This window comes from Uloborus diversus, chromosome 3, assembly GCF_026930045.1.
Source record: "Uloborus diversus isolate 005 chromosome 3, Udiv.v.3.1, whole genome shotgun sequence".
NCBI lineage: Eukaryota > Metazoa > Arthropoda > Arachnida > Araneae > Uloboridae > Uloborus > Uloborus diversus.
Window position 1 is genome coordinate 153,254,736 of NC_072733.1, and position 72,089 is coordinate 153,326,824.

Genomic DNA, 72,089 nt, shown 5'->3' on the forward strand with positions numbered 1-72,089 from the left:
ATAAATTAAATATTATTTTCACTTAATACGGATTGTTTTTACAGTAAACCGGGTTAAATATATGAGTATATGCGCATGCATACGCATATACTCGTGTAGGCACGTATATAGACGTATTTACATAAATGCACTAATAAATACCTATATGGGTATCTGCAAGTATTTATTTATACAGATATACATTCGACTATACTCGCTTATACTCATATATACACCCTTGTGCAAATTAACTGAAACAAACTCGAAAAATCGAGAAAACTAAGAAAAAATGCTATTTTATTTAAATTTATATAAAATCAAAAGTTTTCAGTGCATAATATGATGTCTAGGACTTTTTACTAACATTTGGACACGATTTGGCGTGTAATCCATCATCATTTTACAATCATTAATAATATTTTGGTTCTTGTCCCAAACATGAATTAGAGCAGCTTTTGGCTTCTCCATAGTAAAACAGTTTGTATGCAATAGACGATTCTCGCCTATATCCCAAAGATTTTCAATTGGCTTGATATCAGGAAAGTTTCCAGACCATTCCACTGTCTCAATTTGATTCTCAGAGATGAATTTCTTGACCATTTTGTTAGAATGGAAACAATCTAAATCCTGCTGGAAAATCCCCGTTCCATTTGGGTACCGTTTTTTCAATTTTGGTAAAACCTTTTTTTACAGAATGGTAATATATTGTTCAGAACGCATCATGCCCTAAACAAGCTGCAAAGAACCAACCCCATCATAACCGAAACAACCCCCAAAACATATTCTTTTGAGGATGTTTTACAAATTGGTTCATGTTCTTTCGCCTGGAGATCTCTGCACTTGTTGAGTTCTTTGGCCTAGAGCAGTGAAATTGCTTTTGTAGCTAAATAGTACTTTCCTTCTACATTCAGCAGTCCAATTCTTATATTTTAACTCCCACAAGCAGCGTTTTTTCTTCATTTGTTGGGTCAGAAGCTGTTTCTTCATCGTCCGATAGGCTGCAAAAGAGCACCTCCGAACAGTAGATAGGCTTAAATTTATTCCATTATCTTTTGAACCTCTATTAAATGCTGTGCTAGTCTTTCGAGGGTCTTTTTTACTATGAGTAAGCAGAACAGAGTCATCTCTTGGTGTTAATTTCAATTTTCGGCCACATTTCCCCCTCCGCTTTGCAAATATGGATCCTGTTTCTCTATTTTGCTTTATAATTCAGCCAACAGTTGCAATACTAATGCAAACTACCTTTGAAATCTCTCTATAGGCGTTCAGAAGATTAACAATCTTTGTACACTTTCGCGGTGTAACCTCCATTGCATACAATAGTGAAATCTTAACTGAAGTGATTATAGCTGCAGCTTTAATCTTCAGAAATGCTTGCACAAGCGCTCTCAGAACTTTACTGATTGGAGTAAATTGATGTCAAGTGAAGGATTTATTCATCCCATAAATATTTTTACAAGTTTTAGTTTGGTGAAAAATACTTGGAATGATTTTAAAATTAATGGAAAAAATATTTTGTTTCAATTAATTTGCACAAGGGTGTATGCGAACACTTATATACTCAGAAAGACACGTATATATGTGTATGTACTCGAGTAGACACTAAAATACAAGAATATGATATACAAGTATACAGGGCGAGTTTAAACTCTTGGACAAATTATTAAAAGGCGTTAAAGGGGAGGATAAAAAGCAAGAATCATAAGGAACATATGATCACAAACACAGTGCTGACGCACTACATGCATGCAAAGCCAGAAACCGGTGGATGCTAATTCAGTCACAAATTTATATATTACACAAAGACAATTTTACACAACATTTTAGGTCTTAAGAAAGTTTTAAAGCGATTGATGAAATTTGTGGTCTGCAGCGGTAATACATGAGTCTCAATCACAAAATACTGTTGGAATAACGAGACTTATGAAAAACTTTCATCCATCACTGCACCTTTGTTGCAATGCGTGTATTAGAGCTACTACATGCCGCAACTTTTAAGAATTGCTCTAAATATTTCTTAAAAACTAAAATGTTAGGTAAACTGATCTTCGTGCAACAAATTTGTGACCTGTTTTGCATCCATCAGTTTCTGGTTTTGTGTGCATGTAGGGTGTCAGCGACTATAAATTCCTTATGATTCTCTGCTTCTTATCCTCCCCTCTTATACCACTTAGATTTTTGCCCAAAAGCTTGGATTCACTCTGTAGGGATACATGCGCGTATGTATACATAAGTGTATATACTCATGTATACATACATGTACTGTGTATGCACGTAAATGTACGTATATATGTCTATACAGATATATAATCATGTTTACACACATACATACGTATGTACTCGTACTTCCATTTATATATATGTGACTAGACACGTACAAACACGCACTGGATGTATCCACAAATTAACTTGTGCATACCTGTATATGAAGTTGTACACTTATATATGCCTATATAAGTCTACTATACATGCATATACTCAGGTAGACACGTATATACTTGAGATACAAGAGCATACACGCATATGTTTGTTTATACGCGTACATACTCGTAATACACGTGACACGTATATACTCGTGTAGTACAACTCCTGTAGGTAATCACGTATACATGCTTATATAATCTTGTATACAGGTATATCGCCACACGTATGTAGGCACGTGCATCCATTTATCAGACGTATACATGTATCTACTTATACATGAACGTGTTTACTCATGTTTACACGACTCGTATATACACACATACACTTGTAACTATAAAAATAACTGAAATATACAAATAATAGGGTTATTCATAATAGTTTTGCACCTATTTTCAACTATGACTACTTTACCCCATGCTATGAGCCCTTTCCCGCACCCTATGGGGTAAAGTGGTCATAAATATATAGGGAAAATAAAGTATTATAAAACTACTCAAGTCATTTTTTTCCCTAAAATTCAATGTACTGTGTTCTTTAATAATGCAATGTAAATTAACAGCAGAAAAAGTTGAAGTGTTCAAAGAATTTATTGTATTTAATATCCACCTAAGTTCAAAACCTACGATTCATGACCACTTTACCCCACCAGATCCTACTCTGTATGAAAGCAATGGCTAACAGAAGATGTTATAAACCAGAGAAACAGCAAGCCACAAATAAATCCATGCTTGCAATGAGTCATAATCTTAGAGAGCATTTCAAAACAAATATAATGTATTCTACTTGATTTTATAATATTTTACTCTGTTGAATCAAATAAAAATATTGAGCAGACATAAATGCACTTTTTAATAATGAAACAAAGCAACACTTTAACATACTTGAGCAGAGACCCTTGAGGAACGATTTGCTGATTTAAATGAACCTGGGGTGGTACAAGCTACCTAGAATGTACAATTAAAGTCAATAAATAACTCAAAAAAAAGTTTGTCTATAATTGAGAGGAAAAAAAAAACATTTGTGTGTTCACACTATGAGTTCGGGCTCATTTTTGAGAGCCCGGGTCCGCCCGAGCCCGAGTGATACTGTCTCGGACCAAAATCCGAGCCCGTCCGAGCCCGAAGGAAACCTTCTTGCATCAAAAACCGAGCCTTCTACCAGCCCGAAACCTATTTTTGGTTCTAGAGCCCGAGCCCGCTTCGGGTTCAGGCTTGGGCTCGGGCTGTCGGGCCCAGGCTGAGCCCGTCTCATCTCTAGTTCCCACACACATTCCAATGTTACATTTTATTTTCACAACCATAGACAACAAATTTCAACTTTTCGGTTCTTGATGTTAAAAGTTCTATTTTATCTGATGGTTTAAATAGACTCATATACATGAACCATGTGGATGATTTTGATGATAATTCAAGTAAAAATGCAAACTTAAAAATAGTTTGTATTTTTAAAACTAACACCTAAAAAACATTTTTACTTTATTTAACTTTATCACCATAACTTTTTCTTTTTTATTACTTAAATGTATAATGGCTTGTACACAAAATTGGAAATTTTTTTGAGGAGTATTCAATGACTTTTCAAGGATCAAATGAAATTTCTCATGGATCAGTTAGGACTATTTGAAACCATGAACTTTTTTACAAAAATAAAATGTTTTCTGCTGATTTGGTTATAAATCATATAAAAATTTCAGCAATAAACAACACCTTTTCATTCCCACACTATACAAGCTTTAAAATAAATCTTTAATTGTGGGCAGTAAGGATCAGATTGACTAGCACCAGGGCCGCATTTAAGGGGTGGGTCTTTAGGGTTCAAAACTCCTCCAAAAATTTTCAAAACTATTTCAAAAAATGCTGGTTTTTTACCTTTTTATTTGCTAGAAAATTAGTGTTTACTATTTTATTTTTATTATTTTTCAATTTCACTTGAAAAAATAAATTATTGTTACGGCAGAATTAAACAAAACCAGTGTTTTATCTGCAGTATTTATTTTTATTGCAGTTATTCAATCTTCATTCCTTACAAAACAATACAGCATTTCTTTCAAATTTTGAATACCTGACACTAACAAAAACATTAAAATTCATTAAATTTCAAAGTATCTTAGTCTACATTTAACGTATTTTACAACTGTCAAAAATTATGATTTTAAGTATTACTTCTAACATACATATGTGGGTAAATGCATCTAGTCTTTTAAGTTGTTAAAAAAAAAATGGATAATTAACAGTGAAGTAATTTAGTGTACACATCAGGTTTTTTCTCATCATTTGATAGATATGCCATTTTTTATATTTGCTCCTGTTACTGTCCTTAAAGTAGCAGTCTCTCATTAAAATTTTGACTTATGGTAACACAAATCTGTATAATATACAAGTGAAAACAAAGTTTATTGATCCGATAGATTTCATAAGATGTGTTTGATAAAACCCTGTCTGAAACAAAAGTCTGGTAACGGGCCTGACTATAATTGACCCAAAATAACAAAAGTGAAATATTGAAAAAATTTAGACTAATGTACTATCATTTAAAAAGATTAAAAGCAATTTCAAAATTACTTTTCAAATTTTGCCCTGCTGGATCTCTCAAGAAACATATGATGAAATGTTTCCCCAATGCTTGTTTGTTTTATGCAAACCATAATTTTTGAGTCTTTAATGTCCACAAAAGTTTGTCATCTAATCAATCAATTTTACCCCTCCTCCACTCTCTCATCGAGAGATTTTATGGCCGAGTCATCTCAATAAAAAGGGGAGATAAGGATCAAACAAGAGGGGAATCCAGACTTTCCAATAAGGGAATGATCAGTTAAAAAATCAGGTTGTCCACCATTTTAGTTCACTATGGATATATTAACCCAGCAATGGAATTAGCAATGCACCAGTACATAGGCCAGGCCAGGTCAGGCTACTGGTGCATCAAAAAAGTGGGGGGAGGGGGGGGCAAAGGAAATGGGAAGGTGCCCTGAAGGCTGAAGATTTTTTTTTTTTTTTTTTGCGAAAATTGGGCTATGTTATTGGATTTTAACGTGTTTATTTTTTTAATGACCTTATTTTAAAAAAATCAAAGCACATACTCAAAAATTGGACAAATGGCCACAGTAGGCTCCCTCTTTTCAATTCAAAGTACAATTTTGGTTGAAATACTAATAACACGAGAAAAATATTAAAAAAAAACCCATTTATTAAGTCTATACTTTCATCAATCACATGAATCAAACAACACTATCATTTTTTGATCAATTGTTAATTTTGAACTTAAAAAAGTGGAGAGGCAAGACCTTTTACGGTTCAAAGTAAGGGGGCAGTTGCCCCCCTTACTGTCACTAAGTTTGATGAAATCTCCCTCTTTAAAAAAAATTAAAATTAAACAGAGGTTTTTATTTACCCGTAATGGGTAGATGCATTTTTTTTATTGCTCTTAACAATTCAAACACATATTTAAAATTATTGTTCTTGTAAAAAAAGTAACTTTTTGTTTCTTATTCAGAGTTTTTGAAAATTGATTTAAGGTATTTTTACATTTTTATTTCTTATTCGTTCACATTTTTCTCTCTTTTTTTTACTGAATCTAATACTGTATTAATGACAAGCGTCCTTAAAACTAGTGAAAGAACCACCTAGCATAAACTAACAAAAAATACATGAAGAATTGCATTTTGTTCGCTAAAATAATTTACCTGCATTATTTGTACCATGAATAATTTCAAATGGTCAGTAACTGCTTTTGATAACAGTATCAGGATTAATAAATGTGGCTGGATCTACATTATCATGTACAATAGACAACTCTATGATCGTTCTGAACAAAGAGTGACACAATGTGGCCGAAGCTTTGGCATCTCTCCTTCTGCAAGGAAGGAGAAACTGTGGGGGATCTCCTTTGACTTCTGTTCGAAATATCGACAGAAATTGAGACTCCACAGGGCAAGACCATGACGAGACGAGGCATCACGAGCCGAGCAAAAAGCTCCTTCCACATTCTCGCTCTCCCAACAAGGTTCTCATGCTATTTAAATTGTCAGACTTGGCACATGTGATTCAAGAGTGCCAATTAGTGGTACAGCATTGATGTCACCATCTTGGAAACATCGATGTATTTAAAAAAAACATGTTTTTACAATCAATGTTTTACTGTTAAAAGGTTTAAAACATTGATGGTTTGTGTTCAATGTTATTTTTGAAGTCAATATTTCTTTTTTGAATAAAAAATTTACATAAAAATGTGTGATGATGATACTTATTAAAAATGTTGCATTATTGATTAGTGTAGCTGTCAGGGGAGCAAGATATGATGACGTATTTACAATTGACGCATTAGGGTTAATGACGAATAAATATCTTTGTGCTGAAGATTCAAAAAATCAATAATCCAATGTCATAAAGCACAAAAATTTCAGAAAATTGCAATTTTCTGCAATTTTTGTGCTTTATGACGTTGGATTATTGATTTTCTGAAGCATTAGGGTTAGCTTTTCTTTTTTTAAATCCTTGTTTGCATGTTCCAATGTTGACACAGAAGAAGAATTTTCTTTTTCATAATTATCAACAATAGAAAAATTCAAATGTTATGGTTCAGCTAGTTAGATATATAAAAATAATATATGTTACTTTAAACATAGTAAGTGATATTTCTATAGAGCCAGAAGCAACATACACCTATTTTCAAAAAATCAATGAATTTCACACACCATATCATAAAATTTTGGTATTCTGTTCATTTGAGAAAATTTTCTAGACCTATCCCTTCATCTACAGTAAACTGTTTAGGTCAGCTTCAGTGGCAACAAACTAATATTAAATAGTGAGCATAAAAGAAAGATTTATGATACTTAAATGGAACATAAAACTAGGGGACAAAAAGCACAATTTAAATCAGAATTAAAAATGCATGTTGACGGAGAATGGAACCCAAAGCTGAACTATAGCAACTACTTCTTTTGAAGTATAAACTTTTGTAATTGCACTGCTTTATGTTGATGTAATGGAGCAAAACTGCATAGCAAATTTCATCAACAGAAGCCAAGTATTTATTTTGTTTGAAAGATTAAAAGAATATTTAAGATTAAAGGATATTGTTAGTGAACGTTTGAGTGTTGTAAAACATATTATTAACATTTTTGAAGATTATCAAACTTGCCTTAAGTTGCAATTAAAATATTTTTGTTCAACTGAAGTGCATAGATATCAAATTAAAATTTCTTCAAATTGCTTATATATACAAATAACTTTAAAATAGAGAATGTTTCTGCAAGCAATCAAGTTGCTGATATATTACAAAACATCTGCTGAAGTTAATGCATTTCAGATGATTTGAAACATTAAATAAATAAACTCAAACCCAGCTATAATGCTATAGCAAACACTCAATGAACTGGCTTAAGAGACCGCTATCACCAAGGGTTCGCTACATTCAATTTTTCAAAAAGATAAAAAATAAAAATCCAAACTTGCTAAGATGCTTTTATATTAAATGTCTATTTTACACAACTCTTTTTGACGCATATTTGGGTCATTCTTCAAAAAGTGTAACTTTTCTGTCACACGGTTTTTACAGTAAAAACTTTAAGGAACAATTCATTTAACAATGATTTTTAATTTCCTCAATAATATATCTATTTAAACCTGCCAACAGTTTTTTAATAATAATTTTTATTTTATTATATTTTTGGTTCACAACATGTGAATTCTCACCTCCGTGGCATGTCACACACCTGGCGATCTACGTTCAAAGTATCCAGAAGAAACTCGTTAGAGTAAACCAGTTTTTTCTCCTGTGCGACGTCACTTCTCGTGAGCTGCAGTTCTGCACTACGCTCTAAGACACATTTAAGTTTCGATACCTTGTTTAGCTGGCGAGGACTTCAAGGCAGGGAAAAAGCGGGTGACTTCTCTTACTCGGCAGTGAGAAGTTGCTTGTTTACACTGATTCCTTGATTTGACTGACTCACTTTTGATGAACATTATTAAGCAAAGTACTCTGCCTCAAGATTTTTCAAGCTTTTTAAAACTTGAACTTCAGTCTATAATTCCAAATAGTCAGTTATATATTACTGACTTTTAACCTACAAGAATTTTCTTTAGCTGTATATGACAAATATAAACAAATAGCTAAACAAAATGGTATCAAATTCAAACATTAATGGAAATTAAATTGTGCATCTTTTAAGTACTTTTTCTACCTAAGTAATGTAATTGTAAATAGATTGAAAGCCACTGTGATTCGTCTATAAATTAGCTTAATAAATATATCTTAAATTAAGCTACAAATTTAAAACTGATAACATTATTTGACTCTTAGAAAATGAGACATTTAAAAATAGTAGTATTAATAAAAAATAATTTATCTTTTGCAAAGACTTCACCTTTTTTTCAAACACCTCCTGCAGCGTTTAGTTTTTCAACTAATCGTTCCTAGTCTCTCTGCCGATCTAATGCTTAAAGTAGTGATTGTTTTCCATTTCTGACTAATAACTTTAAACTGATGTTTCTTGATTTGCATGGCCATGATTAAGAATCGGGTTTTAGGGTTCAAACCCCCTCAAAAAGCAAAAAATTTAAAACAAAGCAATAAATATGGTTTTTATAAAACTGTTTTGCTGAAAACTTCTTATTAGTGTTTTATTATTTATTTTTTTTCCCCCAATTCCATTTAAAAAATAAAACTTTTTTAACGAATTTGTACAAACTAAATGCTTCTTCTGCAGTCTTTATTTTTATTATTATCATTGTGAATATCATTTCTTTTAAAACACTAGTTTTCTTCAGATTTTGAATACCTGACACTAACAAAAACAGCAAAGGTTTTTTAATTTAAAAGAGCCAAACTCTACATTTTGCATTTTTTAAAGTGTCAAACAGTATGAATTTATACAAAACTGAATTTATACTTCCTTTTACAAAAAAGGAAGTAATGTATTCGAGAAAAAATTTTCACTAAAAGATTGGCCTTAATTTCCATTTTTCCCACCCCCGAATGAATGTTGAGTTTTTTTTTCCGACCCGACCCCACGTACATATGCACCTAAGAACGTATAGACACCCGAAATATCCATTTTGACGTTTCCCGAGAATTACAACGAGTTTTCTCGTGACGTCTGTATGTACGTATGTATGTGCGTATCTGTGTCTGTGTGTATGTATGTCGCATAACTCAAGAACGGTATGTACTAGAAAGTTGAAATTTGTTACATAGACACGTAGTGGGGTCTAGTTGTGCACCTCCTCATTTGGTTGCATTCGGGTGTTTCTAAAGGGGTATTTTGCCCCTTTTTGGCTTGGAAATCATTGTTAATTTCGATGCAAACTCAAGTGGTGTTATAATTTGGCGGAACCTTGGCGATATATCGCCAGTCTTTTGGTCGCCAAGTTATTTTGCCAACTTGGCGACAAATTTGGCGATTCTTGTTAAAAAATCTAGTTTCAATGTGGCCATTGTTGGTGATATTTAGAGAGTTAACTCTTGAATCACATTAAAATTGCAATAATGGGGAAATAACATTAAATTGGTGTAAAAGGAAGTCATGTGATGCACACATCAGCTTGTTTTTTGAGTTTTTAAATAGACCTCAAATATTTAATGGGGGCGAAGTTACATTTTTTCTTCCATTTAATGGAAAAGTCCCCTTCTATATTTGCTTATACTGATACCCTTACCCTCATTTACATAACGTATTGTAACAAAAACCAATATAATATGCGAACAAAATCAAATTTTATTAGTCTCGTATAGGTTTCACGAGAAATGTGTTGGTAAAACCTTCCCAGATACAAAATTCTGGTGATGGCCTTGTTGATTCTCACATTTCTTTCCGTCCATTTTTATGATAAAAGTGTAGCTGATTCACTAGGGAGGGGGGGATATACAAAATATATTTGGAGGGGCCCCTGGAAGTTGAAAAGTAACTCCCCTCCCTCGTCTTTACACTGTTCACTAACAAGTTTTCATGACTTTACTTTTTAGATGTTTTTGAAGATCCCCTTAAGGCCAATTAATATACTTTTAAGTATATAAATATTATTATTCACTGATATACCTTGAACGGGGGCGTAAAATATCTTCAACATTTCAAGCAAATTAAATGTTAAACCCTGTACACTTTCACCGAGAAGCTATAAAATGAGCTGTTTTAATAAGGAACATTGTTATAATGATTATAACATAAAGACATGGTTATTAAATAAACTCATACCTCATTTGAGTTTTTATAAATTAATTTATATTTTAACCATAAAATGTTATGTAACCGAGAAAATCATAGCTTCATAACATATAAGCTTAATTGAAGAACTCAGAAACTATTTCTTTGCAAATTTTAAAGCAGTTGCTGATTTGCTTTTAAAGTCATGATACAGTTTTGATATCATTTTGATACTACATACCGTTTATATTAACATTATGGTTTTGCCAAGAAATTACTATGTAATTTCTTTCATTTTGCATTTTTTATAAGCTGAAAAATAAATTTAGCATTTCGCAAATAGCTTTGGATCGATATGGCTCTTCTAGGTACTTCTACACATATTTTTAAAAATGTAAATTTTTGATCCCATCAAGGAAAAATTACTGGACAAATCGCGATATTACCTTGAGTAGTCAACCTATGTATTTTGTTGCTCCCAATGACTCCAGTATTATTTCTTCAGCAAAGAAAAATGCTTTCATGCGAATATGCTTTGTGTAGTGTGCTCTTTTTAATAACTAAAAAAAAATTTCTTCATGTCACAGAAGAGTCAACTAAAAAATAAATAAAAAATTTATTTATTCCTGTGTGTGGGGGGTTCCCCTTTCCCCCACCCTCCTATTAAAATTCAGCACTGTGATTCCTGATTCACCATTACAGAGAAATAAGGTTGACTAAGTTAAACTAATAAAACACGCGTGGCTGTTTGGATAAACATTAGTGAGGTGAGATATGGTGTCATTTGATTGGTCAATCGTTTCCCCGTCTCAAGTTGCAGGGCGAAAGGGAGAAAATTCTCACTAGGGGGTGTGAACGTAGCACGAAATGTGGCAACCGATTATTTTCTCAGCGCTCCTCCCTACTCGTGAAGGAGTCACTCCCATCACGTGAAGTTCTGGATGGCTTGAACGTAGATCGCCTGTTGTGACTGTTTAAGTTGCTTAATAACTTGTTTAATTAAAAGTGTATACATATTTATTTATTACTCCTTCAACAGGTGTCTCAAATACTAATTGCTTAGGTATATATAATTTTTTAATATTGTGTTTTAGTTTATTTTAGTAGGACAAGGAGTCATGTCACACAATAAATTCTCATCTCAGTTACCTAAACACAAAATGCCATTCCTCATTAACATGCGGCAGTAATGACATCAAATTTTATTTTCCATGATACAAGGGAGCCCCCTTGTTTATTTTTAGTCATAGTTGAAGTTATGAGATTTTTGTTGAAAAACAAGAAGATAGATTTTCCTTTAAAAACTTAGTGTGGTTACTCTGACTTCTCACCTCCGTGAACTTGAACTTCAGGGATGTAAGTTAATGTAAAAAAAGAAGTGAACATGTTTTCACGTGGTTAACATGTGCAGATTGTAGCAACGAAGGAAAAAAAATTAACTGAAAAATGTATCTGTTAGGCCTATATTAATGGAAAATTCCTCACCTCCCTGAATCTCACCTTTGTGACCGACCCTTATCAATGTCATTATTTCTGAGGTGAAAATAAATGATGGAGGGGGAATACATCAATAATAGGCATTCTACCATAGTTATAAATTGCCAGTATATCCTCAAAGGAACTAAATACTATTTTTAACATACATTTGAGACTAATAATTAAGCCATACTTCAATTAAGAAAGCTTAATATTATATTCATACCATTCATTAAAATAGCTTATTATTTGCACAATTAACAAAATTACTACATTGACATTAAATTGTCCTCAATTTTTAAACATTAAAAGTTTTTTTTTAATTTTTTTTATTTCCGTGAACAATGCATTTTTATTTATTTATTTATTTATTTATTTTTTATTTATTAGTAAAATAATTGGAACTTCGCTGGTCCATTGTTTATGGTTACTTCTAGCAGGTAACACTTTCATTAAGAATAAAAAAAAGAAAACAAAAGGTTTCAAATCAGAAAAATATTTGCGTTTAAAAGTTACATTTTCTGGAGAATGACCCATTTATTATATTTTGTTTCCCTCACTTTTAAAATAGCTTAATTTTGCAAAGAGGTGGTAAAACTTTTTTTTTAAATTATATGCACCACATCCACAATGAAGAAGATATTGTGAGTCAACAAATAATCACTACATGGATAAAGTATGAGTTATAAATTTACAGACAAAATATATACCTCCGAGGATATTTCGTCAAATAAACAGTTCTTGATATTAAATTGCTTGATATTATCAAGCTCACCTATGTAATACAAATAGAACATTATTAAAATAGTTTGAAAGAAAGAGGGAAATACATGTACAAATACTACAGAGAATAATGCATTTACTGTAAGTCATTCACTTTACAATAGTGTTTTAATTAATTGGGACAAAGCTATTACTTTGCAAACTTTCAAGTTGATTGCTAGCTAGTTCCAGCAGGTCTCACTAAGTCATTCTGTTGGTCTTAATGCAATCTGAATGTCAGTTTTGAATGCTTAGACTTGTTTTAGATGAGAAATTATGGATATTGGACAATTCTTCAGATTGTTTCTGTTACTGTAGGAAGTTACACCTGGCATTCGCTCATTTTAGTATGCTAAAAAAGGATATAACTCCTAGAAATTTTGCAATGATAATCGTACTTAACAGTCATGCATCTATAGATATAAAAAATACAGCTTCCATGATCGGAATTAGAAAATAGATCTTCTCCGAACGTCTAAAGAAATATATTTAACTGAACCATTTCCTCCTCGAAGAAAGGGCAAATGTGAAGGAAAAAGAAAAAACTCCAAAATAGGAGCAGTTCCTACTCTGAAACAGCATCATTCAGTTGTGCCCACCTAGTAGGGGTCAGGGCGCAGACTGTGGCAATGGAATTTTTAGGGGGGGGGGGGTTTGATTGGTATTTTCCTCAGTTTTGCAGAGGTTTTGCAAAATTTAGGGGAGTGGTGCGCCTTTACTCCTAGGGGAGAAGGGCACCCCTGCATTATTAGACCAACAAGAACTAGCCAATGCGTTACGAGGCATTTATTGCCTATTGTAATATTCATTCACTGTTTGAGAATAACCGGAGACCTCTCACTCATGGTCATTAGAGAAGTTGTCAAATGTTTGATTTTCCAATACCAACCACAGGAAATATTTTTTACTCAATGTGGTTGGTTTATTGTGGAGTGTCCTTGTGATGCCTGTTAAGTCTGATTATTGTCAGCATTGTCCTCCCTTTAACTCTAAGCATTGTATCCCTATTTTGTACACTATAATGAAAGAATGCAAAACGTTACTTTCTCCTCTCACAAAAAAAAACTGAAGAATTTTTCAATGCTCCTACCTAAACTAGTTTTAAGAAATCAAAACTGACATCCAGATGACACGAAGACAGACAGAATTATTTAGGGGAACTCACTGGAGCTAGCTTGCAACCATGTTGAAAGTCTCCAAATAAATATCTCTGTCCCAATTAACTTGACTGCTATAGTACTTAAAATTCTGAGGAAAATAAAGCTTGAAGAAACAAAGACATTAGTTTGTTTTAGAAAGACTGAAACATGAAGATCAAGGTTTCTCATCTATTGCTCAATCATTTGCTGAGAAAGCAAAGTCTCTTAGGTCGCAAATATAAGATATATAGCAACCATATAAAACGAAAGCAAAAAAAATAAATAATTCTTGTTGAACTTATGTAGAATCAGACGGATGTACAATATTGTTTTTTTATATGCACACCACACACTGTCCTTTTACCTGCAACATGAAATGTTATCTGTAATCCTGCAAATTCCATTGTAACTGCTTACCGTTATCTTAAACGTAAGGCTTTATACAAATATGTATCACACTTTCATATTTTGAGCAAAGCTGCTTCAACAGATTTATACAATGGTAAAAATTTTCAATTACCATCCTCTTTCTTCTCTCCTCTACCAATTAAATTCTGGTTTCATTTCTCAAATCTTGCCTAAAAGGTACAAATTGCTATTTTTAATTTCAATTTACTCCAGCATAACTCCTCAGACCTTCCAGAAAATCTTGATTGTTTCAAGGATGCTTAATGTCATTAGAATATTTGTCCATTATTCAAATATAACAATTTCATATCTTAGATTTTTTTCACCACATCATGAACCCTAGTTTAGATGCTCATCTATTTTTGTATCTTATGATCCTTTCTTGCTACTTTTAACAATGTTCCCATAGATAAATGGGAAGTGTAAAGTTTTTTAATGCTTAGCTATTGAAGGCTTGATTTTCCTCATCATACACAAGTGCTGGGAAGACGACGGACAATTCTCAAATTTTCTTCTCAAACAAAGTGGCATGTTGCACCTTAAAGACAAAACTATAATTATCAAATGCATAACATTGTATTCAAATCCTTCAATTGGTTTCTTTTATGAAATTGTTAATGGCAGACATTGCTTGACCTAAATATGCAAGTCTTTGCATTTTTTCCATTTTAAAACTCAAAAAAAAAACTGGCTTTGAGTAGATCATAAACCACACTGTTAGGGTCTCAACTAATTATGAGTTCTCAACTAATGAGCCCATACTTAAATGCAAACCAAAATATGCATTTATTAAACTGTGAAACACATACATAATTAACAAATACATAGGCACTTGCTTTTTTGAAACACATTTCCCTTATAAAATAAATTGATGATGTTTTGAAAAAAAAAAACATGAACATTCTTTAATGCTCCCTAAACTATCTGAAAGTCACCTGAAAAGTAAGTATGATGTTTGAGCACTAAGCAATAAGTTGTCTCTTCTGAGAGTGATACAGAAAAGTCAAAGCATGAAAACGGTACAGTTATATTGTTTTTGTTCACTGGAGCAAAAACTGTTCTTTCCCTGGTTTTTCAATGTGTTAAATGGTTCAAAAATATTTGGTCTGTAAATATCAAAAAACACATCTCACGGCACGATTTTTCTTCTTTTTTTTTTAATTGCAAAAGCACATAAATGTCAGCGTCCTAATCTCCCTGGCACACCAATATCAGTCGCAAATATTTTCTTCATTCAAAGAAGAGCAATTGAGTAGGTGTTCTTCGTATCCATCTCTATATTTTCATTGCATAAAGTGCAGTTGGGACTACTATATACGCCAATGCAATGTAGGTGCTTAGCAAGGCAATTGTGACAAGTTTCCAGCCAAAATGCCCTGTAGAAGAATATTCCTCATTGATCTGCAACAAAACTTTTATCACTCCAAATTTATCTGCCGCAAATATGGCCGCTTTAATCCATATTACACATGAAATATCTGTGTGTGTGCATATATATATATATATATATATATATATATATATATATATATATATATATATATATATATATATATATATATATATATATATATATATATATATACACACACACACATATGATGAATAACATATATAGTAAATGCATACACATTAAAAGTATTTAAATAGAGTGAAATCTGCTAAAATGTATAAATTTGCTTTTGATATATATATATATTTAAATATAAACTAATTATCTGCACCCTAAGTGTTATTACCTAGCCCCTTAACAAGTATTTGATCTTATTTTAAAAAAATATGAATAAATATTTAAAAAATATGCTGCAAGATGTAAAATTTTGAACACACAAAATCATTTCACATGCGATAGCATTTACTCATTTTTATTTCATAAACATTAATTAATTAAATTTCAAAACATGAGACTCATTTTATGTATACAAAATTTTCATTCAGTTTTCTGCAGTTGAAGCATGGCAAAAGAGTAATTTTTTTCTCCTTCAGTTCTTTCTGCCATTATTGAAAAACTGTGTGCAAAGGGGGAAGATAATCTGCAATGTACGTCACCCATCTTCTTACTTTCTGCTATGGGACCGAAATGTTGCAACTGCAACAGATCTGGGAGAGTTTGGAATTTTGAAAATAGTCTCTCTCCATTTCTTTTTTTTTTTAATTTCTTCATGAAATTTGGTGTTGTAGTTTTTCTTTGTGGTATTTTAAATCATTCTTTTCATTGATGTGAATGGTACTTCGCGGTTATTTGATTGAAAAATTTTGGTTCTCTTTTTTGCTAATTTTTCGGCACATTCATTTCTAGAGATTCCAACACAGGATGGAATCCATTGTAAGATGACATTCATTCCCTTTAAACTCATAAGTCGAAGATTTTGTCTGCATGATTCAATTCTTTTTGAATCTGCTATATTATGGGCTGCAACTGCTTGAATGGCCGAAAGGGAGTCAGAAAAAGCAGGCACGCCTGCTTTAGCTATTATTATTAGAATAAACTGATGGAATATTTTCTTTTCAAGATGTTCAATGGCACTTTTCTGTAGAATATCTTAATATACAGATGATGTAACTAGGAATGTCCATTCTCACTGACTGTGATGGCACCCCTCAATTTTACCAAGTCCCCTTTTCCCTCAAGAATTGCGACCCGCTAATAAAAAGACTTAAATTCTTATAAAGTAATTTCAGCAAACGTTTCTGTGGTATAATCTGCCTCATGATTCCCCCCCCCCTTCTGACACAAACATGAGAATCCTTGCTGTAGCTATATTATTAGAATAAATTGCTAAAATATTTATTCACCAAGATAGCCTATGGCTTTTCTCTGATGCAGATATTTATATAATAGGCTTTGCAGTCCCAACCCCCCCCCCCCCATAAAATGTTGAATTTAACGACTTAAATGTATCAATATATTCGAAATATCGATATTTTGAGAACAATATATCATGGTATTAAAATTCTGATATTACCGAGCCCTAGTCTAGACCTTTAGACAACCCATCTTTCCTTCCCTTTTTCAAATTTCGTTCACAGAATTAAAATTTGGAATAGTTCAAAATTTTGTTTTGAGTTTTCAATTTTGAAAAATTCTTCCCTTTAACATTCCTTCTCTTCCTAATATCATCAAAGATTGCCTAAAATAGCATTTTGAGAGCTTCAATAAAGAAAACTTTCCAGGGTGTAACCCCTGCACCCCCTATTAATGTGCAAAATTTACTTATAACGTAATGTTCACATTGCTCTTTTTTTTTTCCAGCAATCACAAATTGCTTATTGCTTTCACATGACCATTGAATGATGTCCGTCCTTTGATTTTATATTTCTATGCTTGTAATGTAGGCCTCCAGTGCCCCAGACTCGAATTATTTATAAACGACCTTCAAGACTTTACACAATCTTTTTTACACAAAAACAGTATCCAGCACATAGCACATAACATCCTGCATACAGCCACTGGCATTTATTTTAATTTTATCGGTTTGAATTCAAATTATAGTTGCAATACAAGTCAATAGTAGAAACAAGAAGCCCAACAAGTAGGATCTTATCGCAATAACTGATTGCAAAAGAACATAATCTAAGATTTCAAGATATCAAAATTCAAACTCTTTTATATATTTCTTCTTTTTTTCTTTTTTTTTTCATTTTGCACGTAGAAAAAGAATTAGCAATATGCATGTAACACATAGTATAATTATTTTAATTGAAGATTTTACACAGATAACACAAGTCTCCTAATTTGTGTGCTCACATTCCAGTAAGGACTTCTTAAACCAGACATTAGATAAGACAGCCAGCAGTCTCTCTCAGACCGCTGGCTGTCTTATGAACTGAGAATTAGCTCAATAACTTTTTAGCTAGTTTTGAAATCACCAGAACCAAATCTGTTAACCATTTTGAAAATTATTAGTTATATTTACATTAACTACCAAGTTACTTTGACACATTTATTGCGTTTGCTAAATTTTTTTAAAAAAAGAGCATGTATTTATTTATCTATTAGGGGGGGGGGCTTTATACATGCAGTTAAAAAGAGGCGCAACTTTTCACTTTTGCACGGAGTGGTTGAAATGCCAAATCTGGCCCTAAAACCAGATGGCGCACCCCCCATTATACGACAGATGTTCCCAGGTTCCTCAATAACAGTTTTCCCAGTCGCTAGATTTGACGAGGTTATTATGATGACAATCACCTTCTTTAGTTTCTACTGTACTCACAGGACCTAACTCAAAGCGATTTTTTTTTATGGCATTACATCAAAGATCATGACTTCGTGCCTCACGGTCCATGTCATGTGCAAGATGTACGCCAAAAAATCACAACCGCATTTTTTTAAGATTAATCGTCAACATGTTACAGCGAGTATGACAAGAATTAGACTTGAAACTTGATATGTGCCACAATACGAAAGGTCTACATATCGAAAATTTTGAAACAAAACTTGCACAGTTTCATTCTCCAGTAAAGTCAGCATTGTTGCTGTATTGGTAATACATTTGTTTCAAAAAGGATTCCATACCCCGCAGGGAAATTTGATATGGATATGTATATAATAGAGATAGACTAGGGTGCTGTGAAAAACTCTAATTCTTTAAAGGGTGCCATGAGTAAGAAAAATTTGAGAACCCCCGAGTTAGGCCTCAAGTTAAAATCTGTTTGATATTTTTATAGGAGACCAAAGTCTTTTAGATTAATCGTCAACATGTTACAGCGAGTATGACAAGAATTAGACTTGAAACTTGATATGTGCCACAATACGAAAGGTCTACATATCGAAAATTTTGAAACAAAACTTGTACAGTTTCATTCTCCAGTAAAGTCAGCATTGTTGCTGTATTGGTAATACATTTGTTTCAAAAAGGATTCCATACCCCGCAGGGAAATTTGATATGGATATGTATATAATAGAGATAGACTAGGGTGCTGTGAAAAACTCTAATTCTTTAAAGGGTGCCATGAGTAAGAAAAATTTGAGAACCCCCGAGTTAGGCCTCAAGTTAAAATCTGTTTGATATTTTTATAGGAGACCAAAGTCTTTTAGAACCAAAAATAATATTTTTTTCCTTAGCTGGTGAAAAACACACAAGACATTAGTTTTTGTAATTATCTATCTTCACCCATTTAATCTCCTTATTCTTCAAAAAGTATTTCCTAAGTTTTATACAACAGATTATAGCAAGTACAAATGTAAATATTAAAGAAAGAGTCAATTTTGTTGCTAAACACATTTCATTGGTTTAGTTTGGCGGAAAAGTAGGATTTTTATGTTTTGATTCCAAAGATTTGAATTTGGCACATTGTGGCACCAATTTTCCATCTCTGGATATTTTTAATCCACTAAAACTACACAAATGTTCTTTGTTTTCAATAAAATTCTAAAATCATAACCAGAACTAAATTTTACTTTGAGTTGTAAGGTATTAAAGTCACATTGGTTATTTTTCTGTAAAAAAGCAATATTTGCATTTTTTTTTTGCTTTTACACACATAAACACTTGCAAATCTAGATTAAAGGAAAATAATATTCTAAAGTATTTGTCTAATCTTTGAAAACAACTACTGAACACCCTAAAGGCAAAAATTTTAAATACCGTGAAGGATGCAAGAAGACTGGGTATTTCAAGGCATTGATTCTCAAAAGGCAAAATCTTATGATTGAAAATAATGAGAAAAGAGACTTAATTTAAAAATAGATATTACATAAGATAAATACGAAAAAAATAGGCTAAAAGGGGTCAACTTTCTTGATATTTTTTCATGATTTTTGTCTCAAATTCATATGTTTAAAACAATCGTTCAAAATCAACGTCTTTAAGGGACAAAATTAATCATTTTATACACAGCACTATAGAAAGGAAACAAATCATGGGAAAACACTAGAGAACTACCCAAAATGAACAAAAAGAGGAAAATTACAAAACAGTGGAAAATCACAGATCCAGAGATGAATCTCTCATGCCTGTTAGTAATAATTAATATAACTATTTATTCCTTTTTAGCTAAATTTCATACATTGTAAGACAGAATAGCACTCCATAGATGGGGAAAAAAAGATATATGTATTATTGTTCACAAATAATAGAAGAAATAACAAAAGCATAAAAAGTCATCTGTACTAATATATTGATTCAAGTAATAACACCATTGACATTTTTGGAAAAATACCAAACAAGATAAAGTGCATAAAACATAACTTTTACCAAGTATCTGGAAGCCCTGTAAGAACTTGGACCTTAACTCAAACTGCAGTTATAAAAAACGAAAAGATAAGAAAACCATGATAAAAGACAGAATTTGATTTTTCAAGCCCATATAATCATGTGAACAAGGACATAACAAAAGGAGAAAAAAAATCCATTACAGGTCTATTTATGAGACAGTATATTTCAAACATTTCTTTCTGAAAAAAAAATGCTTACGAGAAATCCTGGGCAGAATACTAATATCTGTATAAACTGGACAATTCTTTTTCGGCTTCAGAATCATTTCTGGCTTTGTAAAATCCATTTTTGAGCCGTCAGAAGATACTAGAAGATTATGCAGTAATTTACGACAAGTTCTTGAGCATGAAAAAGATGAGTTAATGATAGCAAAATTATCATGTGGCTAAAAAAGAACAAAAACAATTAGAACATATGCTAAAGAAAATATCAAAACTACTGAAACAGATTGTTTAACCATAATTAAAGTTTCAAGCACTTACATTTAAGCTTGCATGAAAGCATAAAACAAGATTATGCAAGAAAAGTAATTTTAACACGTTTGGCACGAATGCAGCAATCATGCATCAGCACTACATGCCCTTCAGAGCCTAACACTGCATTCTTGTGTTATGGCAAATTAAACACACTTGCAGGATCTGCTTTTGGAACGAAATATTTACTATCAGATGGCGTGCGTTAGTGGCTGGTGTTATATCACCTTTTCAAGTAAAAAAGTTTTAATCAAAAAATCTATTCATCATTTATTCATCGAACATTTTAATTTTTAGGTCTATTTAATTACAGATAAGAAAATTGAAAGATAATTTTTAAAAAGCTAGAGCAGTCCTGGTGCAGGATAAAAATTCGAGTTTCAGCTCCGGCTCAAGTTCCAAGGAAAACACAGCTACGATGTACTCTGCCTACGGTTCCTTGCCACCAAGGGATATCGATCAAGTCTGGGCTAAAGTATGGGTTTATTTATCTGTATGGAACATCCACTGTTCACGTTTTAAGGGTATGAATCCTACATAACAATTTAATTGTTTCGTCCTTACCAGGGTTGAGAGTAGTAAGAGAACAAAGAGGAAGACCCCCCCCCCCCCCAATTGTAAAATCATGCTGAAATGGGATAGTATTTATATTGCATCAAAATAGCCCCTTAAAGCCACAATTTTCAAAAGTTCAACAAAAAATGGTTAATTTACCAGTTTCAAAGGTAACACAAAAAAAAAATTCCATATTAATTATGTATGAAATAATTGGGTAGTAATTAATACATGCCACATATTGTTCTTAAAGCATAGCATTCATTTATCAAATTCCAGTTATAAAAAAAAGATCAGGAAAATGCAAATAGCTGTAGTTAGAAAATTAGTTGCATATCCAAGCATTTTCTGTTATAATTTTTTTAGCACATATTATAGGAGTGGGAGGCAAATTCAAGGAAAGGAATTTAAATCTTTTTTGTCAAGATATTTCACTATGGTTTTGTTATTATAGCTTTTCACTTCTTACTAACATCCCATTTGGTATAAATTTGCTGCATTACATTATTACTTGCAAGTTTATTTATTTCTATATAAGTTTGAACATTGAAAGAGAGGCAGCAATTTCTAAACCCCAAGTCCTCGAATAAAAGGTTGAGGGAGACCGAGATCAATCTTGGCTGCGTCACTCAATAATGTCAAGTTTTTCATATTTTTTAGAGATATATCTTTTTTTAATTGAAAACATTTGAATTTATGGTGTTCAAAATGAGAACGTAAATTTTAAAACTAGGTTCGTTTGCAAGGTTAAAAAAAATAGGACAGAGGGGAAAATCTAAAGTTTTCCTTGTGTGGTCGAACATACTTTTCATAGCAAGAATTGAAAATAAATAAATATACATATATATAAATGATTGGTTATCCTTTTTCAATGCATTCAAACTAAAAATTTGGTTTTGAAAACTAAAACTACATAATACTATTTCAGAATCAAATGAACTTGCAGTTGCCTCATTTAATCATGAAAATCCAAAAATTTTATCAGGCTGTAAAGACTAAACCATTTGAGAATCACCAGAAATATTTTGTACGCTTTATTAAACGCATTAAAAAAAAGAGCCCATGTCAAGTTCCTTAAAAATCCGAGACTGTGGGAGTCAGACCACATTTTTTTAAATTGACTTTCACATTTTTCTAAAATAAATTCAAGCAATAAAAATAGTTTTACAATAAGGAATAAAATAAGCAGATATAAGGTAGCATTGATAAAAACCTTCCAACATTAAAAATGATTGAAATATTTGCAAGACGCAAAAAGATTGAAATCTTAAATAAAGCATGCAATCTTCGGCAAAGCATGTGTTTCACGTTGTTGGTATGTTTCCCAAACGCGCACTTTTGGTAGATATCGAGGAGGATGAAGAATCCAGTAGAAAGAATAGGAAAATTGGGGACCAAAAATTTAGAAAAATCAGAACCTTTCTAGATTTTTAGGAAAAGTAGGAGCATTATGAGGACTCAAAGAGGCAAAAAAAAAGGAGGAAAGGTTTTAAAAACCAACAGAGAAAGCTGGGAAAATTTCATCCCTGCCATACACTGTTAGGGTGAAACAAAAAGGGAGACATTTTACTTGTCCCTACACTGTTCAAGTAGTATATTTTATGACATCAATCTACAGACTTGTCAAGCTTTTTCACATTTTTTACTTTGCAGTGTTTCTAATAAATGTCTCTAAAATACAATTATATCCAAAAATATGCTTTTTTATAATAACAATATGGTATGAAAATGAAACAGGTGGTTAAAGCCATAGCTAACACCAGCCAGCCATAGTGGCATTATGTGTTCGTCTTGTTTAACAAAAATAAATGGTCTTTCTATAAGAAGCGGGTAGATTTTGAAATGGGATAAAACAAGCTGTGAATGAGGTATTTAAAAAAAATTCTATTTGAAAGGCCCATATAGGGTAACGGCACCAGTCACAGACATGCTTAAGACATCGCTCTCAAGTTAACTCAATCTTCTGAGGCTTTTAATGTATTGACATTTTAAACTATTTTTCTCTCATGCAACAACACCTCATCTAACGTTAGCTGCTTCTGGATCCTCTGAATAAGGTAATTTTATTTTTATTTGCTCACTTTCAAAAAGAGATCCAACCCCTAGTAACAGACACCGAAAATCTGACGATACCCAGGAACAGACAAGCTGAAAGAATGAGTTACAGATCGGATGATGAAAGGATGATTAATGGAAAAAATTCCCCTCTTCTCTTCAAAATTTGCCAAAGTTTTTTTTTTTTTTAGATTGAAAGCCTTACTAAATTCAAATGAACATGAAACACCAGCTGACCTCGTGGTAGCTGTTCATTACCTTCCACCACTGCCTTGTAAATACCAACTGGCTCATCAAATTCACTCCTGATAACACTAGATGGCTTCACTGTATTCATGGGCCACAGCAACATCAGTTTTACCTGCCTAAAAAGGCTTAGGTTTATTATTTAAAACCAAACTTATGACTGTCTGTTATTCGATCCTTGTCTATTACTGGTGACCTTAACCTAAGCCATTTTGCATGGCATATTACATCGTTTAAATACCTACCACTGCTTATCCCGGAAGCGCAGATCCAAGTGGTTCATTTTTCAATGACTCTGCTGTGTAGATCTGGCTGAATTTGAGTGATGGCATGGGTTATTGTTGGCTTTTAGGGAATCGGTTGATTGCGGCTAGTTTGTATAGCCCTATGAATCCGGGAAACCACACAGTCTATCAGCCAAATAGCACGATCTTTGTGGCCAAGTCACGCCACCTCTGTGAGAGATAACCATATCCTCAAATTGTTCATGCAGAATGTGCCTCATGGCATAAGGAGTGGCGCGTAGCACCGTCCTGCTGAAACCACATGTTGTCTATGTCCATATTGATCAATTTGGATGAAAAAACAGCGTATGAGTAAATCATTTTCAAAAAAGTATGGCCCAATGGCAATTCCAGACCAAAATTCGCGCCAAACAGTAACTCTTTTAGGATTTATTGGCACCTGTTGAACCTCCTGTGGGTTGACATCGTCCCATATACGGCTGTGAAGAACTACCACATTTGCCGTAAAATAGGCTCAAGGGCATAACATCAGAATTAACACTCATTTTGATATTCAAGTTAAATCATTTGGACATGCATACAGCCTTTTTAAAGCAGCATATCAACAGATATTAGCTTATATGAAAGATTTGAGCATGAGAAATAAATCAAAATATCTAACAAACTTTAACGAATACATAATTCTAATATAATCTGACACTATAAAACATCATTTAAATAATTCAAAACACATGAAACAGTATGCTAATTACCTCTTGCTTTGAAATAGTGTGGGATTCTTTTAATGAATTCTGAGTCACATCATTTTCATTTGCAAGACGAGACTAAAAGAAACACAAAGAAAAAATGCATAAATAACACAAATGACTCTTTTGCCGAAAAACGTGCATTTCATAGGAGCCAAAACTTAGGTAACCTCAAGAAATATAATTTTACATGTATGGGTCATTCTTCAAAAAGTATAACTTTTCTATCACACTCCTTTTACAGTTAAACCTTTCAGGAACAATCCATTTAACAATGATTTTTAATTTCATCAAAAATATATCTATTTAACCTAATTTAACCTACCAACAATTTTTTAATAATAATTTTTATTTTAGTATATTTTTGGTTCACGACAATGTGAATTCTCACCTCCGTGGCATGCCACACACGTTGTCTGACTGTTTATAATGCTAAATAACTTGTTTAATTAAAAGTATATACTTATTTATTGATTAATCGTTTCACAAGTGTCTCAAATACTAATTGTTTAAGTATATTTAATATTGTGTTTTAGTTCGTTTTAGTAGGACAAGAAGTCATGTCACATGATAAATTCTCACCTCCGTTACCTAAACACAAAATGCCATTCCTCATTAACACATGGCAGTAATGACATCAAATTTTATTTTGCATGATACAAGGGAGCCCCTTTGTTTATTTTCAGCCATAGTTAAAGTTGCGAGATTTTTGTCATAAAACAGAAAGATAGATATTGCTTCAAAAACTTAGTATGGTTATGCTGACTTCTCACCTACGGTGAACTTGAATTTCAGGGATGTAAATTAATGTAAAAAAAAAAAAGTGAACATGTTTTCATATGCTTAACATGTGCTCGCGATGAGTTAACTTACCCCACCATCTTTTAGGAATTCATAGACAATTAAATATTTAATTTGCAATTACAAATATTTCAATCAGTCTGATTTAAAAAAAGCCTATAGCATTCCTTAATAAATGGACTATTCAACACAAAAATAATTTTTCAATTCGAATCTGTAGTTCCTGGGATTAGTGCCGTTCAAACAAACAAACTTTTCAGCTTCATATTATTAAGTACAGATGACAGATTTTGGATTTTTTTCTTTTTTTCCCAAACTTTTTATACCTTAACTCTGTATCTTCAGGGGTCTGTCCAGGATTTTTCACAGGGTCCGTTTTTTGTGAAAAATCAAATAATTTTGTGAAAAATGAATTAATTTTGTGAAAAATCAAATAATTTCGCAAAAAAAAAAAAAAAATTTGTTAAAACGAAATTTTAGAATTTAAAGATGGCACAAACTGCATCAATTAAACTTAAAGTTGAGTGTTTTACTCTTCTATGTAGAGAAAATCATTCTGGAGTGTTTTCTGATATTTTGTGGGGGGGGGGGGGGAGCATCGCTCTCTCAAGTATCAATATTTATCTACCATTCTACATTATGTTAAATTATACTAGAAATATTTCTGTACAGTATTTAAAATAATTGTAACAAAAAATAAATAAATAAAATAAATTTCAGAATAGGGTTCAGCATTAAACTTTTTGATCCAAGACACTCTTAAAAAACACAGAATTAAAACTTATAAATTCCGTGATTTTAACAAAAATAAAAAGGTATTTTAATTGTTTACCTCTTAACAAAGCGTAATATACATCAAAATTCGAAAAATCGGATTCACATAGCGGATGCAAAGAGATCGCAATTCTTAAAGTGAAGGCATCAAAAGTATAAAAACGGCTTGTAAAAGAAATATTTTTGATAAAATTATTTTAAAATTGCATTTTAGAGTCCTATGATAAACATTTCATTAATATCTGTGGACACAGTTGACGCAAAAAAAATAAATAAATAAAATAAAATAAATAAATAAATAAATAAAATAAAATAAACCATCTATCCATCATTTAAATTTTTGACTCATAACAGAAAATGGAATTTTGCTTTAAAAACTTGAAATGAGAGTTCCAACAGAAATAAAGAGACTTTACATTTATTTGCATCCTAATTAAGGGAAGTTAGCTTGAAAAAAGAACAAAATATGATTCTCATATCGGATGTTATAAGATTGCATTTTTCAAAATGTAGACATCTAAAGAAAAAAAACGGTAATTAAAAGAGTTTATTTAAAGTCGAAAAATCAAAACCCATATAATTTTCTCCCAAAATAACAATTAAACATCGCACCGCACCGTAAAAACACAAATATTGACAAGCTGGTGAAATAATGAGAATATTTTCTAATCAAGGTCATTATAAAGGTTCAACGCCAGACGCTAAGTGGTGATAATTTTGAAGTTGGTAACCCTATCTCAAGATATCATATCTTTTCCCCACCCTTACTATCCCTTTGAAGTTCTAAGTTCATTTCGCAGATATATATTATTATTGTTTATTAAATCATGAGCGGGGAGAAAAGTGCTTGCCAATGCTTTTTCAGAAAAGTTTACAACAACACCGCTGCTAATTAGCTGTGATGAAACAAACAACCATTATATTTTTTTGACAGTAGAAATCATTTATCCCTTGCAGGAGCATTGCAAGAGTGCCTATTTTTTTTTTCCCCAAAATAAGCCAATTTTGTATAAGCTGATCCCTCTAATTTGACTTCAAAAAAGGCTCCAAAAATTATCGGTTTATACACAGAAATATGCGTTATTTTGCTTTCAGATTTGTTCTTTCAATAAACAATTTGTGAAAGATCCGATCTTGTTTATCAGAATTTTGTGAAGAGTCCGTTTTGTTTGATCGGGATTTTGTGAAAGATCTGTTTTGTTTGATCGGGATTTTGTGAAAGGTCCGGTTTGGTTGATCGGATTTTGTGAAGGGTCCGTTAACGGACCCAAATATCCTCTGGACAGACCCCTGATCTTATTCAACCAATTTTGGAAGTATGCATCTAGGACTAACAGCTGTGAAAATAGAAATCTTGCGGATTAAACGACATACTGTATGTATACATATATATGTATATAAATATATATATGCAGTAAAACCTGTGAAGTTGACTACCCGTGAAAGTTGATCGCTTTTTTCAGGCACGGAATTAGCATTTATCATATAAATCAACCTTTGTAAGTTGACGACCTGTTTAAGTTAACCACTAAAGTAGTGCATCGCAAGTGGTCAACTTACACAGGTTTCACTGTATATATATATATATATATATATATATATATATATATATATATATATATATATATATATATATTTACATAAATATATACCGGTAATTTACTGTATATATATATATATATATATATATATATATATATATATATATATATATATATATATATATATATATACAGTAAATTACCGATTATCCACGAGTCAATCAACAACCAGAAACATGTATTTTCGCAGCAGAAATCAAATACCAATAGCTTTTTTTTTTCTTTTTCGTCAAAAATTGTAAATTTAGACTCGGTTGTTTTTGTTTTACTTATGTATTTGATAATTTATTTAGCTATTGCAATTTCTTTATTGTACATACATTTGTTCTTTATTGATGTTACGTTCTGTTGTGCATAAATACAAAACGTTTTTACTGTAATGTAAATAGAACTGTAACTGCTTGTATTATGCATCAATATATACAGCCAAGTTTTTGAGGAAGAAAAATTTTTACCTGATTAGGCCCTCATTTTAGCCTTTTTGCGGCTTATCCGCGATTTTTATTATCCACAACACATGTGCCACCCAATGCCGCGGATAATCGGGAGTTTACTGCCCATATATATGTGTATATATATATATATAGTGAAACTGCTATGAGCGACCAGCTCTATATAGCAACCACTTCCATTAAGGACCAATTTTCTTAAGTGCCGATTTTCCCCCCTATTCTTATAAGGTAAAAAAATTCTCTGAAAGAGACCATCTAAATCTGTCCTAACGACCGGCAAATTGCAAAACTCAGCACGAAACATATAAGGAATTTTTGGTAAGAGAAAAGCAAAAGAGAGAACAAAAGGAAAGTAGTGAAATATTTTAGTATGGGTTATATTTTTCTAGACGTTTCAAATGGATTCTTTTTGTGCCCTTTGTTTAGAGTCTCAAGAATTTTACAGAAAGGAGTGAGTAGTTTTTCACAACCTTAAGAAGCTAAAGTGACATTTGCATATTTTGCAACAGGTCAGGAGCATGTCCCTTACTGTTGGACCTTGATAAGGACAAGGTGTTTTTCAAAAGATAGTTCTTAGAATATAGTTGTTGCTCACAAATAGAACAGAGTCATTCCTTGGTCATTTCAGTGGTCAGAATCTCTCATCAACTCATCTCGACAGGTGATAAATAGATAGGCTGATGCTGCAATAACAATAACATCGCGCTAACAGTAACAATATTAATATTAAACTTTTACTGCTAAAAACTGAACTCAAAACAAAAGTTTTTTTCAGACCACACAAAGAATTGGAAGCAGACAAATCGCTGCTCACATTTTAAAGCGAATCAGTTACTAAATAGAAAAATAATGTAAGTATATTTTAGAGAAAAAAATTTCAGTTTCTCTATATAAATATATCCTTATCATAAAGTTTTTTATATGCAGCAAGAAGAACATAAATAATTTCTGGTGTTGAAATTAATGTTTTTTGCATTTTCAAAAACAAACTCTAAGAACAACCAACCTCCATAAATAACCACTTTTTCCTGGAATGGAGAGTGGTTGCGAAAGAGAAGTTTCACTGAATATACTATATATATATATAATAAATACATATACATATTAAAATTGATAATAGACCAAATCAATAGCTATCAGATGCACACAAGCAGCTAAACTAAAAAGCCAAGTAAATAGTGTGCGCAATACAATTGCATGAATGCATGGGTGGATCCAGGGAGGGGGCCATGTCCCCCCCCCGCCCCCGAGAAAATTTCAAGAATAGTTAAATCCCGTTTTTTGAGCAAAAATGCAAAAAAAATTTCCCATATAATAGAGGTGCTCACCCCCTAAGGGCAAGGGTGCACCCCCTTAATATTGCACAGACCCCCAAGCAAGAGCTTGCCCCCCAAATGAGAAAAATACCCCTTAAAACCCCCTAAAAATTTTAATGGTGCAGTGTGTACCATGACCCTTCCCCCCCCCCCAGGTGGGCACTCCTGCTTATAATACATACACAGTCTAACAATAAGGAAAACAATGAGAGGGGACCATGGCCACCCTAAGAAACTTTCAAAAATAGTCCAAAATCTTTTTTAGAGCAAAATATTAAAAAAAAATCCTTATTATTCCTCGAAGTCCAACAAGAATATAAAAACAATGCCGGGGAGCCATAAAACCACTGTGGAAGATTCAAGTATAGTTTTTGAAACTCTCTTCCCTAGCTTAAATTGAAAACAAACTTCATTGTAATTCATGTGAAGTCTAACAAGAATGGAAACAATCCCAGAGGAAGGGCATGGCCACTCCACGAAAATTTCAAAACTATCAAGTGTATATCAAATATTTGGGTTCATTTAGCATAAATGGTTTGTCTTGTTAGATGTGTTTACTTCCACCATGCGGGAAAGAAAAAGGGATACAGTAAAACCTGTAAAGTTGACCACCTTTGTAAGTTGACCACCTGTCTATGTTGATCGCTTTTGTCAGGAACGGAATTAGTCCTATCTTTTATAATGAAGGGAAACCTCTGTAACTTGACCACATTTCTATCTTGACCACCTGTCTATCTTGACCACCTGTCTATCTTGACCACTAATGTACCCCAAATTTGGTTTGGAGTATTGTAAAAAACCATTTTTAAGTTGACCACTTGGTTTATTTTTAAAAACTCAATTTAGCAAATTATTTTATTTTATTATTTTTTTTACAGCTTTCCAAGAATATTTTTGATGCCAGACCAACATTTTACCAACTAAATAAAACAGTAGCATAACTAAACCTCCTTGTAAGTTTAACCAGATTGGAAAACTACTAAGAACCCTTTTATTCTCCAAACTTGTTTTTCTTTTGTTGTTCTATTTAAGATTACCTTTTGTACTCTCTGTTCAATGAAAACATGTGTCAGTAGAAAAGTACAAAGTATTTTTTTCCAGTTGCAATATTTTGTGGCAACACTGGAATTGTGTTATAGTAAAAGTTACTTGCATAGCAGTATTTCTGGTGCAAGGGATTAAGAAATAGGACATTTTCATTTCCAACTGCCTTTTAGAACTATGAGAGTCCAGCTTGTTGCTCTTTGTGTTTTACATAAAATGGCTTCAAAAAGAAAGTTAGTTGAACTTGAGATTGATAAAAAGTATGAAATATTAAAATTAATTGGAAAGGGAGGAACCCAGAGAAAATTAGCTAACATACGTGGAATTTCCAAAACCAGTGTCTAATAAGTGCGCCAAACTTCAATAAGGAGTTATTTTGTTGAAATGTAGATCATCATGGTAATAAATGTATTAAATGTATATGAGAAAAAAAATAAGCGAAAAATTTGTTATTTTTGATTAGCTATGAAATTTTAGGAACTATTAATCTCCAATAACTTTTTATAAACAATGATTTTTTTTTTTTTTTTTTGATCAATTTACTGAAATTTTAAATTTACATGACACATTATACGCCACTCTGAGAGAATAACCTCAAAAAATATTTGAATAACGTTTTAAATTATTGTTTCAAAGTAATGTTAAACAATGAAAGTGAGTTGAACGGAAAGAGTAAGTGTCAATTAGTCAAAAAATGAATACATGGTGCAAGAAATGACAAGAAAAAAAATCATCACCACCTTTATAAGTTGACCACCTGTCTAAGTTGACCACCAAAGTACTGCACCGCAAGTGGTCAACTTACACAGGTTTCACTGTATGTGTTAGTAAGTATCCGAAAGATTTATGACCGCAATGTCTCCCACAAAGCGAGCAAGAATAGCCAAATGGTTTAAAATAGTTCAATTTTGAAAAAATTTTAGGAGTGGACGTCAGAATCTTTTTAACCCCTAACCTTACCAAAGATAAGTCTAGAATGCGTTTTTAAGTCAATAAATTAGTAAAATTTCCTGGGATGAGCCTTTTAATCTCTCCTCCCCTTAACATCACCAAAAATAGTCTAAAACAGTTTTTAGAGCTACAATTTCGGGGGAAGCGCTCCAAACCTCTTCTCCCTTACCATTACAAAAACAATTAGAATGCATTTTAAGACTGCAAATTAAAAAACTTTCTTGGTGTGGGCCCTTGAATTTCTCATCCACGTATCATTACGAAAAGATCGTATTAAACTACGTTTAAGGGGTGGTTTAAAAATACATGTGTGAAAAAAAGTTTTTCTTAGATAACAGGACGCTCCTCAATATTTTTTAGAGTTGTGGATAGTAGCAAAAACAATGCTACATATTATAATATACACTAGTAATAGGTATATACATTGCATTGAAATAATTATTTACCAGAAAACAGATGGGGAATTAAATGTTTCTAAACTTGTAGCATTTTCTGTACTACGGCTAATGTTAAATTAAGGGGTCATTGAGGACCCTCTTAAAATTTGAGTAAGAAGCTAAAACTTTTACAGCATAATACTATTAGTAAGCAAAAAATATAGGGGGTGTCCGGACATTAGCAGGAAAAAAATTTTTTTGAACCACCCTACTATGTTTTTGGCTCCAGAATTGCAAAAAAAAATCCGCCGGAGAAACCTCAAACTTCTTTCTTCTTAACATTATTATTGATGATAATGTTTGTGTTTTTAAGGTTTCAATTTTGAAAAATAGACGAGGAGGAGGTCGCACCTGAGCCCTTAATATTGCAAAAGATAGTTAAAATGCATTTATAAGATTAGAAATCAGAAAAATCGTCTAAAACTGCATTCTTATAGCTACAATTTCAAAAAACAGACAGGGGAACACCACCGAGCCTCTTCTCCTCTAACAATACCAAAGATTGTCTATAATGCATTCAGCCTACAAATTCGAAAATTTTCTAGGGAATTTTTTTCCCAGACCCCCTTTACTTCAGGGTTAATAATATATTTACGGTTGGTTCATTTCGGCTTCCTGTTAAATCAGAAGTCCTATACAGTCGCCTCAGAAACAAACAGTACTGATTACAGGAATATCACTTGGAGGCAACGATATAGGCGCACGTTTGTTCAGAAAAGAGGAAAATTATTGGGAAGGTTACAGCCCTTATGTCTTAACTTGAATCGCCTAGTGAAAATTCCTTAAAAAATGCTCTAGTTAAAAAGGTGGGCTTCATTGATCTTTGTAAAATTCAAAAATTTTCCAAAGCATCGTATTTTTCCAAACGGACCCCTCCAAGAATTCTGTCTGGATCCGCCCCTGCATGAATGTGACAAATTTACGCATATATTAGCACTTAATTCCTGGAAGTTTTATCTTTTATGTATTTTACTAAGGAACCATTATGAATCATAATATAAACTGCTTTTGTTAAAAGGGCAGTAAGTCAACACTGTTTGCAAGTTGACATACACCTTTCAACAAAAACTGATTCATATGAAGTATTAACTTTCTAAAAAAGGTTTTTGTACTTAAAGAAAGCCCTTGCAGATTAATCATGAAGTTCACAAAAAACTGCAATATGGTGACCTAAACCATAACAGAAGTCCCTCTCTGTTTCACTCTTGGCAATAAGCAATCTGTATTATAGGTATAGGATGGCCTAACCAGCAGACTTAATCAGTACCGTAAACTGGGGTGACATTGCCCAGTTTTCAAGCTTAAAGTCTTTTTTTTTTTTTTTTTTTTTTTTTTTTTTTGTACTTACTGTAAGAATATTTGAATAATGAAAGTTTGTGGTTTGGGGGAAGGCAAAATAAATTGAGATCGCAAGTGCAATTAACTTTTGACTCACTCGATATATTTTTTTTAATGAAAAACTGGGTGAGTAAAGTCAACTTGCTAAAAGGGATTGCCCACCCATACTTTTTATAGGAAAACGCCTTCAAATATTTTGATGGACAAAGTCAACTTTATCAGGGGTGAACAAAACCACACTGTCTACTAATCAAAAATATTTATTAAGCAAAAGAGTGCAGGTAGTGAATATAAGAATTGAAGTGTACAGGAAAATCAGGGGGGAAAAAGAGAAATGTTTTATACACAACAAATCAAGGTACCACCAGCAATAGTAGCTAAATACAACCAGCAAAAGTATTAGCAAAGATTAGAGAGAGATATTCCCTTTGGAGCTATTCATACTGCTTTCAGGATACTTCACTCCTCATCGAAATATTATTAATTTGGAACCCAAGTCTTCACTAAGATCAGTTTCATTGTAGCTCAAGGTGTTTTCGGGTGGAACGGTACACAAGGATTCATACTTAGATTCTAAAAATTGTTAAAATTTCACCCCGTTTTATAGTACATTTTTATATGACTGAAATGTCGTTTCAGTTTTTAAAAAAAAAACTTGTATAAAATTTAATTAACCTGTACCTAATAAGCAGTAAGTTACTGCTCATAAACCAGGGCTAAGGCACAAGTATATACATTATCATTGTTTCAATTTATGAATCATGTTTTGCATCTTTACAGACCAATACTTTATATAAAATTTAGGTTTTTTATCATAATCTCATAACTTGGTTAAATTTTAACAAAACCTTGAATTTTCTCTTTTCCGAACGTCCTGTTGATTTGCCTGATGTTGCCGTATCCCCACTTTCTGCATCGTCATCCTCATTATCAATTTCCATTTTTTTGCCTGAAAAAACAAAAAAAAAAAGTCAACACAATACAATAGAACATGCTGTACAATATAACATGTGATAAAAACATACAATTCAATAAAAAAAAATTACTTCTTTTTCCTGCTAGAGATTGCAAATTCGAATGGAACTGCATTGTTTCTTTGTGAAGAGCATCAACTCGACAAATATATATGCTTGTGCTAGCAGCTAATGACATACTGGCTTCTTGCAAGTCCTTTCTCAGAAGATGTCCGGTGGTGGAAAGATTACGCATGATGTCAATTAAATGCAGACCAAAAGCATTTTTTGCATTGATTTTCTGTTGAGGAACTTTTATATTTAATAACAATAACACAAAAGCAAGCAATTAAAATACTTAGATTCTAAAAATTGTTAAAATTTTAGAGTATGTAACACAAATATATCTGTATAAAATAAAATAAGTCATAATAGTCCCAGTTTAAAGAGAACATGTTGACATCTGAGCACTTTGGAAACATCAAATCATTAAGAGTAAAGTAATTCTACAAATAATGGATATTTTGAAGACACATAAATATTTTACAACTTCCAAATTAGAAAAAATATGTTTACATGCAAAAAACTTTTACTTTTGAATAATGGAAGGTGTTAATGTTCTATATCAGCTCATTTCTACTTTATTTTCCCCGGGATACACTTTTGATGATTTGAAGATTTTGCAGCTCACTAACAGTATTTGAAAAAAGTAGCATACTATAATAATTTTTAAATGTCTTGCCAACAAAACCAGTTTTAGTTAAGTTTGATCACAAACATTGCAAAATTAAATGTACGAAAACAAGTAGTCAGTCTGCGTATAATAATCTACGATAAAAGACATGACTGACTTAATTAAAATAACATTATTTCATATTTGATGAAATGACCATGAAAGGAACATGACTTCTCATATAAAGATCTCTATAATAGGTCTGAACAGAGGCACAAGGATTTTTCCACTCTGTGAATTTCGAATATTTAATATTTATCTGAATTAATAAAAGCTGTTGACTTTCAAGTAAAAAAAAGAGAGAGAGAGAGAACAAAATGCAGACTCTCTTTCAGAAATACAAGAATATTCTCCCTCCACTGACCATGTAAAGACCAAATGTTTAATCATGCATAAAATACATTTCAAATTTGTGCACAATGGGTACTTTAAGTGGCTATAGTTTCTTTTACAGTTCATTTACTTGCAATTCTTGATTTATTGATAAACTACTCTCCCCTATCATATGATATCTATTTTAGTGTATGCATAACACAGCCAGTTCGAATTTTCACATAAAATCATTGCTTACACCAAACTTGAAGAGAAGTATGTTTCATCTATATAATTATTACAACATTACTGTAAAAGTCGGACTGTTTGGATTGCTTTAAAAGTTATGCATTTTATATTACACATTTACTGTGTTATTTGGGAAGGAAATTGTAATAAAATTTCAAATATAGGAATTTATTCGGATTTTATTATTGATTTAATTAGTACAGAAACCATTTGATATAACAACTGAAAAAGGCAAGTCCAAATGGAGTCATTATAATGAGAGTAACAGGGCCAGATTTACCTAAAAGCTAAACAAGCTATAGATACGGACCCCCCCCCCCTTTGTTTAGGCCCTCAACTCCCAAAAAACTGTTAATTTGTTCCTAAAAAAAAAACGTACTTGAAAAACTATTTTTTATTTTCAAAACTTGAAAATTTAGAAAAGTGTGGCTACAAACTTTTGATTTTAACATTTCTAATAAATAGGAAAGGGGAGAGGGAAAGAATGAGACAATATGATAAATTCAGCTCCTTGCTGCATCCTGCATCAAGAATGGAAAAATCATGGTTTTCATGTTTCTGTAACATAAGGGAGAGTGTTGTACCTTGGAACACTTTTCATATTTTAATTTTTAACGTCAACTATTTAAATCAAATTTTAAATCTAAAAGTCACATTAAAATACCCCAACATAGTTCAATTTAATGTATTTTTTTTTAAATTCAGACAGTTTGAAAATAAAATATTGCCAGCCATTCTCAAGGTAAGAGTTCCAAGCTGCCCCAAAGTACAACATCCTATTGTTACTTAGGACACATCCTGTTGTACTATGGAAAATTCTTTATTATTTAGGAAAGACATATAGTCGCCTCAGAGCAACAGTAAGATATCTAATCCGAGAAATAATACAAAGATATCTTATTGTTTTGCCTCAGAGCAACAGTAAGATATCTTTGTATTATTTCTGGGATTAGATATCTTACTGAGTTTGATGTGTTTTTGTGCAAAATTAGTAAGAGTATATCATCGCCTCAGAGCAACAGTAAGATATCTTTGTATTATTTCTGGGATCAGATATCTTACTGTTGCTCTGAGGCGATGATATACTCTAACTAATTTTGCTCAAAAACACATTTTAAAAAATATTTTTTCATAATAATGGATTAATTCAAGAATAATGAATTACGAATAATAAATTATTATCTAACAATAAATGTGTTTAAAAGACTACATAAGATTAGAACATTCCATGTTCCTAACATATCTTAATTATTAAGATCAATGCATATGTTGTATCTAAGAACGTGTCCTAAGGTACAATATGTTTGGATGTCCCAAGGTACAATCACCATGTGGTTTAAGAAAAACCAAAATGGTGGTCAATCTAGATGCACTATCATTATTTTCTCATAACCAAAATATTTAAAGTAAGGTCGAGTCCCACTACAATATGAATTTTTCACAAGTAATTAATTTCAGAGCTAACTCCAATTCCTCGTCGACAACTTGAAATTTATTGCAAGGAAGTATCGGCTTTGTTATTGGCTACTAAATATTGATTGCATGAATGTTATTACATCCCATTAGCATCACTGACAGCGAACGTTCTCACACTAAACTAGTCAACGCATCGTGTTGTTAGTGCATCAAATAACTGTTCAGGATCATTCATTATTTATTTTATTTTATTTATTAATTTTTTCATTCTAATTATTATAGTTGATGAAATATAATGACACATTTGTGCGGTTTCATTCAAAGTTTGAAGAGGGGAAGAAAAAGGGAGTTTCTGCCCCCCCCCCCCAAAAAAAAAAAGGTTAAGATTCTCGATATGCTTTAACTACAAAACCTCGATGGTAGTAGGACAATAATTATGAGTGAAGCTTCCATACGTACAATTAAAAGTCAGAAAAAAAAAACATATAAGTTCAGAACTTAGTTTCAATACTGAAGAATGCAGTGTAGAGTCTAAGCAAAGTAAATAAGTATTATGAAAATGGAAGCTGCTCTTGTACTGTGGATTAAAGCAAGGCCGTGTTCAGAAAAAAATGTTGGGAGGGGCCCGGTTTCGCACATTGCCCTACAGTATAAAAATTGTATAAAATGGTTTAAAAGAAATGGTGCAGAGATTCATAAAATAAGAATGAAAGAGTAATGTTCTGACCATTTGGACACTTCATACTTTATTTTCTTGATAAAAGACGAAATTGAAGAACTTTTCAAGGAATTTCAAAAACTTAAATAATTTTTAAAGGCTCTAGAAAAGTTGAAATTATTTAAAGCACTTTATTTGCACTTTTTGGCAGTTGATTGTACAGTCTTACAATATAATTATAATTTTGTAAGACACACTCGTTTTAAGTTAAAAATAAATGTAACACAATATTTCTCAAAGCATACATTTTTTTTTTTTCAATCACAAGTAGTGCAGAAAATGAAATAGAGTAGAGTAAGTGTTATTTATTTTCTCATGCTTAAGATATTAACAGTATGCAGTAGAAGTAAGATAAAAACAAGCAATAACAAAAGAATTTCCAAAATACTGAATTCGTTATTAAATAAATGGCAAGACATGGAACATATCGGTCACAAAAATTTATCTTGAAAAATGTGCTACAAAAACACGAGAATCATGAGTTTTGCATTTTTTACTCAGGATGTATCAAGGAGCTAAATTTGGTACATCTTGGTAACCAGATACTAGCCTAACTGGAAACTAGGGGCCCGGCCCTTAGGGAGTCCCTGTCTCGAAATCGGTGCAGTGTAAGTTTTCTAAGAGTTTTAGGGGGAGGAGGGCAGGGGCATGCAAAGGGGGGAGAAGGGACATCTGTTGGCTCGGCCAGAGCCTGAAGGGGGCAGAATCTTTTCAAAACTAGGGTTGAAAATAGAGGCAAACAATATGGAGGGGGCACAAAAAAGTCATTTGTGATGGGCCCCAAAATTCCTGTGCATGCCCTTGGAGGAAGGCAAGTCTACCAAACTGACAAGGGGTCTGCCTTGGTCCTGGATGGCCTGAATTGAATTGTGAAAGAGAGCAGGAAGTCCTAATTAAGGGTCTAAATTTCAAGTATGCTTTGCAGCTAATGAGAACTAGAATTGCTTTTTCTGTATTTCTTCAAATTTTTACTCATTGAATAGTTACAAAATTAAGAATAAAAAAAAATTTATTTTCCTTTTCTGACATTATAAATTTTTTTTTAAAAACTCTTTCTTTTGTTTTACGGTATGAAACATTTTGGGGTTTCGGGAGGGGCGGGTGGGCCCATCAGGACCCCCCTCTGGATACAGCCCTTGATTAAAGAGATCAGGAGGAGAGGCTGTTGCTATAAATGGAAACATTAAAAGAAAAGGCGAAGTAAGTGCATTTAAAAATGTATTAAAAAAGAATAACAATCTGATCATAGAGCATAAATCATCAGCATCTTTATTTTTCGACTCATGGATATTATTACTATATCAACTGTACAGTACTATTAGAGTGCAGCATTACCTTATTACTACATACTGTGCTACTTTGTTTTTAAGCACGTTTATTATACTTGGCCTAATTGTCCCGGAAAAATCTGAGGCCTACTTTTGCTTATATCTCAGCAACTAGACCATTTAGAGACTTCGTGATTTTACTAAATGATTTGCTTAATCTTAAGGTACAACTTAACGCTAAAAAATTCAATTTTAAAATAAAACTGTTATTTCAGTTAGGATGTAAAACAGCAAATTTCATGTAATTTCCCAATTAAATGTTTAAATATAAAACCCATTGTTAGAAATTTTGTTGCCTTACAACAGCAATATTAAGATTAATCATAATAAAAATTTTGAATCAAGGCTTTTCTGGAGCAAGCATGAAATTTATCCACTATCATTGCTTTCTTAGTATTTTTATCCTCATCTATGCCAATAATCTAAAACAGAGCTAAGCAAAGACACATGTTAGGACCTTTATCAGGAGTAACTTGTATGTTGTGATATATGAATTAGTTTTTCAAACCTTTAATATTTAAATGGTTCTAATTAAATTGGCGCACAAACAAATCCTAAAGGGGCACAAGGATTAATTTTTAGTGCCAAATACTTAAAGTTTTAGACACTTATATAGTTTTTTTCCCTTTTAGTATGAAGCATTTATATGGAAAAAGGAGGTGAAATTTCGTGATGGCAACATTATTCTATTTCTGAAATACATTTACACTAAAAAGAATAAAATAATGGAAGTTTTTAAAAAATACTAAGCACTTATTATAATGCACTCAAAAGGACAGAATAACTTTTCTGGGTCAGAAAGGACAATATTAAAGTATTCCTGTAGTTTTCAATTACTCCAAGAAAATGACTCCACAAACAAGGAACAGTGCGGCTCAAGTCATTTCAAACCAAACTTTCCCATCAAAATATGCATGTTTCAACACTTAAATTTATGACAGAAAGTTAGATAATGATAAGAAACTCTCTACCTGGCTCGAACTGCACTTTTCCCTGTTTGTGGAGTCATTTTCTTGGAATAATTGAAAACTACAGGAATAAACTTTTAAATATTGTCTTTTTAGACCCAGAAAAGCTATTTTGTGATTTTGAGTGTATTATGAAAAGTGCTTAGTATTTTTTTAAAAATTAAGTTTTTTTTTTTTTTTTTAATGTCTTTCCCTCCCGCTGATCATTCATTTTGTGCATCTTAAAGTATTTTATATTGAATAAAACATCTTTTTTTATTATTTAAAAAGAGTAAAAGTTCAGTTCTTTACACAAGAAACCGTAATGTAGAGTTGAGGGATGTTTTAAAGCACTTTACGGGGTGTTTAAGTGTCTAAAAGAATTTGGCATGTTTCTAAAAAAAATTGTATATGTGCATTTTTCTGCAACGCAAAATTTTGACTTACGTGAGGAATAATTGAACGCATCCCTTGCGTAAGTCGGGACACGACTGTATTTCTCTTTTATAACAAAATGAAATTCAGTTGATTAGTTTTACAAATACAAAGACAGAAAATTAAATAAAAATTGAAGAAAATGTTAACTTTGGAGTCATGAATTTTTTTTTAACGTCAATTTTACTCTTTTGATACTGTTTGTTACTATGGCTCCATTTAGTGGTAAGGGTTACTGTTAGAGATAACAAAAACATGGCTGCTAAAAATAGATTCTTAGAAATTAGCAGTGTCCCAAGGTACAACACTCTCCCCCCATATTACTTGCATGGGTGCAAGTTCGGTGATGTGTTCAAGACGGAAAATATTTTCAGCTCCCCCCCCCCCCCCCCCGCATGCGGGCTTAAGGAAAATTTTGTATGTATAAATGTTGCAGATTTTAACAACGCCAGTTTTGGAATCTGTTTGATTTAAATTTTAAGCCTTAAAATTGTAATATTTAAGTGTTTTGACATCATAATTCCAAAAAATCTAAAATCCGGCGATAAGGGGGAGGGGGGGGGGGTCTGGTGGCTCTCCCCCAGAAATTTTTTCAAATTGAAGTCCAAAAAACGCTGTGGTAGGCCATTTTGGTAAAGTTCAGGGAAAGGAGGGGTTCAGGGACTCTTACATCAATTATTTCAAACTGATAGTCCCAAAATCACAATATTGGGCAACCTTCAAAAAATATTAAAGAAAGAGGGGGGAGGAGACGCTATGGGCTTTTCCGAAATCGAAGATTTAAAAACGAAATTGTAATTTAAATTTCATAACGTTTATACGCTTTTTGAATGCACTATTGAAAGGATGGATTTCAGGAACCCTTTTTCGGCAATATTTCGAAATTGAAGTTTCAAAAACGCAATTTTAAACGATGTTGGATAATGTAAGGGGTAAAAGCGTTTGCAGCACCCCACCATTAGTTTTTTGCCGATCCTAAACATTTTTGTTGTAGCAATAAAATCGCTTAGGACATAAGATTTTCACTTTTGCAACATAAATCAGTTCTGATTCGAAAGTCTACCCAAGGTAGCGCCAACAAACTAGAAAAGAAGGAAAGGTGGGGGAATGGTAAGGCCGACTAATGATAATGAACTGTCACCATTCCCCCACAGTCTTCATTTGAAAAAGAATTCTTTTATAAGATAGCAGGTGGTGAAATTAGTAATAAAAAATCGCTTCAGTGAAGTAGATATATTTTTTAAATAAGGTACCCTTTCCAACATTCATTAATTAAAAAAAGAAATAGGGGAACTGAATCCTAACTCCAGGCAGGGTTCCCGAATCGCATCCCTCTTAACCTCCTCGGTCCCCTTGTATCACATGCGATACATAAGTTTCATAATTTTTTGTGAAGCCTGAAACGCAAAACCAAATTTGGGACCGGTTGTATCACATGTGATACAAAATTGAAATACCGCATATATATATATTTTCTCGTTTAGTCAGCAGATGGTAGTACCTTTCCATGATAGGGATTTCAAGTACAGTCTCAGAATTAAAACAAGATGGCTGCGCGTCCTCGAAGTAAGTATTATTTTCTTATTTATATACAAATATTAAACTCCTTTTAAGCTATGCATTTTCTTTGCATGTGTACTTTTTACTAGTTAACACCAAAAAAATAAAATTTTATTGAAATATTTAAGCATAATGACTTGTTAAATTTGTTTGTATCACATGTGATACAAGGGGTCCTAATCACTTTATGAACAAACTTTTTTAATCTATTTTGTTTTAATTTTTTGAAATATTTTGGAAGAATTTGCAGAGTGATATAATTATTTCTCAAGGTAAAATCTTTAGTTGAGGTGTTTGCTTTTTATTTTCATCTATTTTTCATGATATTTTTTTAATGAGTTTTTTTTTTTTTCAGTGAAATATTTGACACCAGATGCAGTTTTGGAGCTGATGAATCGTGATGATTCTGATGTAAGTTCACTGTCAGACGAAGATGATTATCAAAGTGATCATGGAAGTGAAATGGAAGAAGATGATCCGGATGTATCATCTGACTTTTTTTGCTCAACGCTTTTCACGAAAATAAAAAATAATGTTACTGTACTACTATGATACTACTAATATGTACCTTAAACGTCAATAAAGCTTGATTTTCATGTTGGATTTACTAAATGTATGTATTGTGTGATTAAAGACTAAGATTTAATTAATTATTTTAATCTTGCTTGATACTTAAAAAAATTCTGATTGTAGTGTCTTGGTCCTGATGTATCACATGTGATACATCCCCCCTAGCTGCTATAAATTAAAAATAATTTTTTTTATTGCACTTTTCTACATCATAGTGACCATAACAACTATTTAAGTACCTCTTACCAAATATCAAGCTTTTATTTTTCTTTCGAGTCTGAGGAGGTTAAGGCACTCAAATATAGCCTAAAGTGACCTAAGTAGCCTAAAAGTGGCGCTTTAAATATTTTTGAGCATCAAAGAATTTTCGGAAGAGAACTCCCGAACCCCTTCCTCTGAGTTCACCACAAATGTCCTAAATTTCAATTTTTAAGGCTTCACTTTCTAAATTGTTTTGCAGGAATAGCACCCCTCTTACCTATAAACATGACTTATGACCGCTTAAAAATTTTAATACTTTAATTTTGGAAACTTTTTGAAAAAATCTTCCTACACCCTTCCCCCTTAAGTCATCCAAAGATAGCCCAAAACAAAGCTCTTAAAATTTCAGAAACTAAAATTTTTCGGGCTGGGGGTGCGGAATACCCCCCCCCCCCTCTCATTGTGTTTACTAAACGCAGTGTAAGTTTTTGTTTAAGATTTATTTTTCTATTGAGAGAGCAACTCCCTTCCAAACATTGCCAAAGACAACCCAAAGTTTTAAGACTTCAATTTCGAAAATGTTTCGAGAAAGACCCCTGAATTCCCTAACTCTCAACTCACTCAAAAATAGCCGAAATAGCATTTCAATACTTCGGGGAGAGAGACCCCTCCCCCCGAACTCTTTCCTCTAAGTTCATTAAATTTTACTAAAATTTGCGGTTTCCCCTATTCATCACCGAAGATTTAAGAATTTAAATTCTGAAACGTATTGAGAGAAAGCCTTCGAATTCCCTCTTCTTAAGTCTTCCAAAGATTACCTAAAGCTGAGTTCTGAATACTTCAGCTTTGAATATTTTTTGGGAAAGGAGAACCCCGAACCCCACGACGGTTCAAAGTTGCGCTTTTAAGACTCCAGTTTCGGAATTTCGCCTAAAGAGAGCCCCCTCCCTCCCTCTTGACATTGCCAAAGACAGCCTGAAAGTTTTAAGACTTCAATTACAAACAGTTTTCGGGAGAGGGTCGCAAATGCCCTTTAACTTAAGTTATTTAAGTATAGCCTCAAATAGTTTTTAATACATCAGCTACAAAACATTTTCATGTTAGAACACCAAAACCATCTCTCATAAATTCACCAAAGATTGCCTAAATTAGTGTTTTTAAGACTCCAGTCTTCGATTCTTTTTTAAAACCCACTTTTATATCATTAGAGACAGCCTAAAACTTTTTGACTTTTAAATTTTTAAGAGTTTGCACTGGAGAAATATCAAACCACTCCTAGCTTCAAAAATATTTTCAATTCAGTTTTTCGATATTTTTTACTGTAACCCGTGAGTAACCCCACGCCCCCTAGATTGTCCAAGATATCAATGTTTTAAGACCTTAGTATCGTGGGTTAATTTGCGGACAGATTACCCTCTTTGCAAGAGCAGCAATTTTTCGCAAACTCGTGCTGCCGTTTTTTTTCTCCTTTCCTTTCTCTCCCTCCTCCCACCCATATTTCCATTCTAGCGAGTATTCGAATCAATGACATTAGAATTTAATGATTCCTCAAGTCATTGTCAAAAATGCAGGAACGGTTTTCCCATCGGTGTTTCCAACCAGCTAGAAATCCCCCCCCCCTCGATTATTTCCAAAATTCCCATTTTCATTAAAATCTTCAAAATCTTGATAAGTTTCTGTTTTACATGGTATGTGGACGCCCTTTACTGTGGAGAAAATATTTCATCTTGTCAGCAATCACTCTCAATCAGTGATGCAGATTCAACTCCTAAGACATTTTAAGAGGGTACATAATTTTCATTTATGCGTGTCAAGTTTGCAAAAAAAAAAACACAAATGAAAAAAAACGAAAGGATGATCGAAAATAGCATGAGAAAAGGCTAAATTTTCAATTAGAGCCGATTGCTTCGAAAAATTAGGGAGAATAGCGAGCAACTCCTCGGTCTGCAATGCAGCGAGTTGGAAATAAAGCTATACCTAAAAAGAGTCAAACGGCGCGAGCCGAAAAGTCACTCCTCCAAAAGCACGTTGCAAACAAAACAAGCACATGGCGGAAAACCGCGAGAATGTCGATGTAAATTCGTGGTTATGGAACGGTCCAGTAATATTAAAGCATATTTTTCAAACACTCAATTTTTCTTTTTTCATTCAAAATTAAAAGAAAGTCATTGAATTTCTTTCCGTCCCGACCTCCGTCTCGGAAATTTTGTCAAGACGGAAATCCGTCCTGAGACGGAAGGTCTTGCACCCATGATTACTTGAGATATTTTTTTGTGGCTCACATGTTTCACATCTTACTATCTATTTGATCCCGAATGCAATATTTTGAAAATTCTTTCATTATTGTTTGCTCTTATCTTACTTCTACAGCATATTGTCAATCTGTTTAGCATGTAAAAAATATCACACTAACTCTATTCTTTTTTGTTTTCTGCACTACTTGTAATTGAAGAAAAGTTTATGTAATGAGAAATCTATAGTTTATTTTCCTTTTTAACTTAAAATAGCTGCTTTTTACAATTCTAGAACAATACTGTTAAACTATACACTCAAGTACTAAAATGTCAGAGACTGGAACGTACAAATGAAATAACTTAAATAATTTTAACTGTTCTAGAGTCCTTGAAAATAATTAGAGAAGTCTTTGAAACTCCTAATCAAAGCATGCTTCAATTCATTTCTTATCAAGTGTATCTATTATAAACTGCCCCAATGGGCAGTATGTTACTCTCTTGTTACCTATTTTCAAAATCTGCAAACTGTTTCTTTTAAAGCATTTGGAATATAGATCATTTTCTATGAAATTTATTGCTGTATTTGTCAGAAGATTAGAGGTCTGATCAAGAACTAGTTGTACAAAAATTGATATAAGCAAGTAACAATGCATTATCTTTTCTCTTCCTCTCTCTTTCTCTTTGTCGACTGTTGTCACTGATTTGTCGAAAAAAAATTTTTTAATTTGTATTATCTTAATTTGCAAAAGAGTATACAACGATAACAGTCAGACATATTGGGAAAGCCAGCCTACAGTACAAAAAAAAAAAAAAAGAGGCTGACTACAATAAACTTTTCTGACATCATTGTAGGCATATTTGCAGGGGAAACACATTTCACGAATATTGTAGCACACTGAAGTGTTGCAACACAGCTACAGAATCACAGTTCTAAACCTTTATGTAAAAGACATGACAGAAGGAGGCAATTGTTTCAAGGTTTTTAAAACCGGGGCTAATATTGAAATCAGGAAAGATTATATTTGTAAATATAGGAATAGCTGATGCTTGAGATGGGTACTATTTTGCTTCAAAAAGCACTTAATCTTCATGTAAGATGGTGGAGAAACAAGGAAAAACCTTAATTGAATCAGAGCAAACAACCTAATTGCCCTCTTTATTTACAAAGAAAATTTCAGTTGAATTATCACTTTTCTAACTACATTTCAGATCATTTTACAGAAAATAATGAGAGAAAAAAAATCTTTTACTTTTAAAAAATTTTCTTTGTAACAGAAAATTGTCAGTTATAATAATATACAATGTTCTTAAAAATTATTTAGCTGTTTCATTATTTTAAAATTTTTCCAGTATGACTTAGTTATGCTCTGAGCTTTGAACAGACCAATTTGATGAAAACATTGAATTCTTGTAAAATAAACAGCAAATGAACTTACTCATTCAATTCTAACAAAACACTAAGCAAATATTAAGATTCCATTTCATAAACACTAATTTATCTTCCAGTGTAATAGTAATTTTAAAGCAGAATACTGGAAGTGATAAAACTGCAAATATGTCGACAAACATACATAAACTTTTTTGTATTTCCTTAAACCTATTTTCTCTCTCAATGGATCAAAACAAAAATGGCAGTAGAAACCTGTAGAAATAGTAGAAACCTGTTGTGTGGTGCAGAGATTAAACAAAATTTGTTTTGTGCTTGCATTTTTACAAAAACACAACAAAATTGAGAGTCATGTCTTTTACTGAATGTAACTTTGCTGATAGTAATACAATGTAGTAAAGGTGTTGCACAGCAAAGTTAAAGCATGGATAAAGTACAGGGACACAATGAGAGGGGTTGCTTAAGAGTCAAAACTATACCAGAACCCATAGCTTTAAATTATGTTGTCAATCTTAATATTGTATATAATTAGATAAAAAATATCACTCTGAATGTAATCCTGCCCCCTCCTGCACCCTATTTGCAAGAAAATGCTGGTTGCACCACTGGTCAAAAAAAGTTTAAGTTTACCAAACTTACTTCACTAATTAGTAAACATGGAAGAATTTATTAATCTACCATAAATTTAAAATGTGCATAAAAGAACAATAATCGTAGCATAAATATAAGAGTAAGAGGCACTCAGACCAGAGAGTCAGTAGTGCATATTTAACTGTAAAACAAAGAACTAGGAATGTAAAACTACATATTGTACATAAAAAAAGTTGGATGCAAAAGATGACATCGACTTTTCATTTTCATATGAAAGGAAATTGCTCTAGGAATAACTGGGAACATGATGGCATCAGTAGTATTACCGATTCTACAATGTACTAAAATATGGCAAAACAGGATTCTATTGTATACAAGTTGTTTGCAACAACTTCAAATAATTTTCATGAAAAATCATTTTATGAAAGTATTAAACTAAAAAATATTGAATGGCTTAATACTTGAATAAATAGGAAATAAATAAAAGTAAATGGGTATTTACATTTTCAGCAGCTAATTTCATGCATAACTGTAAATGCTCAGCTTGCTCTGCATCAGACATCAATCTGAAATGTAAATTAAAAGCATACTAAAGAAACTAAATATTATACACATATATAAGGCCGCATGAAATAAATTAGTTCTGATGTTGGTTTGCAGTTCTACAAACATCTTCAGATTTTTGCAAATGATGGGGGCTCGAATTAACTTGGATGCAAGAAGGATAAATTTTTGAATGGGCATGGCAAAAAGATGAGCATAATGTACCCAGCCCAAAAAGAATAAATAATTAAGGAAAACTAATAGGTGGAGTTGAAAATAATAATCAACATAAAGTTCTTAATGTCTAACCTAGCGGTTCCCAAAGTGGCCTACACAGACCTCTAGGAGTCCACCCCAGTTTGCAAGGAGTCACTTTCAAGGAAAGAAAAAAATTAGAGGTGCATGAGATGCAAATAAGGAACCAACAAGACAGAATCCCGTTCAACAAGTTATCACTAAAAGTTAGGCCAGGGGCTCCCAACCTTTTAGCACCTACGAGAAAATTCTTGAATACCGGTCGAATGGCGGGCACGGTTTAATAGTTAGACCAGTGGTTGGAAGTAGCACGCTACTATAGTAGCTACATATTTTAGTAGTTTGTAGTGTAGCGCACTACTTTTTAAGAAAAGCAGACTAGCGAAAGGTTCAATACAAAAAAATAGTTTCTAGCAATTTCTGAAAATCACTTTGGAATCAAGTTTCAAAAAAACCCCTCAGTTTTCAAATGAATCTGACTGGTCTTACGCGAGTAAAACTTGCACCAATCAGATTCGTAAGATTCTGAAAAGTACGAGCTGACCTCTGACAAATTATTTTGACGCCATAATTTCTATCTTTTTGACACCATTAGTTTGTTTGGCATTGAAACTTTCACATTTCTCCAATATTCGCCTTGAATAGAGCATGGCTTAGAAAGGAAAGAATAAGCGATAACTGCCAATTTAGTACCGCCTGTGTGTTTTCTGGCAGATAAGAATGTCCGGTGTATGAACATTTTAGATGTCAATGAGATTATTGTGCCAATATCCACCTAATATGGAAGCTACTGCAAATGTTATATAAGAGGATGTTATTCAACTACCCTGGCCGGCTAACAATAAATATTACAGTGTTATAGACACGTATGAGAACGGAAATTTTTGTTTCACGCAAAATTTGCCTGCTATGCAAAAGCCTTTCGTATCAATGCCGTCTGCACATGCAGTCGAATCTCAACTTACACAAGGGATGCATTCAAAAACTCCTCGCATAAGTTGATATTTCATGTTGTGGAAAAAGGTATCTATAGGATTTTTTATGAACATACCAATCATTTTAGACGCTTGAAAACACCCCTCAAACTGTTTTATTCCATTTCTTAACTTCACATTACCAAATTTAAACATAGAGAACTGAAATTTTACTGTACTTAAAAAAAGCTGTGCTATTGAAAAAAAAAAATTGTTGGGATGCATAAAAGCAATAGGAGAGAATGGCATAAAATGAAACTATGTACGGTACTTATAGTATGTATCAATGATAAAATGCAGCACTATAATAGTACTGTACTGTTTCATTCAATCTTCAAACGGTGTGCATGAGTATGCTTTTTATTTATTTAATTTCCAAAAAGCAGCGAAGTAGCGACTACATTTCAAAAGTAGCTTGTAGTTGCTACATTGTGAAAAAAGTAGTTGTAATTAACTACATTTGTACTAAAGTAGTTGTAGTTTGCTATAAAAAATGTAGTTTTTCCAACCACTGAGTTGGACAATAATTAAACACAAAAAAACATATCGTTGATATTCTTGTATAAAAAAAATAACTGCTAAACAACGCATACAAAATTGACAATGCATAAAAATTCTCCATACGGTCAATCTTAAAGTCAGTATGATTTTTGTCATGGCACTTCATTAAGAATTACTATTTACTTAGAAGGTATGATGATATTCCTACTTGTAAGCATAGGTACATACACTATATGACCAAAAGTATTGGGACACTTCCAAAAATTCATTTTTACGGATTTCTTGAGAAATGAATGATCAATTGCTCTGTAATTTTTTTCACATAAAAGGTATACTCCAGCAGCCATTTTCCAACAAAAATTAAGTCTCCTATTCATTTAGGGGACCAGCAACAAATTGAGGAAAGAAAAAAAGGTTTTTGATCATTTTTCATTGTAAATACAGTGAAAATTGAGTATAAAAATAACCTGTCTATAACAATTTTTTTTTTGGCCCCCGCAAAATGTCAGCATGAATAATCAAACTGTCTATAACGAGAACCTCTCTATTACGACATTTATTTTAGGTCCCAACAGTATTGTTGTAGACAGGTTTTACTGTAGCTGGAAATAAGCTATAAATTTCAGAAATAAGTTAAAAACTGATCTAGAATTTATTTTATATTTTCGTGAAAGTATCTCTTATACCCACAGAGAAAGTTAAAATATTGAAAATTTAATGAAATATGAACGTTAAAAGCAATTAACTTTTCACTGCACATGCGCAAAAAATAGCAATTTATAACCTTCATAATTCGAAGCTCAGATATATCCTACATCTTATAAAAAAGTTCTACCTTGATATCTTTAAGATCTAAAAAGTTATCAGTGATTTAATGAGCCGAATTTTTAAAAATTCTTGGCTAGAGGACGAATCATGAGGGATCGTTCGCAAATAATCCGTTCTTATCATGAATCACTCTGCAACGATAGCAGGAAAGTGTTGCCAGTTTGCAAATGACCGCTTACTATTCCTTGCCCATCCAAGAATTATAGAAATTCAGCTAATTAGATAGCTGATAACTTTTTGAATTTTTAAGATATTGAGGTGGAATTTTTTTTATGAGTTGTAGGATGTATCTGAGCTTTGGATTATAAACCAAACCTCACAACTGCTACCTTTCACACATGCACAGTGAAAAATTAACTGCTTTAAAAATTCATATTTCGTTAAATTTTCAATATTTTTGACAGACATCAGTAAACAGTATTCAACCGAGTTCTTATTCCTAATGTAATGCAATGTGAAATTGTCTTTATTCAAATTAGATTAACTTCTCAACTCTTTCGGCACGTGTAAAGTTTCAGTTTTAGGTTGGTATCCTTTGATGCCCAATCATATGCAATTGAGGCATGCAAGTATAAAAAGTGAACGATTCCAATCGTTCTTTCTCTTTTTGTTTCGTCAGCATCTTAGGTGATAGGTCTGGTAGGTGTTGGGGAGTTGATAACTCCGCCTTCGCTTATGGCCAGGGTTTATTTTTATTAACTTATTTTGTTCGTTTATGTATTTTAGTAACAATGGACCAATAAACTTTTGATAAGCTTTTAAACAAGTTTCCAATGTTCATGTCTTCACATTGACATTAATTCTGCATCTTCATCTTTGCTTGTATAAGCAAGTAATATTGCTGACTGACTTACGGAACTTAGCCTATCGGCTTTCCGTTTCAACAAACTTCAAATTTTATTATTGTTTCTCCAATATGCTGTCAAATATTCTAAAAGTTTAGTAAGGTTTGACGAAAAACTCTGCATGATATGAGCCGAAAACCTTCAACAACAAAAAAATTTGCATTTTTGAAAGAAATGCTTATATCTCCGTGGGTATAAGAGATACTTTCACGAAAATATAAAAATGAATTTTTGATAGATTTTTAACTTACTTCTGAAATTTATAGCTTATTTCCAGCTATTTACAATGAAAAGTGAACAAAAACCATTTTTTGTTTCCTCAATTTGTTGCTGGTCCCCTAAATGATAAGCAGACGCAATTGTTATTGAAAAATGACAGCTAGAGTATTTTTTAATGTGAAAAAAGTTACAGAGCAAGTGGTCTTTTATGTCTCAAGAAATCCATAAAAATGTGAATTTTTGAACGTGTCCCAATGCTTTTGGTCACATAGTGTATGTTCACTGGTAAGTGTAGATCTGTGATCAACTAAACAGTAATTCACACAAGTGTGTAGAACCGCTGAGACTATTTTACTGTAGGGAGAGATGGGGCACGTTAGTCTGCTTTTCACTTTTCATTTTTTATCCCATCAAAAAATGTAATGAGCAGTTCAATTTTCTACAATAAATTTAACTAAAGTTTTCTCAACATCTCAGATTTGTTTTAAAATGTCGAATTTATTAGCATTATTCATCAATTTTTCAACGAAACCCTGTAAAGTACACCAACATACCCCACGCGCAGGGTGCATTGGTCCGCCTCGTGGGGCATGTTGGACTGCATTACGAAAACAACTTTAATTAAAAACAGTAATAAGCATAGATCATTAGTACATAACTATTTTTTTAATCAAAAGAAAAAATAATAATTGATATTCATGAGAAAATTAATGCAGACTAGAGTTGAAAAAAAAGGTGTGTTAAATGGTATCTGAGAATATAAAAGTGCTACTTTCTGAGTAGACACCAGGTTTTGGGATAAGTCATCATATTTTTTGCACAGCTAGATCAATATTTGCTGAGGAAAAGACAGTTTTTTCTCCATTGCATCGTATTGAAACAATATAAAAAAGAAAAGAATCCTATTATACTAATACCATACATTTCAAAGAAAAAGAATAATAAAATCGACATGTGTTCTAAATTTAAATATAGAAAATATAATTAGATTATCTTAAGAAAAAATGTACTTTTTTCTTCTTTCAATCATGTTTTATTTTGATTTCATGTAGAATGATCGTTCGACAAAAAAATTAAGCTAACGTTAAGGTTAACATTTAAGGTAAATATTTAGAAGAATATTTGAAAATATAAATGGTAAAAAAGTGCAGAAATAAAATAAACCTTTTGGTAAAATTAATTTAGTATAAATTTTGGTAAGTAATTATAAAATACACCTTTGCCTTTTTTACTCAAAGTATTTTATTATTTTCAAATGTGTGTAACATGAAATAAAATGAATGCATAATATACAAACACTTAGAATATTGTTATAATTATTGAGATTTATGAGAAAAAAGTTTTTAAATTGCTTGGGGTAGGTTGGTTTGGTAAAATGTGCCCAGCAAAGAGTCACCGAGGACCCCATGTTCATGGTCAAAAAAAATGCTGTCATAATTTTTTTTCTTTGTGACAAAAAATAAAACTATTGCTGACAATTATGAACTAAACAAACTTACTTTAAAAAAGTAGTTCATTTTTTTTTTCTGAAATCTTGATGAAATTCATTAAAAAATAATGAAGTTGCAGTTTTCTGAAAATTACTCAGCATTACTGAAATAACACTTTCTGGAATAAAACTTGTTCAATATAACTGTACCATGTGATTTTAATATATGAGGGTTGCCTAAATGAATTGAAAAGTGGACATGTGCAATAACATCAGAATGAATGATTCAATTAGAGCACCACAACACAAGCATACGAAGGGTGGTATGAGGTATGCATCTCAAATGCCGTTCAGCGGTTAAATCTGATTGCAGTAGAGGAAATTGTACAAAAGGAAAGTCGAGCTATCATGGATGCGTCCAGATTGGAAAGCGCAGTAGTACGGTTGAGGGCGGCAAATGACATCAGATCTGCCGACCCTGGGCCAAGCAAGCATCACGATCACCAATGATTCCATTGCGTTTGTTGATGAAATGATCCGAGCTAATCGAAAGATTAAGAAACCAGTGAAATCAGTGACAAACTCAACCTCAGTAAAGAAATGTTACACACAATCATCCACAAAGATCATCCCAGGAAAACCAGATGACACTAAACAAATTTTCTGTTGGGAAGTTTTGGAGCACCCCCGTATAATCCAGTCTTGTCACAATGTGACTTCCACATCTTTGGACCACTTAAGAGAGCATTACAGGGGAAACATTTCCATTTGGACAATGAAGTGAAGGAAGTTGTGTAGGACTTCCTCAGGAATCAGCCCCGATCTTTCTACAGCAAAGGCATCGACCTGCTGCTGCTATCTGGGACCCGTGCTTCAACGCCCATGGCGATTTCTCTTTTGATTTACATTAAAAGTATTATTTTTATTCAACTTGTCCACTTTTCATCTGGGTAACCCTTATAGAATTTGTAGGACCATAGGTATTATTTGTTAGTCATAAATTGAAATAAAAAAGTATTAATAGTTTTAAAATAACTGAGACCGGTCCAACGTGCCCTATCTCCCCTTATGTGCTAAACTTTTTGATAATGGAAATTTAATGCTATCAATTATACTTCAAAACTCCTGACCTAATACATTAGTTTTAATGCTTTGTCCTTTTGAAGACCCAAAGTTTTTATCTCAAGTTCTGTCCTTACTTGAACAAGTTCTGAAGTGTATATAGATAATTCGGTTACATTTGCTTAGTAAGTAGAACAATTGAGAACAAAAAAGGTGTTCATTGACTCGATATTAAGCAATTGAAAATGATTTTCAAAAGGAATAGGTGGCAATATGGCAGTTTCTTCTATGACTTATCAGTGCTAGACAGCATTTATACTTTTTGTAATAGTAAAAAATGAGAAAACTTTCATACAGTATTTTTTTAATAAAAATATTTTTATTGCTGTCATAGAATTAATGTTGTTTTTTTATGCATTTTTCTCTAGTATTAGCACACATAAATAAATCATCTGTGTAGCACTGTGTAAATACGAAAACTTTCAAAATACTGTCCATTTTTTGTTGAAATAAAAATGATGCACATTTGATGCCACAAGAAAATTTAGTACATTGCAAGAGACTCTTCGGTGTATTTAGGGTTAATACTGCTTGAAAATCTAAAGCAATACGAAATTGGTGAAAGGCAATTGCTAAATCGATTTTCGTAAAAACATTTCTGGAATCTATGCTACTGAGAATATCATTCTGTATTGGGGTAAAGGGTGATATTGTGCAAAAATTTATTTACAGTCACTGAAAATTCCCCACAAATCCTAAATGCTTCAAATTTAAAAAATGAATTGCTAAACTAATTTTCAAAAATGTACTTAAAATTTAATTTTAGATTTAATACATTAATTTTGCCGTTCTATGCACAGATGTGGTATCTGCAGTAAAACTCAACATGAGAAATTGATGATTAAAGTTTTACAACTTGTTTCTTTGATTTGTGACTTAATTAAATGTTCAACTCGCAGTAGTTGTTTCGTAAATTTCTTATCTAACCTACGCAAGAGCGTACCTTTCTAAAAATCTTTATTTAAAATTAAAGAATGCAGTTACGACAAATTCTCTTCACAAAACCTTTTCATATACTAGGTTAACTTTACCGTAAGTGACTAGTACAGTGAAACCTATGTATAACGATACTGTCTATAACGATAACCTGTCTATAACAATTTTTTGGCCCCAGCAAAATGTCAGCATGAATAATCAAACTGTCTATAACGATAACCTGTCTATTACGATTTTTTTTAGGTCCCAACAGTATCGTTGTAGACAGGTCTTACTGTACTAGGCATTTTTAGATGTATCTGCACAGATACAATAAAAATAGCTAAGTAAAACGCACTTAGTGTATCATTAAATAATACTGAAAACATCTTTAAGCTTTATTTGGACTTAGCTGTCGTTTTATTTTGTTAATACAAATCTAACAAAATCTACCTTCTGAAAAATTTCATTTTCAAAATTCCGGACATTTAAAATTGTAATCCGTAATAATTTTCTTTTCTTTCTATTCAAAGAATGTGTTGATGCGATCATTTTTATAATGATTTATTTTTTAGATTCATTTTTACCGAGAATGTAGATAATTTTGACAGCAGACGATTTTTAAATAAAAATTTAATTGGCCGCAGAACGAAATGCTTTCTTCTTTTCATTAAAGAATCAGATACGAATGTTTTACATGCATGTCATTTTTAAGAATTTGCATTTTAAATAAAAATTTAAATAGAAAAAGCTGAATATTTACAACATTTATCCAAAGTTGTATTAGTTTAAAAACTAATTTTAGTACTCTGTTACGATAAACTGCTACATTATCAAATAAGCTGCTTTACTAAGGTATAAAAGTCGTATCTACATAATATTATGGAAAAAAAGGGTAACTGCCCAGATACCACTTTAAAGGATCAGTATTTATCACTTACATTCAAATTGCTTTAGCAAACTACGCAAAATATGCAGATACCACTTTTTTGCTATAGCTTTTTTTAATATTTCGCGTCCGCAAATCGCCAAAAAACTTGAGATTTAGGTAAATTAAATTACTGATGACCACCCAGCGACAATAACACAATTTTGTCAAAATGTGCAGATACCACATCTGTGCTTAGTACGGCAGAATAGTCTTCCCTCTCCTTCTTTAGTTTTTTTCCATCTTGAATATTTTGAGAATGGTAAGATTGTCACAGCATTTTGCATCTCAATGAAATTATGCTTGAAAAATTGAATTTTGTTGAAATAATGGTTGAATAGTCAGGCAGTGCTATACATTCAGGGGAGAGCTACATTACTATTTGTTGCAGAGTTTTAGAGTTTTTGGTAAATAAAAATTCTAGATTTAAAAAAAAAAGAATAACTTAAAAAATAAATATACAGATTTTCCTCATTCAAAGAACATTTTAAATTAAATTACCACACATGCAGTCATACATAAACAATATTATTTGAGATATTGATTACTTTATGTAAATGCTTTTTATTTTGTTTTATAGTAGCTCATTTATAAAACAGATGAATATTAACATCAAGTTTTAATGCATAAAGTAGCAATTTAGAAAATGTACATTTGTTTGAAAATACAAAAAATTGTAAAATGTATGTGTCTCAAACATGAATCATCATATAATGAAGTAAGAAATCAATGTTCATATATTAATGTTACATTGAAATAAAATAGATTTTGTTACGACATTAATTGGTATTTAATGCTGAACTTTGTTTCTTCACTTTTGGTTTAATTATTTAATTTGACTTCAAAGCTTCATCAGGTATTACATGTGTTTCCAAATATATGTAGATTTTTTAAAACATTTAAACCTTCATTTTATAAATTATAACTCTTTTTGAATCTAATATGTCTTTAAAAGCAGTAACACCAATATTTACTAGTTTACAAAGTTTATGAGATTGTAATTTGCTTCATAAAGAAAATTCGTGATAACAAACAGAAAGTGTCGCCCAGGGAAGCATTTGACAATCAAATTTGAAATTTAAATGTTGCCAGCTTAATTCAGCAAAAAGACTTTTTAAAATTGTTGGCTAAATTGCAATTTTAGGATTCAGTGAAGGAGCACATTAAGCTTATTTTATCTATACAGGTCAACTCTAGATTATCGGGGGAATAGGGCCACACAGTAACTGCGGATAAACGAAATTCCCGGATTGTCCGCAAGCTAAATAGAAACCATGCATGTTTGCAATAGCTTAAAAAGGTCAATAATACTGGAATATATGAAACTAGAACTAAAACAATAACAACCCAGACAGCACGAAAAGTCCTTCGGACGTCCATTTTATATCCTGAACGTCCAAATGTAGTCCGTTGTAAAAAATCGACGAAATTTGGCGATCCTTAGACACGTCTCGCAGGACGTCCCAAGGACAAACTTTTTTTTAGGCCTAAGGATGACCTAAAGTGATCCTTATTGTTTCAGGACGTACCACGGAGTTTTTTTTTAGATATCCTGGGGACTTATATCTAAAGATATCCCGAGTCTTAACAAAATCAATCATTTTTAGGACATTCATCTCAAGTTGAATGGAAAATTTTATTTTATTAGTTTTCTCACTGAAATTTTCCAAAAATCCTAATGAACTGTGATCTACAAAACATAACGAGTTACGAAAATAACATTTAAATTAAATAAGCGTAAAAAATTATTATTTTTTTTAGTTTATTATTTTTATATATTTTATTATTGTTAATTTTTTTTAAGAAAAAGAAGTTTTTTGAAAAAGTACAGTTTTTTTTTTTTTAAATCATAATTAATTATGAAATAGGAAGCTCAAATTAGCGAAAGAACTCATTTTAAAAAATCAAATAATTACAAAACACGCTTGTTTATCCATAATACTCTTTCAAATATAGGTTAAAGCGCGGTGCGAAATTCGATGACATGAGGACATCCTCGGGAGTATCACACAAGGTAGTTGCAGGGATTAACTTTAGTCCTTTCAGGACGTACCAAGGATTTTCTTTTCTAACATCCTGCGGTCTTTGACTTCGGATGTCCTGCGTATGAGAAAAATCAGTCGTTCATAGGACTTTCTTGTCAAACTTCAAAAATTCTTATTTTTCGCATTTTGAGTGAAAGTAATTGTGATATGCTGCATTTAAAAAAGTATTATTGATCTCAGAAATTTGTTGACTTCTAATATACTTTATTTAAAGGGGAAAAGTAAGTACTTTTACATTTACATATTAGTTTTAATTTTACTTCTTTGTTGTCAAAAAATGAAGTCATATAAGGAATTTCACTTCTCAAAACATATTAATCGAAAGAAACAATGAATATTTTTACAGTAATAAATGTGGAAATGTAAAAATGCAAATTTGTATGTGGAAATGTAATAAAATGGACATAACATTTTTAAATCGGTTTATGATACTCAAAAATCCTGCATTTTGGCAAAAGTAAAACAAAACATTGCCAAAAACGTTATTTTCTTTTCTAAAACTTAAAATATCAAAATTTGAACTGGGTTTTGTTATAAATTTATTACATTAAACTTGATATTATTATACAATAATATTCCTCTAATGCATTTTTTTTTCAAGTAATGATTGTTTATGACGGTTTTTCTTTTTATTTTTGGTAATTAATTTTTAAAAAAGTAAAATATAATTTTACTCGCGCTTTTTACCTTTATACATCACAAATTCAAATTGTAGTTAGAAATTATTATAAAAACGAACAGAACCCCCAAATTTCCCTAACTTTTTTTTTCCTTCAAAGTGTTATATTTCAGGGTTTTAAAAAGAGTTTTCTGTTTTAAGCATAAACATTTGAATTTACCATTTTTAAATAATTCACCGAATTCTTTTTCATTTTTTACAAAAAAAAAAACAATTTTTTCAAGGTTAAAAAAAATTTCTTCCAACTTTGTTTCTTCTAAAATTCTTTAATCAAATGCATTTTATATTTCTTTGAGAACGAAATGTAAAAATTTAAATTGCTGTTCTAATTATCATAATTGCAAACAGAACGGATGAACCCTCAACTTTCTTTAGTGAAATTTTAAACAATGGACAGATTTCAGGGCAAAAATGTCAGGCTTGTGTCATATTTTTAAACCAAATTATACATTTGAATTGTACTATCATTATTTTTAAATCTATCACTGATGTGAAGTTTTTTTATTGTTTTGAACATATTTCCTGATTATTTCCAAAAAAAAATTCTTTTGGATTTTCTTTTTTCCCGCAAGATAAATAATTTAGAAAAAAAAAAAAAAAAACTACGAAACTTTCATTTTTCTTTCAAATTTTTTAACTCCGTATGCGAGATTTTGTAATCCCTTAAAAAAATCGCGCACACCTACTCAGGGTTTGAACCTGCACCCACAGGGTTACTGGGCTGAAACGTTACAGTGTACGCCAGTCTTGCTGGACAGTACGTAGTAACTTAAAATAATAAATGGCGTTTAACATAGAAGGTTTCTGAAAGTTCTTTTGGGAATTTCGTTCTAATTCTGATCGTAAGAATCAAATTTATGACATGCAATGTTTTAAATCATGCACACTTTCAGTATTTCTTTTTTAAGTTAGCGCGAAAGATGGTGTTTGCTCATCGGTGAAATGTCCAATGATCAAAGTTTCAATATTGCAGTTTTGTAGGCTTAAGTTAGTTGGAATTTGAAATAAAAGTTGCTAAAGATCCCAAATTTAATCCAATATCGACTATCCGACCACAGGACCTACAAAAACGAAGCAATAAGCGATTAATTGTGCATTTGATCAGCAAATTGTATTTTTTTCATCATTTTGACACTTATTACACTTTTTTCTGGCTTCTGTTATTCTGTACTTTGCACGTGCGAACTTCAATGGCGGCCAGGAAACCTCGAGAAGAAAGCTGGAAAAGGTAGAGATTTTTAAAAATACAAGTAGTGTGATAAATTATTCCCAACAGATTTTAAATTTGCCCTTAGGGAGAAAAGGGACTTGAATTCTTACTGAGAAATCTGAAAATTCAGCTACAATATTATTTTTTGTTCAAGATTTTTTGCCGTGAAAAACACATTTATAATTTATGTTGGAGGGGGGGGGGAGGAATTGATAAAACTGAAAATTTAAAGAGAATGACCAGATTTTGAAAACAACGGTCATTTAGCGACTTGAAAGTAAGAAAAACGGGACTATTGGGCTTAATTGGCGTGGAACAAGCATGTGTAATATAATCAGACTTTCTTAAAATTATCTCTTACTAAAATCATTTTATTGAATCAATTTTGATTTTATAATTACTCAAGTTATTAAGAACACCCGGAGATAACGAGCAAGTTGACTCGGAGCTTTGGCTCTGTTTTTTTTTTTTCAAATCATAAGCTAATTCATAAAGAAAAATAGGCGAGAAACAAATGCGCTGCATTATACTAATTTCATACATTCCAAATACATATTTTCTTTTTGAAGGTGCAGTGCCCAGAACAGTCATCAGTTTACAATATAGTTGCAAAAAAGATAATTCTTGTAGACTTATATGAAATCCTCCCGAAAAAAAAAAAAATTATATATATATATATATATATATATATATATATATAAATTTGAATTTTCGGCATCTTGAATTCAAATTATGTTTTTCGCAATCACGAGTGTGTGTGAATGAATGCGCGTGTGTTTTTGGGTAGGCGCATGTGTGTGGGTGCGTGTATGTATGCATGTGTGTGCGTGTTGTGTATGCAGTGCTGTGTGTGTACGCGCATGTGTGTAGGTGTTCGTGTGTGTGTGTGTATGTAGGCATATGTGTTTGTGTGCAGGCATGAGTGTGTATGTGTACGCGTAGGAGTGTGTTTGTGTCTGTGCGCAGGCATGAGTGTGTGTATGTGTGTGTGTAGGTGCGTGTGTGCTCAAAAAAAAGCGCTTCTAATCATAAATTCGGTAGCATTTTAAAATTAGGGGACTTTTAATATGCCTAAGTACTGAGACTATTTTTGAGAATATGAGGTCAAAAACCTCTATACAGGTTGTCCCCAAAATTTGAGAAAATGTGGTCGATTAGCAATACAAATCCATAGCCAATAATGGTGCCCCCCCCCTCGAGTAAAGGAGCACCCTCTAAAAATCATGAAGACCCCCTTAAAAAAATACCCCTCAAAACACAACCCCCCCCCCATTTTAATGGTGAAGTCTGCGCCATGAACCCCTCCCTTCCCCCCTAGGTGGGCACACCTGCCACAAGACTGGGTTATATATGCATAGCTAAGCTATGAAGACTCTTTGAATCTATAATTGCTTACTATTTTTAATAACATTATGTTGTCGAAAGAAAAAAAAGGGGGGAGGGGAGAATGAAAACATATTTGTTGAAGAAATTCCTTTTGTGTCAAAGTTTTGTCAATGGCCAAAAATTAGTACATAAGCAATCCTTACTAATATCATATGTATACAGTGAAACTCCGATTTTAAGTTCTCTGGATCCACGTTTTCCCCGCATTAAAAACGGGTCCCATTATCGGGCCATGTATTTCCCGTATTTTGCGTTTTTTAAACCCAGTCTCTTAAGACACGTAAAATTTGGGTTTCGCTGCGTTATTATAAACTGTATGACATATTTCAGAACTGTTATAAAGATTACTAAATATTGTTCTTAGTCATTTTAGAATTTAGTCAAAAACCAACAGGGGTGCCCAATCCCCGGGGCAAAGGTGCATTGTGGAATTTATCGTGGAGACCCTCTCCGAAAGTAGAGGCCCCCAAAATGAGAAAAATACCCCCCAAAACACCCCCCTCCCCTAAAAATTTGAATGGTGCAGTCTGCACCTTACCTCCCCTAGGTGGGCATTCCTGAAAACCAATAAAAAATTGTAACTGCAAAGGTATAAGAAATGATCGCTTATTTTTATTACGAATCATTTAAAAAAAACGAAAATGTTTAAGAAAAATTATGTAGTTTGACTTTACAACAGTAAGAAGTATTGAAATCAAAATCGTTAAAGGGAAAAAAAATGTTTTTACATTTTGTGAGAAATGTAAAAACATTTGGACCAGAAATTGTCCCAATTAAGTCCCCAAAAATATTCATAAGAATCCCCATATCATTCCTGGATTTTAGGACACATCTGAAAATTGGCGTTCAGAATTACGATCACCTTAACTAAAAAGGGAAAAAATGAATCGAATTTGATTTATATTTGAAAAATGAAGCATTCGAATGAATCCAGAAAAGAAAGTAACACGAGGCAATTGAAAAAATAAAAACTGGAGGCATTTCACCATTCTCTTTTTCCCTCTCTCTGATTGTCTGCAGTTAACTGCCACTGTGATGCTTTGTTTACGCTCGAGAGTGAAACGAGTTTTTGCTGCAGCATGCACGTGGCCGTGCCGCTTGATTTACCCGCCTTATTTAGGATATAGGTAAGTTTAATTACTTTAATTTTATATATTAATATTGCTGGTGGTTAACTTTTACTAAAAGAAAGAAAATTAGTTAAATTTTCATAATTTTCGCATTATCACTTCACTATGTTGCGCAGTGATTTAAAAAAAAAAAAAACTTAAGTCTCTCATAACAAATGCGCTATTGAATTTCATTTCAACCTGATTTTTCTGTGTACACTAAAAGAATGTTTATTTATTATGTCTTGGATGGTATGAAAAGAATCAAAAGAGATTTTAATTCTGAGGAAAAATTATTAATTGGTTTAATACTTTTAGCAATCAGAAATTATACTGTTCCGCTATATTCGCTCGTAATCTTTTTAACTAGAGTATTACAATTAAGTACAATAATGTGCATGTCATGTGATATGCACATTGTTAATGTATCAAAATGTTTGTATCAGGTATTGTATTTCTATCATATTACGAATATTTAATTAAATGCAATAGCGGGGGGGGGGCGTCTTAAAAATTCCTATGTGCGAGCATTTTTTTTTTTTTACTCAAGTTTATTTTTACAGTTATGTTTGAATTTCCTTGAATGTTACGTAGTATTTATTACATTTAAATTTTCTCAGATTATGTAAGTATTATATCTTTTTATTATGTAAAACAAATCTATCGGTTAAGATACATGTTTATCTACTATATGGTTTCTTTCTGAATATTATGATCTGCATTAAACTTGTTATTGCACTGTTTTTCAGGAATCAATTTCTGAATATTTAACTCCAAACTTTATATTGTCATGAATTTGCTTTTCGCATTGTTGCTTTTAAACAGACCACATGTATCAACTTCTCTGGCCGTAGGCTGGGCACCACTGCTATAAACTAAAGAAATAGTCATACCTTACTGCTTCAAGTTCTAGGCTTCCCTCTATCGCGGTTTTTAAAAAAATATGTTCATTATTTTTTCTAATGGGCTCGTGTTGATTCTTCTGAGGGGCTACAGTTAAGTTTTAGTGGGGTGATAAAAACGGCTGAAGAGAGTATCAAGCACCATGATGTCATGAATGTCTATTAACTCTTGACTGTTAAAATACTTATTGAGCTGTGCATATCATGGACGTCCATATGAAAAATTTTGAGAGGGGCAATATTTCCCCCATGGTTTAGCAAGATATTTTTCCCATGAAAATTGATTTCAGATTAGAGTTATAAAATTTGACATTTTTCATAACTTATTCATTAATGGCTGGATCAGAATTCGTTTGTATATTTTTTCAAAGGAAAAAGTACTAAAAACAGAAGGAAGCTCTAATTTCGAGGGGGGTAAATGGGGGCTTGAGCCCTCACCTGCCCCTCCTATATGGGCTCCCATGGTGCAATCACTGACAGTTTAAACTAAGCAGAAAAAGCTTAGAAAAATATAAAACTACACAAATTGGAAAGGCCCGGCTAAGGTTTTAAAAATATATTACACTGCTTGCCATTGAAAATGCAATAGCAAGAAGGAATGTTCAGAAATTTATGTAAATTTTAGGTTAGACGTATATTACTGAGTTATGTAAATAATGTGAAATGCTCAGCTCTCTGACGCACGTGAAGTAAGATATAAGTGAAGGAACTTGCAGAATGGGCAATATTAGTGTCGTTATTACTGACTGCAGTATTATCGAAGAAATTTTGTTTTTGTCTTAGAGGAAACATGTAACACGAGAGAATGCCAGGCCGCCATCAACGAAAGCACTTCATGGAGATAGACGATTTTGTGAGGGGTTTGGTGATCGGACTGAGAAGGGGAGGTTGGTTCGAACGTCAAATCGCAGCTGATACCCACATGGATGCGAGCACAGTGCATCGGCTGTGCCAAAGATAGTTGGAACAACGAAATGTGGCAAGATTGAGGGGTGTAGGGGCAGCCATAGTGACATCAGAACGCCTGGATCGATGCATCCACCGACAAGCTGTAGCAGACCCACAAGTAACTTGTTCCCTGATTCTGCAGCAGATGCAGGATACCCTGAATGTTCCGTGCCAACCAGAACCATTTCCCGTCGTTTGGTCGCACGTGGTCTGCAATCACGGCGTCCGCTAAGAAGACTGCCATTGACCCCACAACATAGACAGCAACGTTTAGTATGGTGCCGGATTTGAGCAATGTGGACGATAGAATGGCGAAATGTCGTGTTCTCAGATGAATTCCGCTTCCATTTATCCAGGGATAGTCGCCGCATGCGTGTGTGGCGTCGACATGGAGACAGATCTAATCCGGCAGTAACTGGAACGTCCCATCGCACAACAACGTGGCATAATGGTTTGGGGTGAAATTGTGTACAATTCCATATCACCTCTAGTTCGAATTCAGGGCACTATGACGGCCCAACGATACTTGGATAATGTGCTGCGGCCTTTATCAATCCCTTACTTTTAAGGACTACCTAATGCAATTTTTCAGCAGAATGACGCCCGACTACACGGTGCTCACATCTGCCAGCATGCTCTCCGTAACACACAAATGCTTCTCTAGCCACCATGTTCTCCTGACCTGTCACCAATCGAACATGTGTGGGATGTGATTGAACGCCGTTTGCAGACTCTGTCCCTGCCTCGTTCAGAAGACGAGCTTTGGCAAATGGTTGAAAGGGAATGGAGAGCCATCCCTCTGGACACCCTTATAGACTCTATGCATAGACGTGTTTCTTCGTGTATCGCTGTCCCCGTGGTCCTACATCCTACTGAGCTGATGTTGTTCTCGCTCTGTCTTCTGCCTGTAATTTTGAAATTAAGATCATTTATTATTCCTTGCTGTCTCTGTCTTTTTTCCAAATTTCATCACTTTCTGACACTTCTTCTTGGTGTTGCATTTTCAATGTCAAGCAGTGTATTTTTTTCACAAGCAAAGGGTCTTACTATTCAACTTTTTACACTACCTGTGCTGAAAAAAAACTTAAGAAATGAAAAAAAAATGTTTTTGAGAAGTTCATTTTTACATGCTTGGTGGAACTTCAGGGACCTGGCAGAGGTCTCAATGTATTTAATTAGCAAAAAATTTTTTTAACAAACATTAGATGTCAATACACAGCTTTTCCCACCACAAGCAATTTTTTAAATAATGCATAAGAATTTTTTTTTTAATTTCAAAAAAAAAAAATTGCATATTTGGGGAACTTTCAAGGGACTGGGGGGGATCTAAATATATTTTGATTTTGATAAAAGTTAAAATCGACCCACCCTAGTATATAGGGTTTTTTTTTCCTTTTAGTATGGAACACTTATATGAAAAAATAAGGTGAAGTTTCTTGATGATAACATCATGCTATTTCAGAAAATACATTTACACTTAAATGAATAAAAGAATAGAATTCTTTAAAAAATACTAAGCACTTTTCATATTGCACTCAAAAGGGCAAAATAACTTTTCTGGGCTAGAAAGGACAATTTAAGTATTCCTGTAGTTTTCAAGTATTCCAAGAAAAACACTTTAAAGAAAAGTGTGGTTCATGTCATGATGAGAATGTCTTATCATTATCTAACTTTCAATCATAAATTTAAATGTTGAAACATGCAAATTTTTCTTAATCGGAAAGATTGGTTTGAAATGACTTGAGCCGCACTTTTCTTCGTTTGTGGTTTTATTTTCTTAGAATAATTGCAAAATACAAGAATACTAAAATTGCCCTTTCTGACCAAGAAAAGTTATTTTGTCTTTTTGAGTGCATTATGAAAAGTGCTTAGTATTTTTTAAAAAAATTCTATTACTTCTGAATACAATATTTTTATGTTATCTCTTTTTACTTTCAAGTTAGGTAACTTTTGAAATCAACAATAATTTCCTGCCTGTCATAATGATTTATATAAAAAAAACTATTATCATAGTAACTTTTTGCTACAGTGAAGCACTGTTTATACGTATCTCTTTTATACATTTTTTGAATTGGCCCCTGCAAAGTCGAATACACATTAGCCTATACCTGTTATACGTTTTTTTTTTCATTTGTACACTTTTTTCATACAGTCCCTTCAAAAAAGTATAAGCAGTGCTTTACTGTATTTACACATGCTGATTATCAGAAATCAAGGACAATTTCTACTAGATAAAATTTAATTTTGATATGGAGTATTTAATAAATATATTTTTCGAAATTTAGCAATTATTTTCCCCTTATTTGAATCGCAATATGTATATTGAAGTTTTTTTTTTTTCAGTTATTGTATTTCAACTTTCCTTAGAAAACATAGGAAAAACTGATAATTATTTTAGTTAAAACAATAGTAATGACTTTAAAAATATTGCATGTAGGTATACAGTAAATTAAAATAATTTACTATTTTTATAAATGCACAGCCAAACCTCTTATATAAAAAATTAAAAGGAACCATGCAATGGTGATTATTTTGGGTTAAACTGATTTCATCTACTCCCAATAAATTACTAAAAAAGTGAATTGCTCTTGCAAGACCAAACAATTATTTCATGTGCTGCAATGTTTTGCATTTAGGTTCTACGATTCATTTGCTTGATAACTACAAATATTAAAACAAATTATTGAATTTTCTCTGCTATCCAAATTTGAGTAGAACTTTGTGTCATAAAAATATAGATTGTATCTTAATCTACTTTTGTAGATTCTAGAATTTTGTATCTTAACCCTTTTTTGTTTATTTCCTTGCGTTTGTAACCTTTGAACCATATTCCCAGTTACTGTATTATTATTTTCCATTTCATATTGATTTCCTGTATAACAATACTTATTATTGAAAAGCTGTTATTTCAGTACTTTTTTTCTTTATCAATATTTAAATTTGGTGCTATTATCTAAATCTAAAAACCAGTCTTGCATAATATAGACAAACGTATGAACGGCGTTCGCAGAAAGTGTTTTTCTCTATAGAATTTTTTTTCAAATTGCTAGCATTAATATATATATGTATATATATTTTAAGGGAATTTTTTAAAAAAATCCTAGTTTATTTCTGTTAGTCTTTTTCCAAAAGTCTTTTAAAGTACATGTGTGAAAAAAATAATGCTTTTGGCAGTTTTCTTCAGTTGGTGAAAAATAAACACAAACTTTATTATTGCAAAAAAAATAAATAAATAAATAAAAATAAATAAATAAATAAATAAAAATTAAATGATTTAAAGCTTGCCTTTTTTTGGCCAATTATTGTTATATCTTCTGCTCAGTAATGTAGCAAAGCAGGCCCTGCATGTTGAATTACTAAACCAGTATAAAGTGCCTTCACGAAGTACTTCATATTTGTCTTTCGAGTGGGAGAAAACTGGGGCAATTATCACACTTAAATAGTCTTTTCATTTATCACGAAACACCTAATCTCTGTTCTCAATGCATGGCGTGGCATCTTGAAGTCCTGCGCACCTATACCGTTTGCACAATTCATGAGTTTTAGATATCAGGGTGTTCCCCCTGACAAATTAAATTTCAGGGATAACCTTTCTCATGCAGCAGCTGATGCAGTGCTGGATTTGGTCATCTCTGTCTAGATTTTTTTTTTTTTTTTTTTTGATAATATTTTACTGTTGAAAAATCAGAATACTAAAACACTTAATTTCTCATTTAAATTTAGCAGTTATAGAAGTAGAATTTTAAAATAAAATTTATGAAACCGAAGTCTCTTCATCCCAAGTTTTCAATAATTTTGTAATGATACTATGGGCGCTGACTAAGTTTTTGAAATATTTATTGCAAATGCAAAAATTTATTCCCTTTTAAGATAGACAAATGTTTGTTGTTCAGGATGTAATACATGTTAATAAACAAGTTCTCGAAGAAAAAAAAAACTTGAGAAAAAGAAAGTTTCAAAAAGTTTATTTTATTTTCCCTCTCCACCCCTTTATATTTTATCAAGGCATTCAAATAATTAGTTGTTTTCATATATTTCTTTTATCTCTCCAGGATTGGTGAAAGGCACAGAAAAGTTAAGTGATGCAACTTCCGGATCTTCATGAATATGATCAAATTTATATGTTTCTATAATATATGTTTTAGTAATAAATTTTTTCTCACATAAATTGGTGTGTTTACTTTGTTTCTTTTTCTTATGTACTCAACATGTTTCATTTAAGCTTGCAAATTAAAATCCATGTGTGCATAAGAATGCAAAACTTGAAACAAAAGCTTTAAATAGGAATCATATTTATACTAGTCGACCCGTGCGGAACTCCGCACTGTGCTTCAAATCGTTTCATAAGGCATTTCGCTCTTTAAGAATTTCAAAGGAAGAACATTATGACGAAGAACCGAAAAAAAAGTAAGCGCAGAAGAGAAGGCATGTAATTTAAAGACATCAGTAACAAAACCTCGTTAAATACAACGTTGTGATAATTTGATCATAGCTCCCCTTTTAATCGTGCATATTTTCAAGGCAAACATAAATGTCATTAAAAGTGTGGCTGAGTGGCGACTCGTGAAAAAGCAATAATTGTGCATGTGAAAAAACAGGTTGTGGCAAATACAGTCCTGCACATGTCAGCATCTGACGGGAAAAAAAGAAACATTAAAGAGATATTTATAGGCACGTATTCGAATTGGCGCCATTCTGACTAACAAAACGACACCCCAACAAACCTAGCAATTGCGCCTTCCTTTTCGAAAGCTATTCATTGAAGGAATGCGTAGTAAAAAACAGCAAAAAAGCTTTTTGCCAAAAAAAACAATAATTATAATAATAAGATCATGCATCTGTGTTTTGTCATTAACCAGCATGATACGATTTAAAATTATTCGCAAAGCATGGAATTTGATTAAAGAATGACGAAGATCTCACGTAGCGATTGAAACAAACATTCTAGAGAAGTAATAAATTTGATTGAAAATAAGTGTTTTTATCTTTGAATATTGAACTATTTCACATAGAAGGTTGCTTTAACCGTTACGGCTTAAATGCCCTCACATGTTTCTCTTTTAATCGAACACTTAAAATTCAAAACCAAAACCTGTTGAACTGAGTCCGTTCTTAAGTGTAATTTTTCGAACGTAGACAAAATGTATTTTTTTTTTCAGCAGAAAGCAGAGGAATAGAAAATAATTTCTTGCTAATGAAGTTGATAATACTTTTAATGCTTTATATCGTATTCGCGCGAATAAAAAATTAAAGGTTTACTGAGTGAAACTCGTAGTTTTAATCGGGCGTAGTATTTTTTCATTTGTACAAAAGGTTGAACACTGCTATTAGAAACATCTACATTTTAGCATACAATAAAAATGTTTTTCTGCACAAAAAGGATTTCTTTAGGTAAATCTAATACTTTTTTATGCCTACATTATGTTGAGTGGTCTGGATGTAGTCAAAGAACACAGTTCGATTAACAATCAACTTATCCGAATGATAACTGTAGCCTGCATAAAGGAGTCGAAACACCAAGTAGTAGCATTCCCACTGCATTTATTTTATTAGGTGTGTATGTTATGAGTACATGTAATGCGTAATACTAATATAAATTTGATATTATGTCGGACAGCCCAAGCTTGCCCGAAGTTCAGATAGTTTATAGCCGAACGCTCTACCGAAAAAAACTTATCAATTAAACCGAACAACTAAGTCCAGTGCTGTTAAGCTTTATTAAAATATAAACACACACACAGGCTTTTTTTTTTTGCCGAAAGCGACGTAAAAAATGGAAAACTGCATTAGAACTTTGCTTTAAAAAATGCATAAGAACTACAGGCAGCATGAAGGTTTTGAAACAGCAAGAGGCGATTTCGAAAACTTGAATTTTCGACCGTAAGTCTTTTTTTCGTCATTGGCCAGCCTGATAAGTTTTAAAATGAGAGAGGATTAATATATAAGCTAAGATATTGAAGAAAAATGTTTTTATTTTTGAAAATTTTTACAATTTGTTATCGCAGGCTGTTTAAAACCGTTATAACTTAGATGGCAGCACGTGTTCATCATTTAACAGCACGGTTAAAATACAAAATAAATTGAACTATGCTTTCGAATGTAGTAAAAATGTGATAAGCTATTTGTTTTTAAGCAAAAAGAAGAAAAAATATATATTTTACCCTTCAAATTGAGGTAGTATTTTATTTATTTGTACAAAGAGTCAAAAACTCATTAGAAGAATATATATTTCAATATACGATTTATTATTTTTTTTCTGAACAAAAAACAATTCTATTGTAGTCTGAAATCTTAAACCTGTTACTTATATTTTCGCTTACATTATGCTTTAATTTTCTTTCCAGAGCCAAAGCTTCAAAAAAAAAAAAAAAAAAACACATGCAATTTCGAAGTAATTTAGCACAAAATCACTGAATGTTTTCATATCAGCAAGGAGCATTTCCTTCTCATTTATTCAATTCCCTCATAGTTGTTATTCATTTAATTCAGTGTTCATGTAATGCGCGATATTTCTCTAATTTTTTTGTTGCAGATTGTCCGGGCGTGGGCCCGAACACGTAATCTCTTGGTTACGAAGAGAACGCTCTGCCGATCAAGCTACTCAGCTCTATTGGCCATAGCGCAAATTAAAGTTATAAGTTTGACCGAAAACCTTATTCTGGTTCTTTAAAACAGGTTTTTCGGCTAAAAGAAACAATTTTTAGACCTTGGGTCTATTTTTCGTCAGTAGCCAGCACCATAAGCTTTAAAATTAGCCGTAAATCAAAGAAATCGATGAAGAATTGAGGGAAATTTGGCGTAGGAACCAAAAACAGGCTACAGAAATAATATATAAGGATAATATGATATTCAAATATTTTTTTTTATTTTGCCGGCTTAATGCAGCGTGAAAATAAATTCATAACTGATAGTTTGTTGTATATAAAAAAAAAATCTTCAGGTGTTCTCAGAACAAAGAAGAAAAAGAAACCAATGCAAATTATTAAGTTAAATTGATGTGCATTGTCAAATCCTGATATTGAGGATGAATAATAATTAATTAGTAAATAAGTTAGTATTTGATAAATTAGATTTTGTGATATGAATAATTAGGATTTGTTTATTAAGCTTCAAGATAATTGATAAGAATACGTGAAATTTGGAAGTAGAAAATAGCAAGCAGTTATTATTTAAACTATTTTTATGTAAACCATTTTATTATTTTTAAAATTTTTAAAAATTGCTGTATGCAGCAATAAGTCATTATTGATAGTGTATATTAAAAATGGTATATATGATATTACTTTCAGGTATTTCCAAAAGGAGTAAAAAATCTGTGTATTTTAACTTAGTGAACTTTGTAAAGAAATAAAATTAAGAGAAAATTAGAAAACTAATCAAACAACATAAAATACTTACACACAAAAAAAAAGGTAAGTAATTGTTTTACAAGTAGGCTTTTTTACAGGGATTGCTACTTACTAAGCTTCAAGGTAATGATCCAAAAATACAATGAAGATTGATTTTAGAAATATAGATTCAATACAAAAAGTTTGAATAAATTGCTTTAAGTGTGATTGCAGAAGATTTGAAAATATTAGAACTGCATGAAGACTGCTGCATCTTAAAGTGTAGCTTAAATTGAATGTATGCTTGAAAGTCATACACTTAGCGGGATGGCAGAACCAGAATTGGTTCAAAAGAATAAAACAAAAAAGTTTTCTTTTTAAATTTTCGATTTTTCCTTTCAAAGTTTCAAAAAAAAAAAGAAAAAAAAAACTTTTGGTATGTTTTTTTTTTCCAAATGAGAATGATTTAAAAATATGATGTTTTATAGCAATTTCAAACAAGAATGTTTTACAGTTCAATAAATTATAAACTGGTATATATTCAACAAAAATTAAGAAAGTCTTGCTCATTTAAAGTTTTATATATATATATATATATATATAGTACGTGAAGAGAGCACTTGATATAGTCCAATTAACATCCTGAAAAAGGTCAATATATGAACGGCTATAGTTCGTAGGACATCTTTCGGATATTTGATATAGC

General features: G+C 32.2%; 1 long non-coding RNA gene across 1 annotated transcript; it reads right to left on the reverse strand.

The window, feature by feature from the left end:
- Positions 1-20,816: 20,816 nt before the first annotated feature.
- LOC129219444 (uncharacterized) lies at positions 20,817-34,523 on the reverse strand. The gene is made up of 3 exons (XR_008580418.1): positions 34,432-34,523; positions 24,876-24,947; positions 20,817-20,934 (listed from the first exon to the last, which is right to left on the reverse strand). It is a non-coding gene; the product is annotated as an uncharacterized LOC129219444 (long non-coding RNA).
- Between the last annotated feature and the right edge of the window lie 37,566 nt (positions 34,524-72,089).